Genomic DNA, 71,922 nt, shown 5'->3' on the forward strand with positions numbered 1-71,922 from the left:
TGGCTAGGGTAGGGAAGGAGGTGTTGGGGAGCCAGGAGCAGCGGTGCGTGACTGCTCACCCTTGCTCTGCAGTCCCTCCTCCCGAAAGCCTTTCCCAGGCGGTCGTTTTGCACGCTCACAAAACAAGATTTTCCGCAGAGTCCGGGAGACGTCAGGGGCCCATTCTGTGGGTGAAGATGGAAAGTCTGCTCCGGAAAAGGACCTTTGATGGGAGTGCAGGGCAAGGGGGCGGGGGAAAGGCGGGGCAGAGGGCGGTGGCTCACCCAGGCAGCGGTGCCCCCGGGACTCAGTCGTGCCAGGGAGCTCCCCGTTGGGTGGTGAGGGGGGTGGGGCAAGGGCAGAGTGCAGTAAAAGGGCTCCTCGGCACCCGAAAGCAAGCCACCGGTTACCCGCATTGCCCGCAGCCTACGCAGAGGTGCAGGGAACCTGCAGGGATCCTCACTGCCCGAGGGCCTGGGTGAGTCACCGCCAGGTTGTCGCAATCGCTGTCCGGAGGAAATCAGGCCCGGGGTGGGGCGCGTTCCTGGTTGCCTCCGTGAGCTCTGACCGCACCAGGGTGTCCCCTGGATCGCCGACTGCTGGGTCTTCTCGTCTGCTCCCTCTGCGGTGGCCACTGCTTGGCCTGGGCCTCTCGGGGAGAGTTAGCCTTCGGGGACAACAGGGACCCCAGAGGAGGAGGGAAGGAGACCGCCGTAGTTCTGAGAGTTCTCCCTCCCCTTCGCCCCGCAGAGGTGAAGGGAGTGAGGCGGGCGTCGCTGAGTCCCCGGAGCCCGGCTCCGGGTCGGACGCTGTGTTTTCGGAGCTGTGCGGGACTGCTTGGGACTTGGGAATCCCTCTACTGCGCTCAGATCTCCTGGGGACCCCTCCCCGAGGGCGTGCCGAGACATGGAGGGCGCAGACCTGGCCTTGAAGCTCCTGTCCACCTGGCTGACGCTGGTGGTCGGCCTCATCGTGCTGCCCTCGGCCTTCGGATTATCTCTAGGCATCTCGGAGCTCTACATGAAGATCCTGGTGAAAACCTTGGAGGTGAGTGTGGGGGGTCAGGATGCGAGCCCGGGCTGCTCTGAGAACTTAGGGAGCTGGGTGGCGCCTGACAGTCCACCTCACAGGAGAACACTTCCACCTGGGTTCTGTCATCACTACTGTTTTTTACTTACTGGATGAACTCAGGATGGCCGTTTGCTGCATCAGCGGATTTATTACCCACGATGCCTCGCAAGGGGTCACTTCCCTCTTGGGGTTTTACAGCCCCAGGTTTCAGAGGTCCTTTTGTGTCTACAGAGGCATCACGTTCCACTTCATGGCCAAGATAAGAAAGCAATGGCCAGGTGGCAGAAAAAGAATCTGATTTTATTTTAGTAGAGTTGTGGGGATTTTTTTTTCTAACTAGGGGCACTGGAATGCGAAAGTTCTTCTTTGACCTCAGCTTGGCCTTAGGCTTGTTTCCAAATTCCACAGACAGGCTTCAGCTGAAGTTCATAAGGGTCTTTAGTAAAATTCAGGAGGCCTCTCCTTGTAGGGAGGCAAGTGCTGTGGGATGCAGAGTTGGAAGGTTCGTTTGAATTCAGTGTGACAAACAGTAGTGCTCTTAATGGAGAGAGGCCCTGTAGGCTGTACAGATTTGCCTAGATTTGGTACCTAACTCTCATCCGTTTCCCAGTACCTGATCTAACAAGGTCATCTGACTCTTTTATTGTACTTATCTGCCAAATAGAAGTACCAACACCTATTTGCATATCATTTTCATCTGTCTGTCTGTTTTGGTTTTAGGACAGGCTATCACTCTTGCAGCCCTACCTGGCTTTGAAATTCTCCACTTACCTTAGGCTCTAAGTTCTGGCTTTACAGACAGGGGGTATCACACTTAGCTTTCCACATAGTTGTTTTTAAGAGTAGAAACCACGTCAGGACAGGGAGCCCTCAGCATGGTCTCTGCAAGGTGCCCATACGTGTTAGGTGCTCTGTGTGTTTGTTATGATTGAATGAATAGTATGGTTGCTCAAAGTCCCTGCCTTTGTTTCCCCAGCTTCTCTATTACCACCTATAGCTGTGCTCTGTGTTATTTTTGGCCCATACTTTTTGTCCTCCCAAAGGACTTGGCACTGTCCCTTCTTCCTTCATAGTAAAGGAATGACTCCTAGATATATATCTTTAGCCCACCGCTGCCTGCTAAGGCTTCCCTCTGGATTCTTGTTGGACTTTCTCTTTGTGGCTATTTCCTTAATGAATGTTTGCAGCTATAGTAGATTTCCCATTGCCAGTCTGTCCCATTCTTTGCTTTTCTCCCCTCCCCCCTCCAAGATGGCATCTCACGATGTAGCTCAGACTGGCTTGAACTTTGCAACCTGCTGCCTCAGGCTCCCAAGCACTGACATAAGAGGTGCGTTCCGCCTTGCCAGCCAGCTCTCCAGGTTTTTGTCTGTTCTTTCTTCTCATCGTCATTATCTGTTACACATGCTCTGGGTTTTAGTTTCCTCCCTCTCCAGCCATTCTAGCATGCTCGCTCCTCATACATCAGCTGACCCTCTTCAGGGCATGTCCTGAAGTGATTTGAGTCACTTTCTTGGACATTGGAGAACTAGATAAGGGAGTCACACACACTGGCTCCTAGGTGCTTATTACAGCCTCTCTTGCTTTAATCTTTCTGGACAGCTAAAGATATGGCAAGGAGGGAGTTACTGCCTCAGTGTTCTCAGCTGGCAAATGACTGTATTTGAGGAGATGATTGCCAATCCAGGCCTTTTCAGCTTGTTTGACAGGGCCCTGAGTTTTCTTTTTCTTTTTCTTTTTTTTTCTTCTTGGTTTTATGAGACAAGGTTTCTCTGTATTGTTTTGGAGGCTGTCGGTCCAGCCTGGCCTTGAACTCACAGAGATCCACCTGCCTCTGCCTCCCGAGTGCTGGGATTAAAGGCGTGCGCCACCACCACCCGGCGGGCCCTGAGTTTTCTATCTAGAGCAGAAAGAAATTCCGGAGATGGTCTCTCTCTCTCCACGTGTGTGAATTTAAACCCAAGCAATACACATGCCCCTCTCCCTACAACATACATCGCATACACTATACCATACCACATATACACACCATGTACATGCACATACGATACACAACACACACACACCACATATACCATACCATACCACACACACACACACATACACACACACACACACACACACACACACACACTTTATAGCCCAAGATAGCCTGGAACTCAGGACTTGGTATGATCCAATCTGACATCTGAACTGACACCAAACTGTCTTGGCCTCCTAAGTTCATACTTTGAATTACTAATATGAACTTCCACATGTAGAGTTAGAGGCGAGTTTCTTGATGATTGGGGGAATTTTGTTTTCAAAAGAGGTCTACTTTCTTTTTATTTTTTATTTAAAAAAAAAAAAGGCCCTTTTTGGGGGGGAGACAGTGCTGCACCTCCTGCGCAGCCTGTATCTGAGAATGTGGCGAGGATTGATGACACAGAGACCGGTCGGTTGCATTAAGAAAACTTTATGCTCCCCAAATCGGCTTAGGAGAACTTCCCAAGAAAAAACGCTTCCCCTCAGAAAAACTTCTGCCACCATACATGCACAAATCTCCAACAGCCCTCTCACACACCTCTCACAGACTCTCCTTCCTCCTGGCTGGTGGTTAAATCTCTGGCACCAGAATCGGGAACAGCAGGGAGTAGCTAGCCATCGGGAAGATCAAAGTCAGGGTGTTTCAGTGACCAAGCCCTTATCAAGCCCTTATCAGGAATTTATGGCACTGAATTGTTTTCAGTAAACATGTTTTCAGTAAACATTGTCTCTCAGCTGCCTGCTCCCAGGCTGATGGAGGAGTGGGTTTCCGGCCAGGGTCTGTGATCCCCACAAGACAGGATCGCATGTAGCCCAGGCTGACCCTTCTAACTTGCTCTGTAGCTGAGAATGGCCTTGCATGTCTGTACTCCTGTCTCTACCCCAAGATCTAGGATTCCAAGCACACATCACTACTTCCAGTTCATTGGATGCTGGGAGTGGAACCAAGTCTTTATGCTAGTCAAGCTCTCTACCCACCAAGCTACATCTCCAGAACTTTTATTTTTGTTTTTTATTTTATTTTTCAGGCAGGATTTCTCTGTGTAGCTTTGGAGCCTGTCCTAGAACTCGCTCTGTAGACCAGGCTGGCCTTGAACTCACAGAGATCCGCCTGCCTCTGCCTCCCAAGTGCTGGGATTAAAGGAGTGTGCCACCACCACCAGAAGAATTATTATTAGTGGGCATGTGGTGGTTGTGGTCAAAGTAGATATAAACAGCATCGTGAAGTTAGAAATATTAACATTTCCTTCTGTCTGAGGCAGTGGTCATACCTATAATCTCAACACCCAAAAGGCCAAGACAAGACTGTTGTAAGCTTGAGGCCAGGCTGAGCTGCAGATCAGGAGCCTGGTGAAATGGCACTTGTCACCAAGTCTGATGACCTGAGTTTGATCCCTGGAACCCACATGGCAAGGTGGAGACCATGGCAAGTTGTCCCCTGACTTCCACACATGCCCTCAGATATTCTAGTAGCCATTACATTCTCTGCGGAACTGTCATTTGATGCCTCCTTTCCCTCCCTGCTTCTCTCCTGCCTTCTGTGTTAAATAGGACAGGGACTCCTTGCAGTGTGGCATTAAGGTAGTGATAGATAGCACTGAGTACTCTTGCTTTGTTCTTTTCCTTTAAAGAAATTACTTCTAATTTTAAAAGTTGTTACTTTTATTTATTGTATTATATTATTCTTTATAACATCATTATGTACTATATATAATTATATACTATCGTTTACAGACTTACAAATATATATTTATATTAAATTATTGTTTTTATATAGTTACTATTATACACGCACATATATTAGCAAATTTGCATATGTGCTTGCACAATAATTATGTTTTGAACACCTATTGCATGCTGCTTTCTCTGTTGCTAGGTGTCCCTAGATATGAATACATGTCTCTGGTATGGCAAACTGTTTGAAGACATTGACTGTTTGGGATAGAATCAGTTCAATGAGTCTTTAGACTGGATTTCCAAGGGACACATAAGAACTGACTGGGATATATATATATATACGTATATATATATATACATATATATATACGTATATATATATACATACATATATGTGTGTGTGTGTGTATATATATCAAAGATTTTGTTAATATTGGGGGAATTGTTTTGGGTACAAACTGAGAAGTAAAACTACGGACTTGGGAGGTGCCATCAGGAGAAATCCCCCGATGGTAGACTGTATTGTCACAGTATCTAGTGTGTGTGTGTGTGTGTGTGTGTGTGTGTGTGTGTGTGTGTGTGTGTGTGTGTGTGTGTGGTTTTCACATTTATCCAGCAGGAGTGTAGGTTAGATAGCCCACTGCTCTCAACCCTCCAAGTTAATTGTAAGGCTAGTGATTAACGGGAGGGATTGCTTTTCTATGGTGTGATGTTTATGAGTAGAAGGGGATGAGGAACAGGAAGAGATTGTACAACTGTTGACAGGAAGGAAGTATGAGAGCTATGGATACAGCTCACAGCGAGCCTATCATGGGTTCTTTTGCCAACCCTGAAAGAAAGGGACTTTTTAGATGCAAATTCTTTTTTTGGATAATGCAGGCACAGCAAGGAGTAACCTCCTTCCACTTTTAAGGGATAAGGTGGAGGGAAGGACAGGTTCTCCCATGATCCTGGCTCTGTGGTCTCTGGTGGGTCACTTTGTCACAGCCTCAGTTTCTACATGTCCAGGTCCATATCCTACTGGATTATTCTGAGGGTTGAAGTAGTAGAGGCACTTAACACACAGCTGGTGCTGAGTTTTAGTGGCATTTAGATTGGGACGCTATGACACTGTATTGTCTGCTCATGAAACTAAGATTTAACTTGACTCCTGTTGTGCCTTCTCTCATCCTTTCACTCTGTCTTCCGTCCACAACAGGCTTTCCACCCTTTGAAAGAGGCATGCCCATAGTTCCCAGTAGGCTATTACCGAGTTTGTGTAAGAGATGCTCTCTCCGATGGTGGAAATACAATCTGTGCGCTAGAAGGCAGGCCCAGGCTGTTTATAACAAGTGATGGCAATAAAGAAAAGCTGGTTTTTCATTTACCCCATCCCACAGGGGCCTGCTATTATTCTTATTGATTTAGGGCAGGAGTTCAGTAGCATGCAGCTGTTGGGGATAGAGTCAGGCTTTCAGTTTGAATCTGGAGCCAGGATTTTCTGTCTGCCGATTTGACAGACCCTGCCGAGAAGCTGTCGTTCAGCTACAGAGGACTGCCGGCTGTTATTTCTGTAAGCCTTACAATTTGAGTTTTTAGATGATTTTACTTGTTTTCATTGTCTCTTTCCCCATCTTCAGCCAGTCCTTGACTCTTTTTTTTTGTTTTGTTTTGTTTTGTTTTTTTTGGGTTTTTCCGAGACAGGGTTTCTCTGTGGCTTTGGAGGCTGTCCTGGAACTCGCTCTGTAGACCAGGCTGGTCTCGAACTCACAGAGATCCACCTGCCTCTGCCTCCCGAGTGCTGGGATTAAAGGCGTGTGCCACCAACCCCCGGCTCAGTCCTTGACTCTTTACAGCATAAAGTTTAGAAGTTATAATTGGTTAGGGTGAGAATTTCATAATTTTGCAAGCTTTTGGTTTGTTTTAAAATCAGACTTGAGGGTTGGGGATGTGTCTTGGTTGGTAGAGTGCTCTCCTGGTATGCAGAAAGCCCCGGGTTCGATTCCTAACACCACATAAACCCGGCTATGCGGCACATGCCTATAATCTCAGGATTTGGGAGGTAGAGGCAGGAATATGTATACATTCACTAACACAGTGTATCACTAATAAAGAAGAGGGAGTGGTGGGGGCATGGAAGGTGGGGAAGGGTGAGGTAAAAATGATATAAATGTGGTATCCGTGTATGAAATTTTCAAAGACAAAAGAAATTGAGGGTTATCCTTATCTCCGTAGCCTGGAATCCATCAGATTTTTTTTTTAATCTTGAAACAAGCTTTAGTGAGTTTGCCCCCTTACAGGCTTTAGAAATTAAGTGCTGAGAAGCTTGACAGATCCATGCCTTTTAGCCTTCCTCAGGCCTTGAAGACCGAGGTGGGGTGTAATATTGGGGTGCTAAAGCTACTTCTGTATTCAGGGTCCTCTTGTCTGTATGGCCTTGAGGTAGAAGTACTCTGAGGTTACCTTGAAGAGAAGAACTATCCTGGGACTCCCTCTCAGGTGGAGAAGCCGGCATGCTAAAGACAAATAGTTACCTGTTGGGAGATCAGTCTTGGGGAACTGCTCACTTTGTCACCTAAACCAAGTGTGAGGGATGGGGGGAAGGAGAAATTCATCAGAATCGCTTTGTATCCTCCCAACTGGTGGGCACCAGGCAGGTGCTCCCCGCATGCCCTGCCTCCTGCATGCCCCGCCTCCCCATGCTGGGGTTGAGCCCAAGGACTTGCACACACTAGGCAAGTGCTCTCTACCACCATGCCGTCTCCCCCAACTCTCATTCTACTTTGTTTTTTGAGATAGGGACTCAGTAAGTTGTGCAGGCTGGCCTTTAAATCACTAGGTTAGAGTTGGCATAGGCAGGCCTTGAATTTATGATCCTCCTGCATCAGCCTCCCAAGTAGTTGGGCTTCCAGATCTGTGTCAGACCCTGCCCGGCTCGTTAATCTTTACTGTCACCTTTGGTGTTGACCCTTCTCAGAGAGATGATGAAACAGATGCCCCAAGAGCTTAAAGTCTCAGCTGGGAAATAGGAAGACGTATTCTCCCTGACACCAGGCAGACTGTAATACCTCTTCGCTTTCAGCGTGTGAATAAACACGCACTGGGAAACAATTGTCTACAGACTCCCAAGCAGTGGTCTACACAGACTCCCAAGCAGTGGTCTACACAGACTCCCAAGCAGTTGTTGTCTACACAGACTCCTGTTGGCTTTGAAGAGCTGCCTCTCCAACCTTGAAATTTGCTCATCTTGAACTGTCTTTGCAGACCCTTGGTGCTCTCAAATGAGGAAACCTTATGCATCTCAAATGGGGAAACCGTATGCATCTCAAATGTTCTTTGTGGTCTGCCTTCCTCTTTGAGGAGTGTGATTTGCTACTTGAGAATGTCACTGTATGTGACAAGATATCCCAGGCACAGGCAGCAGAGATTTACCTTCTTAGGATTCTGGAGACTGGAAGTCTCAGGTCAGGGAGTCCATGGGACTGGCTTCATTTCTCACTGTCTTCACACAATCCCCGATATTTCCTTCTTTTCTTTTTTCTTGTGTGCATACAATGTGTGTGCAGACGGATGCACACACATCCTCATGTGTGAATGTGGGTGCCTTTGTGACATGCATGTAGAGAGGTCGGAGGACAACCTTGGGTGTCAGTCCTTACATCTTCAAGCCAGTGGTTTTTATGGTACACACATGAAGGTAGCATGAAGTTAGTGATCTTCCGTGGGTTCTCCCATTTCTACCTCTCATCTGTCTTATAGGAGATCTGGGATTACAGATGCTTGCCAACATATCTGGCTTTTGTGTGATTTCTTGGGATTGAACTCAAATCTTCACAGATGCACAGCAAACGCTTTAACCCACTGAACCATCTCCCCAGCACTACCTCTGATATTTCTTTGGGGATCCAAATTTCTTCTTAGATCACTCATCAGGGCTCACTTTAAGGGCTTCATTTTAACTGGATCACATCTTTTAAAGATCCAGTCTCCAAATACAAACCTTCTATTTTCACCATGTGAATTTTGGAGGGTACATAACTGAGCTCTTACCTGCTAAAAATTCTCACATCTCCCACCATTAGAATGCAATAATTGTTCTAGTCTGAGGTGCCTTATTATGAAATATAGAATTTGGTGGCCACAATAGAAAGGTGAGTTCTAAGAATAATAGTGATGGCTTGCTCACACAGATTTATTTTATGCTACCTATATAATAGATGTCAAATGACAAAGCTTTAGGGGAAAGCTATGGCAATTAACCTCCACCTCAGTTGAGAAAAGCTCTGGGAATCCAGAGCTTAATGCCTCTCCCCCAAACAAGAACAGAAAGGATGCAGCCAGATGAAGATCGAGTCTTCCAGTAGTGAAGGGTCACCGGAAGCCTGGAGGACTGGCCTCTATTTTTAGGTGTTCTAAGTTAGGTGGCAGTCTCCTGCTTGGCTCCGTGCTACTGTGCACGGTCCTGATGGAGTCATACTTCTTGACCTTCATGCTATGTTCTAGGCATTTAGCCCTCACATTTAGTGATAATGTACATCAAAGATTTCCCTGGGGTGTCTCCCTAATTCAGATGGTGCCCAGCCTTGGTTTTTAAGGTTGCTTCTATCTAGGTATGTTTCAGTGTTTACATTAGTCTGTGGAAGAGTTTCAACAAATTGCTTCTTGTTTTTTTTTTTGGAACAGTGGGCCACATTGCGAATTGAAAAAGGAGCCCCAAAGGAGTCGGTTCTTAAAAACTCAGCTTCTGTGGGTAAGTCTTGCCTTCTATTGTGATCAGTTAAATATGCAAGCTGGCTGGGTTTAGAGCCACCCCTTCTGGCTGGTACATGCAGAGAGCAGTGTCATCTCCAGGCCTAAGGTCATCCACAGTTTTGTCTGTAGCACAGTGGCTGCCCGAGTTTTCATAGCGTTGTTGTCAGGAGGGCTGGGCAGTGTGTGTTAGCTCCTCTGTGTGTTCTTCCATGCATTGTTTTATTTCCAGGACCTGCATTTGAAGAGGGTACTCGTGGCTTTAAAGATGTAGTCAGGGATTAAAAGAGATACAGGCAGGTGATGTGTGCTATCTTTCAGCACCCCTACACGCTAACATGAGGGGTCAACTCATTTATGTTTAACCAAAGACATAGTGTGGTTCAATCTCCTATAGTGCTATCTAAGTACTCACTACTTGTTCATTTGGTTTTGTGAATGTTTGATTTTTGGGGGGAAGTTATTGTCTGTGTTACATTTTCCAGTTGCTGTAGATTATATGGCCATCTTATTCAGCATTACACAATAGAATTTCTATGTTTCGTACATTTATTATTGTTTGAGCTTTCTAATCTTTATACTGAAAATTTTGTTAACTTGAAAACATCAGTAATTATTTTTTCTGTTTTGGTTTAGAGTTTATCTGTGTAGCCCTGGATGTCCTGAAACTCTCTCTGTAGACCAGGCTGGCCTCAAACTCAGATATCTGCTTGCCTCTGCCCGCCAAGGCCTGGAATTAAAGGTGTGTGCCACTGCTGCCCAGCATGGTAATTATTTTTCATCTTAGTTTTGACTTGTCCTGCGACTTTGCTTGTGTGTATGTTTTGATGGTATCAGTAATTCTTTGATCATTTACATCTTAATTTTGAGATTGGATACTTTTTTTCAAGAGGGTGGGATGAGGGCTGTTTGTCAGGTTTTTTTTTTGTTGTTGATTTTTTTGTTCTTTGGTTTTTAGAGACAAAATTTCTCTGTGACTTTGGAGGCTGTCCTGGAACTAGCTTTTGTAGACCACGCTGGTCTTGAACTCACAGAGATCCTCCTGCCTCTGCCTCCCGAGTTTTGGGATTAAAGGCGTGCGCCACCACTGCCTGGCTGTTTGCCAGGTTTTTAGTCACGGTAAGAAAACACCGGTGGCACACTTTCCTCAGGTGCAAGAGCAGTGTGGAGCCCAGGAGGATCTCCTGCAGGTGGAGGAGCCCAGGTGGAAGGTGGGAGGAGGAAGCTTCTTCTGTTGTGAGCTGCAAGCAGACAGTGACTCAGGGGTCTGTCTCATCACACCTACAAGAACCTGTCACCAGCTGCAGAAGCTTAGCCCAGGGCAGCACCCTGATGACCCAGGGATGCATTTGAGGCCTCACCTCATAATGTCCACAGCACTTGAGTGCTGCCACACCGAGGACCAGTCCCCTAACACGGGGACCTTTGAGGTCCACACTTTCCAAACCATAGCGAGACTAATCAGAATACCGGGGAGTTAGAACTTAGCTGTGTGTGATGGTTTTTTAACTTGTCACCAAGATAACAACAAGGCCCACAAGAAGTTCAGGGGGTGTCCTGTCATGTACAATGCACACCCTCTTCCCCTGTGTTCAGTGAGCTTAACAGAACACAAAGCAAGCGTATCCTCCCTTCCTATGTTTCCCCTAGCTATTGGAGGTGTTTATCATCTAGGTATAGCTTCTGACTTGGGCCTGATAGGGTTGTTGGACCAGTTCTGCATACACAGGGGACCTTGTGGTATGGAGGGTCTGTGGGGTCTCTTGCCCCCTTTGCTTTGATGGGTACAGCTGTGTGCTCCATATTCCAGCATCATAGATAGCTTAGAATTGACCTGGGCAGTGGTCCCAGAGGCTGCCACCAAGTTTCTATAGGAGTTTAAATTCTCACTCATTCTGAATGACTTTCCTGTATTTCCAGTTACAATTTTTTTAAACATGATAAAAAATGGAGAAAAATCTAGGCATTCTGATTTAGTATTAAAACTGTTCAAGTGGTCAGGTACTTTGTAAGAAGAAATTTATCATCTGAAGGGTTGTACATGAGGAACTGTAGAAGCTGTGGCTATCAGTTGGTAGATTGCTTGCCTGGCTGGCACACATGAAGCCCAGACTTTGATCCCTTGCACCACACAAACTAAGGGAAGTGGTACAGACTTGTAATCCCATGCACTCAAGATGGTAGAGACAGAAAGAAGGTCAAGATCATCCTTGACCAGAGTTTGAGGCCAGCCTAGGGTACATGGGACCCTCAAAAGAAAGAGTGGGAGAAAATATGTCTTAATTTAGAGTAAGGCCAGAACCTATGAGATTTTGCTATATTTAATCCAGACTGGCTATCATTTAGCCTGTGAAATTGGAATAAACTCCAAGTTATGGAGCATCTGTGACATCTAAGCTTGGCATGGGATCATAAGTTCATTAAAATGTGGTGTCTGTTGGGAGATAGTCATCCAGTAGGTCACTGTGACAGAGGCTGACATAGGTGAGCAAGCAAAAGACAATGTAGGAGGAGAACTGTGTTCCACGTTCATCTGTGTCTGTATTAACCCATGTAAATCATGACTGCATGCTGTGGACCTCTGCCCCACTTCTGACTCCATGTTTAGGAAGTTTAGGTGTGGGCTCTGGTTTCCATTCAGTGTTTGGAGTCATTTGGGAAATAGTGTCACAATGCTAGATAGACAGTAGAGGGTGGTGAAACACGCTGAGCACTAGTGAGCTTGGCTGGTGCAATCTTCCGTCTGTGGAGCATCATGTCTCTCTACCAGAGCCAATAGAAGCATAAGTTAGCGTGGAGCCAGCCAGCTCAGGCAAGGGTCACAGGCAGGCCGGGGCCCCAGCGGTGTGACTTTTGACATGTCTCTGAATTACACAGTCCTGATAATCCTTTGGGAGGACCTTCGAGGCACAGATTGGCTAGGAGGGGTGGTAACTACTTACCTTCTGCATGCTCACACAGATTTGCTCACAGTTTCTGCTCACATATTTTCTTCTCACACAGATTCTGCCCACACAGATTTGCTCACACAGACCCTTTCAGCTGCTTTTACTTAATGAAACTCATATTTTATAACAGACCAGGTCTCTACCAGTTATGTACCTTTTGTATTATATTTCTTCTGTGCTTTTATTATATGAGCCATCTTCAAGTGAGCCTAGGAAAGTATTCTCTTCATGGAGAAGTCATTCTTTTTCTGTCTTTAGCCACATTCATTCTCCTACGCTGTCTGTGGAAGATGGTGCTGTTGACTGGGGATCTTCTCCTACCTGAGATTCTAGGCCTCTCATTGTGAATGTACAGGTGGAGGTTAACCCCTTCAAGCGTTACACTGCCGTTTAGCTGGTGGGAATGTAATTACTTCCTCACTCTTATCCTTCCTGGTACTAGCTTCACATGTACTAGCTACAGCCACATGAGGAAGGAGGGAAAGAATGGTTCCTATGTTGCTTTTGTCACTCTGGCCACAGTACTCTGGGATGTGGACTAACTGGGATCTTAATAACTTTCATCTTAACTTACTATAAATAGTGCAAGACTTTTAAAAATTAGAAAAATTACTATTTTTATTTTGAACATTTTTAATTAATTCACGTTTTACATTCCAATCCCAATTTCCTCTCCCTCATATCATTTTTAATATACAGATAGGGTCTCTTCAGGTAGCCCTGGATGGCTTGTAACTCTCTGTTAGACCTCGCTGGCCTCAGGAATCCACTTGTCTCTGCCTTCTGAGTGCTGGGGTTAAAAATGTGTGCTACTTTGCCTGGATGGGTCCTTGATGGAACCCAGAACAGCAGTAGGCCTGAATTGGTCATTTTGGATTAGTGTGATTTCTTGTGAACTTTTCGTGGCAGCAGGTGAATTGTTATAATGTGTATTATTGTGTATGTGTATTATGATGCTAAGACTCCAGAATGGTTACCAACTCAGAGTCAGCTGGTAGGAAAGTCGGCACTGATCTGAGATTGAGACACACAGGGCATTGTAGCTCCAAATGACACTGTAGCGATAAGCGACACACTTACTGAAAGTAAAACTAAGTATTTATTGTAGAAATTACTCACAAGATACCAAACAAGTAACCCAGATGAGCCAAGTAGTTTTCTGCTGCCGAACTGGAAGCCGAACTCCGGGAAAGAGACCGAGACTTCCTGTGTGCTGTCTTTTATGCCTTCCCCCGTAACGCCCCCTAGCCATGCCCAAAAGTGGGCCTGGCTAGTGACGTAGTTCACCGCCTACGTACGTATACGTCTTTACATCCGGCCGTATACGTCTTTAGTCATGCCTAAAGTGGGTGTGGTTAGCGGTGTGGTAAACCGCCCTTTTATTACCTCATCTGTATGCGCCTCTAGTAAGTCACATGTTTAATGGCGGCATACAGACTTCCTCCTACAGGGCATCTATTGTACACAGAGCTGAGGGAAAGTCATTTGGCCTTGCTGCTGAATCTGTTTCTGGTCTTACCTCAGACCGATTGCTGTGAGGAATGCATTCAGCCTCCACAACTTCGGCTGTCACAACACAGGGAGATTTGGGGTTACATAGCCTACTGTTAATTTAGCTCATGGCTATAGTTCTCTTCTGCTTAGTACAGCCTCTTTGTCCATCTAAGCAAGAAACAAGTGTTAGGGTGAAACTAACTCGGTACAGAGAAGTTTGTTCAGACAGAATTTAGCTTGCCTAATATTTTCATCTAGTTTTACTTCTACAATTCTTCCTATGAGGTATACTGCTAGCCTGTGTATACTGGTTATGGTGACAACAATAATCTGTTAAATGTACAAAAATGTGGGATAATATTTGATTAACAAAAATCTGAGAAATTTCATTTGCTTAAACATTCCTTTTATTCTGGGAAAGTTATTAAGTTGTCTTTGGCAGTCGGTCCTAATGATCAAATTCAGGTCTCATGTATGGTAGTCAGGTGCTGTACCCTTGTGCTATTCCTTAGTTTGATAGTTTGTTTAAATAGGCTAAGTTGGTGTAAGTACTATTTTTTATTGTCTTGGTTTAAACTCGCTGAATATACACCCCATACTTACTACCCTAGAGCATGGAGTATAACGTGTTTAATGGACTACTCTTAACCTCTGAACTCTCTCCAGTCCCTGTTTGGTTAGTTTTCAAGGCAGGGTGTGGTGGTTTGAAACAGAACGGCCTCCATAGGCTCATAGGTCTAAATACTTGATCTGAAGCTGGTGGAACTGTTGGGTAAGGGTTAGGAGGTGTGGCCTTGGAGGAGGAGGCGTGTCACTGGGGGCAGGCTTTGAAGTTTCAAAAGCCCTTGCCATTCCAGTGTCTTTCTCCCTGTCTCATGATTCTGGCTCAAGATGTGGGCTCTCAGCTACTGCTCCAGAGTCATCTGCCTTCCTGTTGCCTCACTCCCATCCAGGAAGGCTGTGGACCCTAGCCCTCTGGAACTGTGAGCCCCAAGCAAGCTCTTTTCCTCTCTAAGTTGCCTTGGTCACGATGTCTTATCACAGCAACTAAGACACGGGTTTAACCCTACAGCCTAGTCTGGTCTGGAACACAGATAATAGTTCAAACTTGCCTCACACTCCTAACGGTAGTTTTACCTCAGCCAATAAGTGCTGGGATTCCAGGTGGGATCAACTGTGCTTGGCTCATCATAATTTCTTCTTACTCCCCCTACCCCCCCAACAGGGTTTCTCTGTGTAGCCCTGGCTGTCCTGGAACTCTCTCTGATGACCAGGCTGGCCTCAAACTCAGAGATCCACCTGCCTCTGCCTCCTGAGTGCTGGGATTAAAGGTGTGTGCCACTACGGCCCAGCTATAATTTCTTTCTTTTTTTGGTTTTTCGAGACAGGGTTTCTCTATATTGTCTTGGAGGCTGTCCTGGAACTCGCTCTGTAGACCAGGCTGGCCTCGAACTCACAGAGATCCACCTGCCTCTGCCTCCCGAGTGCTGGGATTAAAGGCGTGCGCCACCAACGCCCGGCTCAGCTATAATTTCTTATTTTTGTGTTTTATTAGCATATACAATTATATGTGACAACAGATTTCATCATGACATTTCCATACATGTGTGTGTGTGTGTGAGAGAGAGAGAGATGGAGAGAGATGGAGAGAGATTCAGTGGGTTTTACTTCTTTGCCAACCATTACCTGCATATATATCCTTAGGGAGGGGTAGGGCTTGGCGAGCCCCTCCTCTTTCCCCAGGCCCAGTCTCGGGGAGATGGTGTAGAGGTGATCACAGCTGCTGGGAGTTCAGAGCCAGCTCTCCATACTTCTCCCTGCATTCTCTGGCTCAGATGTCCTTTCTGTTCCTTCTTCCCCAGTGTGTCCTGAGCCCGGGAGGGAGGGGATAATAAAGATGGCCCGTTTATAGCTGTCCTTTATTCTCTGTACCTTGACCAGTTATGAATGGGTCTTCACTGCTGGCCACTGCAGAGAGAAGCTTCTCTCATCAGAGGTGATAGGGCACGAATGTGTGCTAAAGGTCTGGTTATTTATAAAGCAGCCTGACAGGCACATCATGTCCACTCATCTCCTCTTGGTGGCTTAATATCCACTAGCGCACCGCAATGTTTGTATTACCTTCATTGAAAACATTTTTGCAATTGATGTGTGTGGCCTGGAATTCAGTCGTGGTTCGGCAAAAATGGTTACTAACTTTTTGTTGTTTTACTACGTAGTTCCTGCCTGGCCCAGAACTCGTTGCGTAGATCAGGCTGGCCTTGAACTCAGAGATTCATGTGCTTCTGTTATTTTTATTTTAATTGCAAATATGGAAGGTTTTTTTTTGTGGAGGCAGGAGTGGCTCTGAGAGAAGTTATTAAATTGTTACCTATTTTGTCTATATATTTTGGAAGGGTTTCCTTTTGCTGTTTGAGACAGTTCGGGTTGAGCTTGCACTCCCAACCCCACTGCCTTTACCTAAGGATATAAGTATGTGACTCTATACACAGTGTACTATCTTAATACTGACTTGTAGCTGACAAATGTTTGATTCTTTGTTTACTTGTTTGAAAACCATCAGTTTCCAGTCTCCATTTAAGTGCAATAAAAGGCTTAATCAAGCACTTTGGAGAACAGGTTGGTAATCACTGTGTCTTAGTTTGGGTGTCTGTTACTGTGATACACCACCACGAATAGAAACAATCTGGGGAGGAAGGTGTTTTTTTATGTTATAGTTCCACGCCACAGCCCATCACTGAAGGAACTCAGGCAGGTAGTCAAGCACGAACCTGGAGGCAGTAACTGAAACAGAAACCCCATGGAGTTACAATGGTTACTGAATGCTTGCTTTTTTTTTTTTTTTTTTTTTTAAATAAAACCCAGGACCACTTGCCCAGAGGTGGTACCACTCATAGTGGGCTGGGCCCTTCCATATTAACCATTTTAATTAAGAAAATGCCTCATTGGCTTGTCTACAGACCACTATGATGGAGGCATCTTCTCAGTTGAGATTCCGCCTTCCCAGATGACTCTATCTTATGTCATCTAGCACAACCCACTTACTGGGTGAAGCTGAAAGTTGCTCTTTAACTCACAATCCACAATCTTGTAAGATGTCAAGCCTATCCAAACTCCAGGTGTAGATGTACCAGGTGACCTGAGACAAGTGTATGCAATTAATACAAACACGGAAATGACCTATTTCATAGCTGGTGAACTGTTTATTTACAAGCTCTTACTTTAGTACTGGAGCAAATTATCTGGACTTATGGAGAGGACAAAGTAGATAAATCTCAATGTTAAGAGAAAAGAAAATATGTACTGTGATCACATTTCTTTAAAATTTCCTGCCATTGGGGATGAGAGTGTGTTGCTCAGTGGTAGAAACCTTGAGGTTTTTTTTTTTTTTTTTTTTTCCAAGACAAGATTTCTCTGTGTAACCCTAGTTGTCTTGGAATTCACTATGTAGACTAGCCTGCTTCTGCCTGTTGAGTGCTGGGATTAAAGGCGTAGCAATCATGCCCAGCATGAGAACCCTTGAGTTTAAATCCAAACAACACGCACACACACACACACACTAAAATTTACCATTGAGTATGGATACCACATATTTATGTAAATATTTACAGATAAATATATGTATAGAAATGGTAAATACTGCAAGAGAGAAGTCTTCTAGGAAGGAGGTGGCAAGGTAGGGATTTAACTTTAGCTTTTTCTGTAAAGGCATCTGAAGTTGGGCCTGGGGAGGTAGCTCAGTTGGTAGAGCCCTTGCCTAGCATGCACGAAGCCCTGGGTTCAATCCCCAATGACTCACAGACTGGGTGTGGTAGTGCATGCCTTTTTCTGCTGAGACTCAGCTTTGAGTCACACCTGACAAATGGAGCTGGGTAGCCTAGCAGGAATGAAAACTGGCTGCTTATCCCAGGGGCCACACTTGATGCTTAACTCCTTCACAACACACCTTCCTTTAGCCTGATTAGCATCAGGAATTTAAACCTGTGGAACAAAGGCATTGTTGACAGAAAGGTATTACTTGAGGTGCAGGACTTGGGGGACTTCCTCACTGTAAGTGTTTTAGACTGAGTGACTGGGTCATTCTTTGTTGTGGAGAGCAGTTTCCTATTTGTAAGGTACTTAGCAGCATTCCTGCCTGATGCCTCTGAATAACAGTTGGGTGCACCCACCTGACAACCAAGAATGTGCACTGATCCTCCCATGTCCGCCCTGATTGTCAGCTACCACAACGGTGCGTTCAGCCCTTGGCTTGCACCATTATCGACAGGGTTGACTTCTGTGTCCAGCAGAAATTGATTTCCAGTTTTCAGTGGCTGCTTTGGGGAAGAGCGGGGGCCACAAGACAAAGTGGGCAGAAGAGGGTTGGCTAAGTGTGAGCAGTGTGTTAGCAGAGAACACTGGCATGCAAGGAAGCGTGCTCCTTAAGGAAAGGTGGAGGCACCTTAGGCTGTCCCAACTGTATCTCTTAACCCAGCGAGAGTGTGCTGCTTGTGTTTGGGTCTCATCGTGAGTTCTGGGTTCTGAACGTTCATGTGTCTGCTGGCCTCGCTGACTGACTGACTGACTGAAATCTTTGCCCCCAGCACTATGCACATTATTTACATGAGAGAAGTCATATTAGCCCTCATGTTGCTGATGAGGAAACTGTGAGAGGAAGTTCAAGTAACTCATCCAGGTTACACTACCAGTCCAGGCAGTCTGGGAAGGAATCCCGATTTGTCCTGTGCAGAAGCCCCTCCTACCACCCTGGTGTCGGTCCCCTCCCCCCACCAATCCTGCCATTCTTCTTGTTCCTCTGGTCAGCACCTACTTCTCACCCAGTTGGCTGAGGTGACTCTTCTACAAATAACACCTCCTCTGCTGCTGTTCCTGCTGACAAGAAATGATCATTTGCTTCCCCCACCCCTTTCCTGATGTTTAGTGTATAATCTTGGGGATCCCTGACAAACGTGACATCTTTTGGTACACCAGTGGAATGGCTGGTGGCTGGAGTTCCTGCATAGCTTCAGGATGGAGATGATGACCCATAATCCAACTCCAGGGGACAGGGACTATATTAGTCACACCATGACCAGGGCAACTTACAGAGAATAGTTTATTTGGGTTTACTGTTTCAGAGGCTAAGAGTCCATCTCGACGAGGAGCATGGCAGCAAGTGGCAGGCGTATGGGAGCAGGGAGCCGAGAGATCAGACCTTGAATAGCAAGCATGAAGCAGAGTGAACTGGGAGGTGGGGGAGGCTTTAAATGCTCGGCCCAGCCTTAGTGACATACATACTTCCTCTAGCAAGGTGGCAGGCACCTCATTAACTTTCCTGAACAGTGTCACCTGTTGGGAACCAAGTGTTCAAATGCTTGAGCTTATGGGGGGACATTTCTCATTCAAACTATCACAAGAACTAATGGTTACAGTAGTCCTTTGAAGCTAATGATCTAATCAATCATGTGTATCTAATGAGTCCTCCATGAATCTCCAATAAACAGGGTTCAAAGAGCTCCCCAGATGGCCAAACACATCCAGGTACTGGGATGGAGGCATTCCCATTTCAGAGGACAGAGGTGCCCATGCTTGAGACCCTTCTGAATCTTGCCCTATGCGTTTCTTCATCTGGACATTCATGCCTGACCTTTGAAATAGTCCTCTGGTAATCAGTGGTGGCAAGTAGAGTGTTGTCTTGAGTTCTGGCAGTCATTTTTACAAATTGCTGAACCTGAGAAGGGATTGATTTTGGGAATCCCTACCATAGCCTCTTGGTTAGAAGTACCAGAGTCTTCAGAATTGATACAGTTATCTGAAGTAGTTTTGTGAGATTGGACCCAACCACTGATGTGTGACTTTGACTCCATTCCTTCAAGTCCAGCACTTGGGAGACAGAGGCAGGAGAATCTCTATGAGTTCCAGGCCAGCTAGGTCTACATAGACTTCCAGGACAGCCAGGGCTACATATAAATATCTGGTTTCAAAAAGAATATTTCATGTTAGGCTAGGTGTGACCATGCACATCTTTAATCCTAGCACACTCAGGTGGGTCTCTGAGTTTGAGGCTAGCTTGGTCAACATGGTGAATTCCAGGTTAGTCAGAAGTCATAGAGAGACCTGTCTCTTCTTTTTTTTTTCATATTATAATTGAGGATACTATAGATGTGCACCAAACCATAAAGTCTACACGTTTCCATCTTGCGGAATTTCTGTTTAATTGAGTTAACTATGTATAAATCAATACAGTTAGTGTGGGCTGTCAGCCAGAATAAGAATAAACAGTGTATTAAGTGAGTTACTAAATTGGAATCTTGCCTATTATTTCAAATGCTTGTTGGTTTCTCTGTGGTATTGACTGGTAACTGGTTATAGTGTCTACAACTCACCCCTGACTTTTGTGCTTCAAAACACACGACTGATTCTATAAGAAATACTCATTTCATTTGGGTTAAAAAATTTCACATTTTATGATTGTCATTGATTGTTTTATAAACATTCTCAATGACTAAATACAATGACTAAAAAGGAAGTAGATTTTCCTCAGTTGTTTTCAATAAGAAAATTAAATTTCTAGTACTTCTAGTGTAGCTAGCTGGTGAGTTCCAGGAATCTTCACTGGGCGACAGTCATATACCCTCCAGCTTTGGGATCTCACTGAGGCCCCCATGATTGCCATCTCTCAGCTCTCTGAGGAACATTCTTAAGAACTTCACTCTTGTGACTCAATCGATCTCCAAATGTCCCCTCTCCAAATATCCTCACATTGGGGATTAGATTTCAACGTGTGGATTTTATGGATACACAGCCATTTATTCTACAACAGTAATTTTATCTGGTCTTGAAAACCAAGGGACACCAGCAGAAAATACAATTATAAAGAGGTGTGTGTGTGTTTGGTTGGTTATTATTGACAGATGTACAAATCATGTAAAAACAGGATGGTAGAAGGTACATTTATTGGGGTTAAGCATTTGAGTTTTTTCATCCCAAGTAGCATAGTCAACAAACCTATTCACCATCCATCACCCTGGAGATACAACTGGTTGATGAGATCTGTTACTAAACCAAGATGTAGCCTCAGCATTCATGTTACAGTGTGGCAGACAGATGTCACAGTTAATTTGGAGCTGGCTTTTCTGATGAAGCCCTTTTCTAGCTTGTAGATAATATCACCATCCTGCTGAGTAACTGGGTTTTGGTACATACTTGGTTTCATTGCTTGAGGTTATATTGATCATTTTGACATAATTGAAAGTAAAATGAAGTTGATTGAATGCTCCTAAATTAATCATGTTTTTAAACAATATAGGAAACAAATAAAATTTAAAGACATCTTGAGGGCTGGGAGTGCAGCTAAGTGGCATAGCATGTGCTTAACCCAAACAAGGCCTTGGGTTCCATATTACTATAAAAAGTTAAAATAAGCTGGGTGGTGGTGGTGGTGCACACTTTAAATCCCAGCACCGGGGAGGAAGAAGCAGGTGGATCTCTGAGTTGGAGGCCAGCCTGGTCTGCAGAGTGAGTTCCAGGACAGCCTGGACTGTTTCACAGAGAAACCCTTAAAAAAAAAAAAGCTAATTAAATTTGGTAAGTGATCCAGTCATTGGACTGGGAGACTTCATTTTACCTGACTAACCCAAGGATGATGATACAAGGGATATTGGGGTCCTCTCTCTGGGTTCTTAGTCTTACTAATAAAATAATTTAAGAATGGATTTATATGTTAGGAGGGGGACACTGTTTTTAGAGTTTAAAAGAAAAACACCCCAGGTCAGATAAGCTGTAAGTCACTGCAGCTGTCTGGAGAAGAATGGGGAGAAAAAGGAAAAATTAACCAGGGTCTTTAAGCTGGCATGGATGTCAGACAAGTAGCCACATGACAGGGAGAGCAGCTTTACAAAAAGAGCAAGGAAGCCAAAGTATCCAGAAAAACATACCCTGCTCAGCATCTGGAAGAAAGAGATGGAAAAAAGAAAAGGAAAAGTTGTACATCTCCAAGACAGGACTGAGAAGCACCTGTGACTGTTTGATGTGTACAGGGTGGGGTTTCAGGGAAGGAAAAGATGGTATTCACTCCAGGGTAGACATTCTATCCTATTGACCAGAGGACTCCTGGACTCAAGAGTCTTTATTGATACTCTTGACAATGATGCTTGGTTACATGATAAAGGCTTGCTACAAAATGTTAGAGGAAGAAAAGTAGACAGCTACTGGTGAGAAACAAGGAAAACTAGGGCCTAGAAAGGTGTTAAGGTGCCTCCTACATCCAGAAAGCTCAAACACGCAATGGCAGATTTCTTGACCCATTTCTCACTGAGAACCATGGCTGCCACGTGTCTCCACATACCTAGTGTTAGGGTGTACTGTAGTGATGTTGGGTGTGTCCTCACATAACTCCTAGTTTCCATGCAAGGTGGTGTCAATGAGAGCCAGGCAATGTGTCATTGAATTCCATGAATGTATACATATAATTAATTTGAGAAAGACAGTCCCTAAGTGCTTCATGGGATAAAATCATTTCAGATGGATAAACTGATGTTGAACCTGCCTTGGAGAGATGCTTTTTAAACTAGGGCAGTGAAGGAAAAGCGTCATTGTTCATGAGGGTGTGTTAGTTTACAGAAGGAAGAGGCAAACAGAAATAAAGTTGTATAAGTGAGCATAAGTAGGCCCTCACCTCACAGCATGGCAGAAGGTTCAGAGCTGTGTTCCTACCTGTAGCCCAGTACTTGGATCTCACTAGCTAGTCAGCATCTCAAAAATGAGGAGCTTCTGGTTCCCAAGAAGCTTCTTATCCCAAGGCAATAAGGGGGAGGGCAATAGAGAAAAACCTGACATTCTGCTCTGGCTTCTGCGTGCCCAAGCAAGGGTTCAAGAACCTGCATACTTGTGTTCATGCATCCGGTCCCCCCACTCATACACAAATACACACACACACACACACACACACACACACACACACACACACACACACACACACACACACACACACACACACACCAAAACAGAAATTAGCAAGATTTAACATGGCTGTTTATCAAATCTGGGGGAAGATGAAGGATGACTCACTAAAATGGTTTAATTGTTAGAGGAAGTAAATGTTACTTTTCTTCATATTCCTAAAAGATGGAACAAATGTGTTGGGTAAGTCAAAATTATATAATTAAATTGTATGTAAGGAAAGTCTCCTTATTAGTTAAAAAGGATCAGAAAACCAGACCAGGTTTGTACATTAGACAGCTGAAGATTGTGAACTTTGTTAAATAATAGAACTCTTCTCATTTTATGAAAGAATTAAGGGCCAGGTGGTGGTGGCACACACCTTTAATCCCAGCATTGGGGAGGCAGAGGTAGGTGGAACTCTGTGAGTCTGAGGTCAGCCTGGTCTACAGGGTGAGTTCCAGGACAGGCAGGACTGTTACACAGAGGAACCCAGTCTTGGGGTGGGGTCTGGGGGTCTGGGGGTGAGAATTAGGGCTGGAAAGCTGGTTCAGTTCTTAAGTGTGCATATTGTTCTTGAAGAGGGTTCTTCTTCCCGCTTCAGGAGAATCTGATGACTTGGCCCCCACACTTCTGTATTTACATCACAATTATTTTAAAAGCTTTATTTTGTTTTGAAACTGGCAGATCTATGTGAGTTCAGGGCCAGCCTAGTCTATATAGGGACCTATCTCAACACACACACACCGCATAATTTGCAAGATGTAGCAACATGCTCCCCCATGAAACATGGTATGGCTTTAGTTACGTTGGCACATGTCAGTGTTTCATTTCCATCCCTTCCTCTTTCTTCCTGTCCAGTGACATTGGTACCAGCACTGAGACTGGAATGAGTAACTTCCTCATTTCTGCTGACTCATGTCATATCAGCATGTGTACTTGAGCTCATATATCTAAATACGCATGTACTCAATGGAGATTACATTGACCCCGTCCACAGGATCTCTCAGCATCAGTGTGTGGTGCTGGCAGGCTTTCAAATCATCTGATGCTAATCTTCCCAGCTAGCTTTTTATGCAGTGAACATGGGTCCATCACCTCCTTTCGTTTAAGTTTTGGAACTTTGAAATGACATCTCAAGATTGATATGACCTTTTTGAAAGACAGGGTCTCACTTTGTAGTGCTGGCTGAATGGTTAAGAGTTAAGGTTTGGGCTGCATGGGAAGCTGGGCTGCCTCTTTCCAGCCTGTTCCAGTGTATATGGTCGCCATCCTTCACTTCACCTAGGATGATTTCTCTGAACTCTTCTGATACAGATTGGAAATCTATGTACATTCTCCATTTGTCCTTTTCCCTTCAGCAGGCTGTCTGGAGGCTTCTTTCTGTTGTATGAAGCGGATTTTTAAAAACATGTGGTATATTCCTTTACATAGACACTGAGGGTTTGTTCATTTGTGGTTATATTGATTGACATTTGGTTTATTTTTAGGGCTTTTGTTGTTGTTGATTTTGAGACAGGGTTTTGCTGCGAAACAGTCCTAGTTGTCCTGGAACTTACTCTATAGACCATTCTGGCCATCAACTGAGATCCCCTGCCTCTGCCTCCCCAGTGCTGGGATTAAAGGTGTGCGCCACCACCACCCTGCCTATTTTTAGTTTTTAACCATTAGGAACAGGGCTGCTGAGAACATTATATAGATAATCTGAATCTTTTGCTTGTAGGATAAACAACAAACGGTTGAGCTTTATTAGAAAGTGCCAATGGTGTCCTAAAATGTTTGCACATACTCACTAGTAACATAGACCCATCCATCATGAGGAGATTCGGTACTGAGGGGTGATTGCTCTCCTCTGGATCCCAGGTTAACGCAGACTACACCCAAATTCCTGTTTCCAAGCTCAAAGCCAATGCAAAGAGATCTGTTTATTAAGCAAGGCAAAGAGACAGTGTGTCTGACTCTGAATCCAGCAGAAACAGCAGCAAATAGCTTTGCAAGTGTTAAGAGGGAAAAGGGGAGGTTGCGTAAGAATGAGCTGGGCCGTGGTGATAGGTTCTGACTGGGTATTTTAATTAGTTTAGTCAAAATAATTTTGATTCCTGGACCTTGATTTTTTGGTAGCTGAATCTTGGTAATCAGTCTCAGGAATGGTCGTTGGCCAAATAAGGGAATAGACTTTGGTGGCTAGGTTTAGGAATGTAATCTAAGGGCTGTTAGCAAAGGGAGAAAGGTGAAAGGCAGAATCTGTCAACGCCTTGGTGTTTGCCAGGCCAGGGCCTGTGTTTGCCATGGCCCAGCCTCCTAGAGCCCTTCAACTTATATAAAGCATTTATCAAGAGTTTGGTACATTTGTTTCATCTGTCGTCCCCCCCTTGGGGGGTGTTCTTTCATGGAACATTTGTGTTTTGGTTTGGGATAGGACCTCAGTCTTCCTTCCTCAGCCTCCAGAGTGCTGAGATTATAGGTGTGAACCACCTGCCACACTTGGTTTGTTGAACAGTCCTTAAGACTCAAATGAACTGTAGATTAAGCATAGAAATGATGCCGAATGTTTAGAATTTACAGGTAATAACATCTTCCGGGCTGGAGAGATGACTCAGCATTTCAGATGTAGGACCGAATCTGAAACTGCATTTGAGCTGCTTTTCTAGAGGGCAGCTCACAACAGTCTGTGACTTGAGTTTTAGGGGACTGGACATCTTTTGCGGCTGCAGGTACCTGCACTCACATGGCCTGGCGTGCACAAACACTGGGTTCAGTCCCCAGCATTGCAAATGCTGCAAATTGTGGCTCGTGTCTGTGATCTCAGATGTGGAGCGCTGGAGGTAGGATCACAAGTTCACAACATTGCCCTCAGCTACACAGTGACTCCATCCAAGGCCAGCCTGGGATATGAGCTACTATCTCAAGCAAAATCAAACAACAATAATCATAACACTAATTCCATCATTGCATGTAACTAAATTTATAACAATAAAATATGGTTTAAAAATATTTGGGAAAGAATGAAGTGATCACCAGAAACTCCAAGAGTCACTGTGTAGTAAGCATAGCCAGGTTGCCTAATGTAAGCCCTGAAGCTGTGACTTGACTAATGGCCCAGGGGATGCTTTGGACTAGATGAACCTGGGGACTAATGGCCCAGGGGATGCTTTGGACTAGATGAACCTGGGGCCTACCCTTGCAGAGTTACTGCTGAATCATTGTGAAAAAGGATGGGAGAAGGTGGATTGGGAAACTTTTATTTGCTAGTGTAGTTGATTCAGTGATTCACATATCAATGTCCATAGCAATTAACAACAGGGAGAATGGGATGGGACCAATGTTCATATCTTGACAGCTAATCACTGGACATCGACCAAGCTGTTCCCTTGGCGTTAAGTATCCCTGTTCTTAAATCCCAACAGGATCTCTTCAGCTCACTCCCCAGTTTTAACACAGCTATCCATAGTAACTGTTCTCTCCTGGTCTGTTTAAAATCAGGCCCATCATACCTATGGCTCAGAAGGAAACTGGGTTTTCGTAGGGAGGGATCTTCACAAACTAGAGTATTTCCCACACACCAGTATTTTCCTCTGTGATCAGTAAATTCCTCCCTGTCCCATTTTCTTAGTAACTGGGAATGAAACAGGAGAACAGCTTGTGTAGGAAGGAGTCTGTCTTAGAGTTTCTATTGCTGTGACGAGACACCATGACCATGGCAAGTCTTATAAATGAAGACATTTAATTGGGGTGGCTTGCTTGTAGTCTAGAAGTTCAGTCCACTATGGTGGGGAGCATGGCAGTGTGCAGGCAGACATGGTGCTAGCTACTTCTTGATTAGAAGGCAACAGGAAGTGGACCATCTCCCACACTGAGCGAAGCTTGAGCAAAAGAGACATGGAAGCTCACCTCCACAGTGACACATTTCTTCCAACAAGGCCATACCTCCTAATAATGTCACTGCCTTTGGGATTATGAAGGCCAGTTACATTCAAGCTACCACAGAGTCTGAAATTACAAATGCCTGTTTTATATTTTCCAAAGGGAATTGAATTATCTTGCATCCAAAGCAGTGGTTCTTAACCTTCTAGTGACACAATCCTTTGACACAGTTCCTCATGTGTGGTGATCCCCAACCATACATAAAATTGTTTGTTGTTACTTCATAACTGTAATTCTGCTACTGTTATGAATTGTAATGTAGATATCTGTGTTTTCTGATGGTCTTAGGTGACACCCATGAAAGGGGTCATTCAGGGATTGAGACCCACAAGTTGAGAAATACTGGTCTAGATCAAGAAATGGAGCTTTTCCAGTCCCAAAATGTTCTTAGTCCCACCCTTCCCTGGAGAGTATACACTTGTCAAATCCATATCAGATTTAATTTTAGATATTTCCATAAACAATGTTAGGAAAGGTGATTGCCTACTACTGCTATTTATTATTATTATTATTATTATTATTATTATTATTATTATTATTATTATTTTATTGGTTTTTTTGTTTTTGGGACAGGGTTTCTCTGTGCAACAGCAATGGCTTTCCCGGAACTTGCTTTGTAGACCATGCTGACCTCACAGAGATCTGAGTGCCTGTGCCTCCCGAATGCTGGGATTGAAGGCATGTGCCACCATCACCTGGCTGATCGCCTATTTTTAAAAATGTTTTTGAGACAGGGTGTTGGGTAACCCGGGTTTTCCTCACTCTAAAGCTAAGAGTGCTGTTGAGTTTCTCTGGCTTCCACCTTCCGAATCGCTGGGATTACAGGTGTGTGTAGCCACTTCCGCTCCTTAAAAAATTATTCTTAGTTACAATTTTAACTCTGTGTATTCATGTTTTATCTGCACACAGGTTGGTGTACCATTTATGCCTGGTAACCACAGATCCCTGAGACTGGAGCTGCAATGTGAGCCACCACGTGGGTGCTAGGTGTCAGTCTGGGTCCTGTGGAGGGAGGGACAGCCACCTCTCTATCCCCGCTTCCACTTTTATGTGACACCGAGGATCGAATCCATCCATAGCTTTTGAATGCAAGGCCAGCAGTCTGCTGACTGATCTATGCCCTCAGCCCCACCTATTTTCTTGATAGAGGATGATGACGGAGTTGGCTTCTTGGTCAACTAAGGTCTCAATGAGAGAGTGTGTTTGGAATAATGGACTTCTGACCTTTGGAAGGTTGGTAGGTTAAGGTTCTACTTATGTGCGTAATCCCCATGTTCTCTTTGGGTCTGCAGTAGGCCTACTTTTCCTAGTCAGTGGCTTAGAAAGTTCCCTTTATAACTGGAGGACAGAACACTAGTGTGATTTATAACTGGGCAGTTATTCCAAAAGTCCGCTCAGCTAATTTAGAGTTAATTATGGTTGAGATGGCTTTAACTTCTGCCTCCATTTCTACAGGCCTTTCACATGGGGCGTTATTTATGTACCAATGACTTGCTAAAGGCAGAGGGCCACAGGGCTGCTTGTGCAATTAATCTCTTGCATTAGACCGAGAGTTAGCTCTAATTTTTCTTCTGTTCAAGCACGGTCTGTGTTGGCCCAGCCTGAGAATTTTGCATAAGGACAGAGTTCAAGTATTCATGGCTTTTATTTTCTTAAACTGAGTTGTAAAATTAGAGGAAAAATTTCCTAGAATCAGTGTTTGTCATTTTAAGAAGCATGGGGTCTGAAAGGTCAGGGGTAACCTGTTACAAAAAACTAGACCTTCTTTAAAAATTATTTTACGTGCATGGGTGTTTTACCTGTGTTATGTCTGTTCACCATGTATATACCTTGTGCCCTTGGAGGCAGAAGAGTGTGTCAGATGCCCTGGAACTGGAGTTATATATAGATGCTTCTAAGCTGCCCATGGGAATGAGAGCTGGTAGAGTAGCCAGTGTTCTTAGCTACTGAGCCATCTCTCCACCAACAATATCTTGAGATGTAGGAAGCTTGATATATTTAAGGCAGCTAATGTACATTTGATGTGTAAGTGTGATGTAGGAGCTTGGGTTGAGCATTAGATCAGGAAGACAAGTTGGTTTAAAGGATATTATTGGGATGGTAGATACAACCGAGCTAGGAGGGACAACTAGGTAAGCTCCAAGAGAAACCTCGATGGGGGAGGGTCGACGGGGCGTTGTCGCCTCCCTGTGCACTCTGGGGACCTTGGCTATGGCCGGGTTCACTGGCAGCAGGGAGACGGAGGGAGGCAGGGTATCTATCTGTACTGCAACCTCTCGTCCTTCATCCCTGTGTGATTAAAAAAAAAAAAAAACCTGGTTTGAACTGACTTTAAAAGCATGAAGAGGTAGTCCAGATGTACTCCAGGCTGCAGGCACCACTGCAGGTGGAGGTAATAATTCCAAGATGCCAGGACGTTCCAGTTCAAATGCAGGTTCCACTCGCTACATATCCTTCAGTGGTGTGGAGTCTGCTCTCTCCTCCTTAAAAAACTTCCAAGCATGCATCAGCTCTTAAATGGACACAGTTTCTAGTGATGCCTTGGACCTTGTGGAGACTCATACTGAAGTGAGTAGTAAATACAGTATGGACGGGGCCATGAATGAAGTCATTATGTTAAGGTTGTCCTGTTTACCATAAATCATGTAAAAGAAGAACACCCAGAAAAGATGCCGGACTTAAAACTACTAGTGGAGAAGAAGTTTTTGACTTTACAGAATAAGAATTCAGATGTTGACTTCGAAGACAATGAAAGTCATAAGCTACAGCTGAGGGAACTGAAGAAGCAATGTGGCATGCCTGCCGACAGAGAGGACGATTGGACAGAAGGGATTGATGAAGATATGATTGCGACGCAAAGCCAGACCAGCTTCATCTGCCCCATAACACAGCTGGAAATGAAGAAGCCGGTGAAGGATGAAGTGTGTGGCCACACCTACGGAGAGGGTGCCATTGTCCACATGACAGAATCCAAGCGTGAAAGGAAGAAGGCCCGTTGCCCCCAAATGAGCTGTAGTCACACACACATGTTGGATCTCCTTCCACACAAAACCCCCGAGAAGGGCAATCGAGAGCCACAACCAGAAGAACAAGCGCCCCCTGCCTGCTCACAGGATGTCAGCAGCCTACCTCCACCCCAGCCGCCTGAGAGTGAGCTCAGAAACCTGTTAAGGGTTGGCTGAACAGCACACCGTGTTTGGGGTAACATGTGATGGCTAGTTGTAATTGAAGGCATTTTTCAAGTTACAGAATGAAAACACGAGAACATTACATTCTTTATTTTCAAGTGGTCTGAAATTTTAAATACATCTTTGATACTCCTCAAAAATAAGAAAGGATATTATTGGGACAGTTGTGAAAAACATCAAATGAGGTAGATGAGACAGCAGAATGAAGTTAGACAGCAGAGTTGTATTAGCGCCGACCCCTTTGATTTTGATGCTTTTGTTCTGGTTAACTATCCAGAGGAAATGTCTGTTGAGAGATAAAGAACATGATGTGCACACTTTCTTCTAAGTGGACCAGAAAAGAACTTATTTTTACACACAGATAGAATAAGAAAGCAAATGTGGCAGGATGGAGGCAATTGAATCTGGGTGGGATGACACATCCTCGTAGCCTTCCTATGCATTTGGTATTTTAGAAAAGCTTTCTGGATGGAATTCCTGAGTCACACTCTACGAACATTTGATTCTTCTCCATGGTGCTGGGTTGCTTTCCAGTACAACTTTACTAATTATATCCCTGTTGGTTCCCACTTTCAGAGCACTCGCTATGACCGTATTGTTGTGACACAGCATATGTCTCTAGGGGTGTAGTGAAGATGAACATCTTTCAGAGTATTGAGTCATAACAGGCTTACTCTTGCTGTGTTCTTAGCCTTTCTTACTGATCTTTGAAGTTTATTTTTTCTGCTGACTTTCTGTATGGCTTAGGTCTTCTTTGTTACTCTCATGGTCTTGCAACTGTCCACACACTTTTGAACGATGCTTAACTAAAAATACAGAACTGCAGTATGTTTTATTGGAGTTGCAGGGAACATACTAGGTCTGGGCCAGGGAAAATACTGCATATCAGGTGGGTGGGGCTGGCAAGCTGCTGTGTAGGCAGTAGTCTTCTCCCTCAGCTCAGTTACATAATCAACTCAGAGTTGCATTTTCTCATCTCTGACCTTGCTGAGAAAGGGTATCTTTAGGAGGTATATCTGCTGTCCCTGGTGTATTTTATTCAGAGATTTACTGACTAGCTTTGTTTTCTTCCCCTTTAGATTTGTTTAAGAAATATATAGATTGCTAAATAATGAAACTGTTGCATTGCTATGTACTTGGATAGAGTACTCTGTCTTAGTGGCATTGCAGAGCCTGTGGAGCAAGAGGGTAACTTGGCAGGGACACAATCTTGGACCATCTACTGGCACTAATTAAAAACAAGAAACATTTGACCTAACTTAAAAAAAAAAAGACAATCCAATAAGCATTCAAGAGCTTGCTTTATTGTTCTAATTATTTTGATTACCCTCTTTTATTGTTATAATTAAGTTATTAGATAAAACAATTAGGCAAAATCACATAATATTCTCTCTCTCTCTCTCTCTCTGAAACCCCAAAGAGTTAGTCCTGGAAACTAAAATTGTCCAACCTCTTCATTATGTAAAAGACACACATCAACCATGGAGTTGGTGACTATCTTAAACACAACTTGATTTTCAATTTCAAGTCAATTTTTCTTTCTCTCCCTGAACCCAGAATAGCTAGCAATTGACATGCTGGGAGTGGGGGGGCATGAAGAAAGGACAGACACACGGACAAATGTACAGAAAGCTCTCTGTACTTGCTCCGATGGGGCAGCCCTACTTGGCAACAGCAATCCAGATCCTCAGGGCGTCCATTCTATACAACACAGGAAGGGGTAGCTGATCTTGGTAGGAAGTGTCTATAGGCCAGCCGTCTCAGGACCAGTCATCTGGGAGGAAGCTGTGGTTGCCATTTCACGCACACTGTCCAATCACTTGGATTAGAGCAGTGACTCTCAACCTTCCTAATGCTGCGACCCTCGTGTTGTGGTGACCCCCAACCACAAAATCACTTCATTGCTACTTTGTAACTGTAATTTTCCTGCTATTTTGAATAGTAATGTAAATATCTGATATGCGGGATATCTGATATGTGACCTCCCAAGTGGGTTGTGAGCCACTGGTTGAGAACCACTGGGCTAGAGGACAGCTTTGCTGAGCCTCACCCCGGGAAGGCTTCACCAGCGTCTGTGGGTGTGAGGCATTGGTGTCATTGACATGACTGTCCCCATGCCAGCAAAACACACTCACTCAGGACTTTATCCTCTCCGTACATACACTCACTCAGGACTTCACCCTCTCCTTATACACTCATTCAGGACTTCTTGGGCTCCCTACACTCCCTCAATGCATCATGCAGAAAATCAAAAAGGAAAAAGAGAAAGAAGCATCCCATTCTAGTAAACTTGGAATTACTTTCTTTATGAGAAACAGTCTCAGTGGAGAAGAAAATCTAACTGCCAAAGAGAAGCATGTTTCCTTCTTGGTGTTTTTTTTCATAAACATATTTCATGACTTTAGATATGTTTAAGATCTCATCTCTTCTCACTTGATAGTGGATCCTAATTAACAGTGGTGCTGTATGTCAGTGAGTAGAGTGCAGCAGTGAATGTCTTCCCCGAGTCTCTTAGGAAACATTTTAGCAGCTGGATTACTAGTCCTGGGTAGAGAGCTGCAGTGAATGTCTTTCCCGCGTCTCTTAGGAAACATTTTAGCATCTGCATTACTAGTCCTGGGTAGAGAGCTGCAGTGAATGTCTTTCCTGCATCCCTTAGAGAACAGTTCAGGAGCACGTTTACTAGTCCTGGGTAGAGTGTTGCAATGAATGTCTTCCCTGCATCCCTTGGGGAACATTTTAGGAGGAGCAGGATTATCAGTCTGCAGTGAATGTCTTCCCCGCGTCTCTTAGGAAACATTTCAGCAGCTGCATTACCAGTCCTGGGTAGAGATCTGCGGTGAATGTCTTCCCTGCATCCCTTGGGGAACATTTTAGGAGTGGGATTGCCAATCCTTAGTACAACTCTTTTAGTCCTTTCCTGGTGAGTAACTTAAAACCAGTCACAGGCCAGTCACTTCCACTTTGCACAGAGAAGTATGTTGGTACCAGTACCATTTCAGTCACCAGACTTTATCTCGCCATGAAAGTATCCATTTACTAACACGGTTTCTCCTATCAACCCAGTTGCGCTTTGATTATTTTTCTGAAATACCTGTTGTTATCCTTTTGTTTTGAGACAGGATCTCATTTTGTCGCTCTTGCAGGCCTGGAATTCTCTATGTAGACCAGATTAGCTTCAATCTCCTAGGAACCTGCTTGCTTCTGCTTCCTGAGTGCCTATATAAAAGGCATGCACCTCTGTGCCTGGCTGTATTTTTCTTATTAAATAATTTTTGGCAGTACTGAGGATTTAACTCATGACCTGAGGCCAGCGTTCTATCAGCAAACAGACACCCCAGCCCCTCTTATTAAGTCACTTTTATGAAGTCACTGGGTGGAGGTCGCTCTGTGAAGATGCTGTGGCCCACCTCTTCCCACCACGATCTCTGTTCTAATGTCTCCACTTGCTCTTCGCCCATGTCTCACTCCGCCCACGCCACTAACTCCGCCCATGTCTCACTCCGTCCACGTCACTCACTCCGCCCACGTCACTCACTCCGCCCATGTCTCCGCCCACGTCACTCACTCCGCCCACGTCGCTCACTAAGCCCGTTTTCTGCATTCTGTGCAGTTAACATTGCCCCTTCAGTCAACTACTCTTTGCTCCCATGGCATTTTCTCATGTCCTGATGCTTTCTTTTAAGGTATTATCCAAAGAGATGAGTCACCCATGGAAAAAGGGCTCTCTGGTCTTCGAGGAAGGGACTTCGAGCTCTCTGACGCATTTTATTTCTCCAAGAAGGGATTGGAAGCCATTGTGGAGGATGAAGTGACCCAGAGGTTCTCCTCTGAGGAGCTAGTGTCATGGAACCTCCTCACAAGAACCAATATCAACTTTCAGTACATCAGTCCAAAGCTCACTCTGGTGTGGGTGCTGGGTGTGCTAATACGCTATTGCTTTCTGCTACCACTGAGGTAAGCCACCTGCCTGGTTTGATGGTGCCATCAGTCCCTCTTCCTTACGTGTGCAATGGGTGCTTAAGAGTATGTGGCATGGATCCCACCTCTTCCCGGTGGGAAACACGGCCAGATGTGACAGATGTGACCTGCAGGGGCGTGTTACCTGTGCACCCCTTTACAGTTTTTCTTCCAAATGAAGATGTGCATTTAAAATTCTCTCTCCCCTCTCTCTTTCTCTTCCCCTCTCTCTTTCTCTCTCTTCTTCCCTCCCTCCCTCCTTCTCTCTCTCTCTCTTCTTCCCTCCTTCCCCCCTTCCCTCCCTCCCTCTCCCTCTCTCTCCTTCTCTCTCTCTCTCTCTCTCCCTCCCTCCCTCCCCCCCTCCCTCCCTCCCTCCCTCCCTCCCTCCCTCCCTCCCTCCCTCCCTCCCTCCCTCCCTCCCTCCCTCCCTCCCTCTCTCTCTCTCTCTCTCTCTCTCTCTCTCTCTCTCTCTCTCTCTCTCTCTCTCTCTCTGTGTCCCTTTGTGTCCTAGCACTGTGGCTTAGACTGACTTTTGGAAATTGTTGAAGCTGTGATAAATGGTAGAATTCAGAATTGTATATATACTATTGCTGGAACCTTAACCCAGTGCTTCCAAAGTGGGGCTCAAGTATTCTGGAGGTACACAGGACTATCTTGATATTTGGGAAGGAAATACTAGAGCTTTTGGGGGGGGGTTTGAAACAGTTTCTCTATGTAACAGTTCTGGATGTCCTGGAACTAGCCTTGTAGACCATGTTGGCCTTGACCTCATTGAGATCCACCTACTTCTACCACCTAAGAGCTGGGATTAAAGGTGTGTGCCATCACTGCCCAGCAATACTACAGCTTTTAATTTTGTTTTACTTATTTGATACTTTTTGAGACATGGTCTCATGAAGCCCAGGATGGCCCTGCACTTGCTGTGTGATTTAGAATGGTCTTAATCAACTGATTCTCCTGCCTTTGCCTCCCAAGTGCTGAGATTACCAGCATGTGTCCCCATTATTTATTAGAACCCATCATCTTTTTTTCTTCCTCTAAAAATGTATCATAGGGCAATCTTTTCCTTGCTGTGCCATATTCCATAATGCTCTACGAAGTTATAGTTTCACTGTTTAGGAGGCAGTGAATGAATTCTTTGTGTTCTCACTGTCAGGCTGATGTTTGCAGTGGTGAATTCTTTACCTCTGTGTATTCCCACTGTCAGGCTGATGTTTGCAGTGGTGAATTCTTTAGGTGTATTCCTACTGTCAGGCTGATGTTTGCAGTGGTGAATTCTTTACCTGTATTCCCACTGTCTGGCTGATGTTTGCAGTGGTGAATTCTTTAGGTGTATTCCTACTGTCTGGCTGATATTTGCAGCGGCCTTCTTTTCTTTTTCAGGGTTACTCTGGCTTTCATTGGGATCAGTTTGCTGATTATAGGAACTACACTGGTGGGACAGCTTCCAGACAGCAGGTGACATGTCTCCTTCCATCCAGCCTTCTGTGGGGCTGTCCTGTTTACCTAGCTGGGTCCACAGAGCTAGAATTTGTTCAGTTTATAGGTTCTGCATGAATTTTATGGTGTCAAGTCATGAGAATCCTTACTGAATTCATCTTCAGAGTCTTTATTTAATTTTTTCCTGTTCATTTGAAAGTATATCTGGATGATGGTGTCAGATATGCTTGAACTGGAGTTAACAGACAGTTGCAAGCTGCCATGTGGGTGCGGGGAATTGAACCCAGGCCCTTTGGAAGAGCAGCCAGTGCTCTTAACTGCTGAGCCATCTCTCTAGGCCCAGAAAGTAAATTTTTCAAAGGAGAAATGAAAGGAAAAAAGGAAGTAGACTGAGGGTCCCAAAGGAAAGATAGAACCTTTGACTCTGGTGGCCTGGGGAGGTCTTTTAGGACTTTATTATGATCTAGCAGGGTAGAGGTGACTTCCAACTAGAATTTTATCTGATTTGCCTGGTACATGCTGGGTCTTTAATAGCAAATGCATGGATGAGACAGCAAGAATCGCTATTTGGTGTATCAGAACGCAGCACATGGGAGCTTTAACTGTGTGTCTTAGGGGTGGGTACCCAGGACAAAATCATTAAATGGGTTCTTTATCTTTCAGCATCAAGAACTGCCTGAGTGAGCTGGTCCACCTGACCTGCTGCAGGGTCTGTGTCCGGTCCCTCTCTGGCACCATTCATTATCATAACAAGTGAGTGTCCATCACATGATGGGAGATGTTATTCTGCATATGTTTCTCTTATTGATTGATGAATGAAACACTGATTGGCCCGGCAGGAAGATAGGCTAGTAGATGAAGAGCATTCCGGGAAAGGTAGGCAGGAGCCAGCCAGAGTCTTGATGTTGCTGGAGGAATGACACCATGCTGGGCATTAGTGGGTAAGCCACAGCCTCGTGGCAATACATAGATTAATAGAAATGGGTAACCAATAAAAAGCTGTAGTCATCGGCTAACAATATTATAATTAATACATGTCTCTGAGTGTTCATTTGGGGCAAGGCGGTTGTGGAACTGGGCGGGAAATCTTGCCACAGCCATGGCTTCATCTTCAGACAGTTCCAGCAGGAAGGGAGTGGGGTGGGGTGATGAGAGTTGGAAGGAGGTTGGGGAGGCAGCTGGTGGGATCTGGGAACTTCTGGGTTCATCATTGCTTGTGTTTTCAGAAGGAATACAAGAATTAACAGTGAGCAGTGTTCATAGATGGACATTTACAGTGTGCAGAGGGGGTGAACTTCTCATAGGTTACTCCTGGGGAGTGGACACTGCTATCCTATGGGATGAATGGTGGGAATCTATAGGTCTGGTTTGCTAAGGATGGTGAAAGTCAGATTCTGAGCTGGGTCTGTCTGTTTTGAAGATGCTGCTGCTGGCAGTCCTAGGGGGTGGCTGAGGCTGAAGCTGAGGCCTGTTTTCCCTGCTTAGTCTTCCCGTTTCTAAAATTCTCTGCCTGGTTCCTATGATGAGATAATTCATTCTCTTCTCTTTATCCACAATCAGAGACTACAAGTAGCTAGAGAAAGTCATCAACTAAATTAAAACAATTATGATTGCTTTTGAATTACTTTATCTTAATTCAATGCTATTTTTTTAAAAATCATTTTTTTATTACCATTCTTTTTGAAGCAAGACCTTGCTGTGTAACCCTGGCTGTCTTGGAGCTCATTAAGTAGCACAGGATAGTTTTCAACTTGTGGCGATCCTCTTGCCTTGGTCTTCTAAGTGCTGAGATTACCGATACAAGCCACCCTGCATTGAAACATCCTAATTATACATGTTCTAGAACAAGCTCTTTGCATCCTAATTGAGTCTTTCTGTCTCATTTATAGGAGAAAATATGTTGTCATTTGGTTTGAGCAAGTGTAAATTGGTTCAGTGTGGTGGCCCACACAGTAATCATTGCATCTAGGAGAATGAATCAAGAGAACCAGATGCTCAACGCCAGTCTCAGCTATACAACCTGTTTGAGGCCAGCCTGGGCTACAAGAAGCCCTGTCTCAACAACATAACAGCATACTATACTCAAAGCACCCAGCATAAATCATAATAGTTGTGATTAAGTAAGCAAAAATATGAATTATAAAGAGAATGCCATGGTCTCTCACACAACTCATCATACTACATGGGGATAATGTTTTAAACATTGGCCTATATACTTGAAAGATTTTTTAAAAATCCTAAATAAGATAAGTCTGTACATGCTGGTGTGTAAAATGTTGAGCTTTTTCTGAGGTGTGGTACTGACAGCTGTTTTAATTGCAGGCAGTACAGACCCCAGAAGGGAGGCATTTGTGTCGCCAATCATACATCCCCCATCGATGTCTTAATCTTGACAACAGATGGATGTTACGCCATGGTAAGAGCAGCTCATTGATACTTCAAGTATGTGTGCTTGCTGAAATGCAAACTAGAAAGTTAGTTTGTTATTAGGAGTTTGGCCAGGACATAGTGGTATAGGCTACATAGTATATTTACACAAGGGACAAACAGTTCCAGAAGACAGCTTTAATAGCCAAGGTGGGAAAATATCTCGACAGAACTTTGTAAAGTTGATTTCATCTTACTTTTAATGTGCCAGCTGGTGTTTAATTATACTGTACAAAATTAAAGGCAACCTCTTCAGAGTTTTACAGATCCCAGCCAGCCAATTAGTTCTCTTTTCAGAGGGATAAGTACAATTAAAAACAAAAACCAAAAGACAAATCTGTTTTCTTTAATGAGGATCTGGCAAAGAAGGTGAAATACTTGTTTCTCAGCCCAGTTCTCAGGTTTTGTTCACTGTCTCCAAAGGAAAGAAAAGAGCAGAAAATCCAGTAACCACAAAGTCCACAGCAAAGCCAAGTCCCCAGTGCCCTGTTTTGGGCATGAAGAGGAACTATACTTTGGTGTCTGTGTCCATCTGTTCCCCCCATCATCTGTGGCTCTAACAGTCTGTCTGACATTTCCTCTGCTGGGTGAGCCCCAGATGCTGACCCAGGTTCCTCTTCTGCTCCCTGGTTAAATGTGTTCTGAGGAGGTGTGGGGCACGGGATGACCAGACGCCTGTCCGGGGTTGTTCTCCTCTTCTCACAGGTGTGGGTTGTGGATGGCCGGTGGCATTGTGAGGGCAGAAGGTTCGCCAGTCAGTTTTCCAGATGGGTATTGGTGATCTAGTGTGCTTTTCTGAGAATCCTTCCAGGTTAAGTGTGTGCTGTGGGTGAGTAGGGATGCCAGCATACATACCACTGGTTTCCACAGTGCCAGCATGCACACCGGTTTCCACTATCCGTGGGTTGTGTGAGCAACAAAGCCTTTGTAAAAATTCCCGCTTATGCCCATGTTTGCTTTGTCTTAATTTTTAAGTTCAGTGGCTTCAGATGTAGCTCCGTGGTATAAACTTACTTACCTAGCAGTGTGAAGATCTGGGATATTTTCCAGCACTGCCAGAAAAGAAAAGAAAAATCTAAAAGTACAATCTGGACATGGTGGCATAGTCCTAAAATCCTAGCACTCAGGAGGGAGAGGCAGGAGGAGTTTGAGGCCAGCCTGGACTACATAGCAAGTCCTAGGCTAGTCAGTACTACACAGCGAGACCCTGATACACAGACACATTTCCCTAGCAAAGTAAATAAATAAGTGAAATAACTTTGTAAAGGGAAGCTTTTTCTTTGAGAGAAGCCTTCCCGCCAGCCTGGTTCTAGAGTCGCATCAGTCCCAAATAAACACACAGGAGGCTATATTCATTATGAAGCTGTTGGCCTTGCTTGTTTCTTACTGGCTAGCTCTGACTTAAGTAATTACCCCATAATTGTTAATCTAAGTATGTCTCTTATCGGAGAATAGTTCCGGGCTCCTACCCCATGGTGTTACATCTTGACTCTCTGTGTTTCTCCTTTGTTTTTCCTACCAAGAGTCCTCCTGGATTTCTTGTCCCACCTATCTTGATTCCTATTGGCCAACAGTGCTTTATTGACATAATCACAGGACTTCCCACATCAACTCTTCAGAGCAAATAACTCTTAGACAAGCACTGTTTAATATATCATTAATTTAAGTGAGCTTTTTTTGAACCTAAAGATTCTTTTGACATCTTCAGGAAGAGAGATAGAATTGGTCATTTATCTTGTGGTAGATTAGGAATCAGTTGATAGTTATATATGTTGAAAAATAAAAAGAAACTGGGAAAAACATATGTCATACAAACACAATTTTCTATATAATTTCAATATTTAGGCATCCTCCCTAAAGCCCACCAAGGAAGCCCTCCGCAGAGCCCCAGAACATACCTGAACTTATCAGCCTTTTCTGTGTGTTAGGTCAGGCCTGGGATTTCACTGTAGCTGGGGAGGTTGAGGCTTAGGCATCTGATCTGCTCATCTCTGGCCCACCTTATGCTGACCTAACAGAGTACTGCAGTTGGGGTAATTTGTGAGGAGCCAAAGTTGTTCGCTCATAGTGCAGGCTGGAAAGTCTAAAGTCAGGATGTCTAGTGAGGATCTGACTGTCCTGTCTTCGCATGCTAGAAGGAAGGCCTGGATTACAAAAAGAAGTCTGCTCCCTATAGTGCCCCACTTTGTGAAGATATTTTCATTTTATGCGTGTAAATGTCTTGCCTGTATGAATGTCCCTAAATCATGTGCACGCGACTCCCCAGGAGGCTAGAAAAGACAGTGGATTCTCTGTAACTTGCCAGGTGTGAACTGCCATGGGAATATTGGGAACCGGACCCAGGTCCTCTGTAAGAGCAGCAAGTCTCTTAATTGCTGAGCCGTCTCTCCAGCATCAGCAAGAGCCCTTTTAATAATGGCTCTAATCTGTTCATTTGAGCAGAGGTGTTGTGATCCAGACCTATCACATTGGTCATTTCTCCAGCACCATTGCCTGGGGGACTCAGTTTCCAGTACATGAATTCCAGGGGAATGTGCTCAAACCATAGCAACTATTTAATTACGATTTTGTGTTTCTGAGACCACACTCTGTTTCTTCTGTGCTCTGGCCAACAAAAAGTTGATTATAATACATTGGAAACTGAAGACCTCAGAATATGGCTGGTCTCTTTGTAGGTTCCCAACACTGTTGCTTCATCATCCTTTCTTATTTCTTCTTGAAGGATTAAAAATGCAAATGTATCATTTCATGTCTCATCTCACCCCAAAGACAACATGCTTATCTGCTCTTTTGCATTTTGTAATTTAATTCTTTTGCCTTTTGTAATTTAACCATCACTCCTTATCTGTCCTAGAGGTTAGCCTTGTTCTGTGTTCAGCTGCATAGTATTCTACTGTTAGTATGCTTGTGCATGCATACTCACACACATACTCACGCACACTCACAGCTTCACACACATTCAGTTTCACACTCACGATCAGTTTAATGATCACATGCGCTCACACTCAGACACACTCACACACATAGAAACACACACTCACACACCCCACCACCCACCACATCATTGGCACTATTTGTTATCCATTCGCACATTTAGATAGTTTTTCAGTATTTTGCAACAATAAGCAATGCTATAGCTAATAATCTTTGAGTATGTATTTTCATTTTGCTGATATATTTTCAGGGAGAATTTCTAGAAGAAATGATTGAAGTGGAGGCTAATTGAATATGTAATCTTGACAGCTATTCAATGTCCCCACTCTTTCCCCCAAAGCCTTGCATCAGAGTGTAATATCAAGCACTGAATCCTTGCCATTCGGGTGAATTTGAAATCATAGTTCAGTGTATCTTGCATTTCCATAATTTTGATGATGAAATTGAAGGATCTCTGTGGAGCAAAGTGACTCTAACGTCAGGACACTGCTAAAGAGCACATTTTGGCTTGTATTCAACTTTGCAAATCCTGACTAGATTTGGAACTTAATTCAAATTGCCCAAATTGTTGGTAAAAGACAGCCAGCCTTCTCTCTGATTGGAGAAAAGAATTCCCTCTCTTGGAAAGACAGGGTTTTTGGGTGGCTGTACTTTATGTTTTTCTGTTTCTCCTGGTGCTTCTAGGTTGGACAGGTTCATGGTGGATTGATGGGGATCATTCAGAGAGCCATGGTTAAGGCTTGTCCACACGTCTGGTTTGAGCGCTCAGAAATGAAGGACCGACACCTGGTGACAAAGAGGTAAACAGTGCAGTTCCTTGGCCTTCATTGGAGTAACAGAGGAACTGATTGACTTGGGTCTTTTGGCCAAAGGGCATATATACATATACACACAATATATATATATATGGAAACAAAGTGCTCTATTTTTCTGGGATCATTAATAGGACTGGACTGATGTAATAATTCTATAGTCAGAGACATACATGGCTGCATATGACCAGACTGGAAAACTCAAGCATCTGTTTTGCTGTGACTTGAGTACAGTCACTGAACTTTTAAAAGCTTAAAATTATCACCTTGAGTGTTAAATATCGATCAGTTATTTGCTGAATAAATGATTGTTTTTGCTGAACAGCCTCTGCCACTGGAATCTAGTTACCAGAGAGCTGATAATCACTGCTCTTCTTTTCTGTCATCATCACACAACACATAAGGAGATCAACTTAACAGGGAAAGGGTTTATTTGGTCGCCTGGCTTCGGGGTAGAGTCAGTGCCTGATCCCTTGGCTCTTGTGCTTGGGCTCGTGACTGCACAATACACCGGAAGTTCATGGCAGAGAAAATCTGTTCACTTTGTGGGAACAGGGCAACAAGAGAGAGCGGAGGGAGCAGGGTCTGAACCTTCCCGCCAAGGGCGAGCACCCAGTGAGTAACATCTTTCTTCTAACCCTACCTCCTAAGGCTCTGTCACCCCTCGAGTGTCGAGTGAGGCAGCTAAACCATGAACACGTGGCTGTAGATAGAGTACATCCAAACTTCAGCAGATCTTTATGGGAATGGAGGGAGGGTCTCTCTGGAGATGAAGCCACCAGGAAGAAAGCTGAGGAAAAGCCTTCCCTGAAGAGGCTGTGCTCACTGCTTTTAGACTTGCAGGGGTGGCCGTCTTTCTTGTGAAAACCCGTTCCCACTCTATGGAGCCCAGGCGCTGGCCTCCTGCCTCATCCTCGTGCGTATCAGGATTACCATACCTCGATTACAGTGTTTGATTTCATAGGGAAGTTCATCCAGACTCATTTGAGGGGTTTCTTACTTAATAGCCATAATGCAGACAGGTCAAGCATGCTTAGAATTCCCTTTTTTTTTCCCACACAAGGAATTATCAGCACATGGAGAAGGGCAGAGGGCTACTGGCACATGGCTGTCTAGAAATCCCTTTAAGAGTAGACAGATGCTGGACTTGCTAGTGCATACCTGTAGTCCCAGGACTTGGAAAGAAGAATCAGGTGGTCAAGAGTTTAAGACCATTCTTGGGTATGTAGTGGGTTCAAGGCCAGTCAGAGCTAATGAGACCCTGTCACAGACAAAGTAGGATGAAGTTACCAAAACTCACTCACTTGAGAGAGCGCGAAAGAGTGCTGGTTTCCTTACCCCTGCCCTTTATCTCCTCTTCTTTTGTCACTTATTTCTGTTCTTGTGACTTTTTCTTCCTACTGGCAGGATGTGAAGAGCAGGGACCCTCATCTCTTTGTCTCTCAAGATCACCTCACAGATCCTTTCTTTTTTTTCTTTCAGATTGAGAGAACACGTCGCTGATAAGAAAAAGTTGCCCATATTAATCTTCCCGGAAGGTGAGAGCAGGGGCTGCCTCAGGCTACAGCTGACGGCAGCAGCCATCTGAGGAACACTCTAGGTTTGGCTCTTTAGGGGAGCGGTCCTAGAAGAAGGGATGGATGCCTTTTCAGTTCCTGCTTTCTGATGAGTCTCAGAACCTACTTGACTTTTTTAAATTTCAAAACAGGGTTTCTGTGTGTAGTAGTAATTATTTCTGGCTGCCTTGGAGCTTTCTTTCTAGACCAGACTGGTCTTGAACCCCTGGCTCTGCCCCCTGAGCACTGGGATTAAAGGTGTGTGCCACCACTGGGTGCCTGTTTGATTTTTAAAAAATATTTATGTATTTATTTATTATGTATGCAGTGTTCTGCCTACATGTATCTCTGCAGGCCAGAAGAGGGCGCCAGATCTCATAATAGATGGTTGTGAGCCACCATGTGGTGCTTGGAATTGAACCGAGGTCCTCTGGAAGAGCAGCCAGTGCTCTTAACCTGTCTGCCATCTCTCCAACCCTGCCTCTTTGATTTTAAAGTAGTTTTTCCATAGTGCTATTAAACAGCATGGTCTATGACTTTGTATGTGTTATTCTTGAAATGTATTGAAATAGTCAATTGCTGTGATGGGGTTGTTGCTGAGTGTTCAGTGGCAAAGTAAAAGTTTTCTGCTAAAATTGCTTAAAATTTTTAAATTGTTTTTGAAGCGAGGGTTGACTTTTGAAGTGGCACTAAAGTATCTGCCAATTGGAATATGTTTGGAATTACAGAAAAGTAATTTGGGGCCAGTGAGATGGTTTAGTGGGTAGGGGAGCCTGCCTGTCAGCCTGATGGCCTGAGTTCAATTTCTGGTGGAAGAGAGGCATGATTCCCTCATGGTGTCCTCTGAACTCCAAATGTACACACACACATAAAACATGTAATAGTCTTTAGAGCAATTCCTTTTAAAATTTGTTTTTAAAAAGAGACTCACTTCCTCACATCCTCTGCCAGGTACCTGCATCAACAATACTTCCGTCATGATGTTTAAAAAGGGAAGCTTTGAAATCGGAGGGACCATATATCCAGTGGCAATAAAGGTAAAATTCGAGTTTTAAAGGTGGGGGGGGGCATTGGATTGTTAACTTTATTTGACATCATTGCAAGTTTAAAACATGTAAGAATAGAGAACACATGCGTATTCAGTTTCTGTGGGTCTTTATAGTATACATTTTGTGCTCATTCTCTCTAGATACTTGACAGTTGATAGACACATGCATAGTTGGTAGATAACATGTAGATGCACAGATAGTTAGATGCAGAGATAGGTAGACAGATGCACAGATGGCTGGACAGATGGACAGACAGCATGACTATGTAGCAGAGGTTGTATTAATACTAAGGATATTGTGGCGGGCAAATCTGATTGACCCCTACTTTCACTGACTTTCTAATTAAGTGTGAGGTCATATATCTGGAAGATACACAAACGACTTTTGAATTGCAGTACTCTGGGCATTATTTAGCAGAGCAGTTGGCACTAATGGAAGGCGTTAGTGGGATTGGCTTAGTTCGTGTGAAAGTCTATCAAAGTAAATTCTCTTGGGGTCCGATAGACTCATTTATCTTTCCACCTGAAAACAGTGGTTTGGATGAAAGAAGCCAGATGGAATTCATGGCTGGACTGTCTTTTTTTTTTTTTTCCTTCTTCTCAGTATAACCCCCAGTTTGGTGATGCGTTCTGGAACAGTAGCAAATATGGCATGGTGAGCTACTTGCTTCGAATAATGACCAGCTGGGCCATCGTCTGCGATGTGTGGTACATGCCTCCCATGACCAGAGAGGTATCACCTAGATAATTTCCAGTCTTTGATCCTTATTTAATCAGACAAAAGCAGGAAAACCTTGGCCTAAAGCCTTGGGTATTCCCATTACTCCCATTCATGCTTTGCTTTGTTCTTAGTGAACAGGTTGTTTTTTGGTAATGTGTTTAGTTATATAAAAACAAATAAAAATGATTATGAGACATTTTAATGTGTTTAAAAACTTCATACTCAAGGTGTGTAACTTTTTCATTTAACCAGGAAGGAGAAGATGCAGTTCAGTTTGCAAACAGGGTTAAATCTGCTATTGCTGTACAAGGAGGATTGACTGAACTTCCTTGGTAAGAATCCTCTTAGAAGCAATTGTCTTCTTTTGTAGAAATATATATATTTAACAAAATTGCACTGGTTAGCTATAGATTTGGCAAAAAGTACACCACAAAGACTTAAATAAAATGGAAGCTTTTCTTTCCCGCTTAGGCATGGGAGTTCAGGCTGGCATAACAGCTTTGCCTTTTTTCCTATACCAACCTTAATAGGTGCTTCTATCATTTTGGTTTTTCAAGACAGGGTTTCTCTGTGTAGCCTTGGCTGACCTGGAACTCGCTCTGTAGACCAGGATGGCCTGAAAACTCACAGAGATCCGCCTGCCTCTGCCTCCCAAGTGCTGGGATTAAAGGTGTGCATGCCACCAACGCCCAGCAGGTGCTTCCATCTTATGGCCCAAGATAGTGGTTCACTCAGTGTGCACAGCATGTGGCTCACTGGGGGTCCTTAAAAGAGGACACACCCATTTCCATAGGAGAACACACCAGAAACCGCACAAGTAACAAACTTGTATCATTTGCTGCAAGTCTTGGGGTATCAGTTAGCTGTAAAGAAAACTGGACAAGGCAGTGCTTGCTCCAGGTGTCTGTGTTCTTAGGTAAAATGAGGGTCTTTTATGAAGAAGAAGGGAGAGGGAGCTTGGATTTGGGGACAGGGCTGTTTGTGTTTCATTCTCATTGTAACTAACTGTATTAGAAAAAAAAGCATGAACTGGAAGAAAGGAAGTAAGTAAAATATCTTGACGATTGCATAACTATAGATTTTACTTTTTTGATTTTTTTTTTTTTTGGTTTGAGGAAGGTTAGTGTAGGTGTATGCATTGGTCAGCTTGGGCTGCCATAACACAATACCAGAATTTGTTTTCTCTAAGCTCTGAAGGCTAGAAGTTTGTGTTTAGGATGCTGCACAGCCAGTTTCTGGTGAGGGTTCTTCCCCGTGTTTCTGAAGGCAGCTTTCTCCATGGCTCAAGACCTTTCCTCTGTGCCAGCATGGGGAGAGCAAGCTCTCCAGTGTCTCTTGTTAGAAGGGCACTAACCTCAGCCGGGCGTTGGCAGCACACGCCTTTAATCCCAGAACTTGGGAGGTAGAAGTAGGCGGATCTCTGTGAGTTCGAGGCCAGCCTGGTCTACAGAGTGAGTTCCAGGACAGCCTCCAAACAATACACAGAAACCCTGTCTCGAAAAACAAAAAACAAACAAACAAAAAAAGGGCACTAACCTCACTATCAGGGCCCCACCTATTCAACCCTAAAAATGCCCTAAAGTCCTCATTGTCTAATATTGTCACATGGGGAGTTTGGCTTCAATTTATAAATTTGTGCGGATAGAAATACTCAGATTAAAGCAGTGAGTAGTGAGGGTTAACTGTACCCTTGTAGTAGGAGGTTAGTCCTCATATGAGCAAGCTGTCACCAAATAGTCTGTATTTCAAGCTCAGTAAAGTCTTTGTGACCTCTGTAAATGTTTCAAGACACTTTATATGATGCACTCAGTTGAGGCAATTATAATGATGTTCTAGGATTTGACTTCTGTGTTAATAACAGCCAAGAATATCCTCAGCATGGGGGAATCAGGGTTATTTAGGGGTTACATCTTCAAAGATGGGCTGGGTAGCATGTTATTTTCTTTTATCCAATAGTAGGGCATATCATTAAAATATATTTGCTCACTCACCTATCTTGAAACCAGCTAAATTATATCACCCCAGTCTATTTCTGGCAAACACTGTGCTTTTTTGATGCTAATTTTTGTAGCCAAAAAGTCATTTAGACATTACTATGCTAATTAACCATCTTTGGAAATTGATGGGAGATGAAAGTGGATGCTGGGTGACTCCCTAGGGGTATGAATTCCTGAGTGTAGCATCTGATTTGTTCTAAGTCACAGGCAAAGATGAACATTTTACATTATGCAATCTAATCTGGAAATGCTAAACTGGCAAACACTGTAATATGGAAAAACTCCAGGCCTCCCTGGGGCTAAAGGTGTCTCAGTGATTCCTCAACTTCATCTGTGTATAGCTAACTTCCTATTTTTCCTCTTCTTAAAACTTCTTTTTCTAAAACTTCCTCTTACCCAACACACTAGCCCTGTCTGAAGCTATTAGGAAAAGCTTGTGACTGGGTCTGTGGTCTCAGACCCAGGGAGAGAAGCGTGCGTGCGCGCGCGCACACACACACACACACACACACACACACACACACACACACACACACACACACACACACAGAGCGAGCATGCGCATACACAGGCAGATTCACTATCAGATTCACTTGGCATCTCTGTTAACAGTGATCTTCACCTCTAATTTTAGTATTGAGAGACAAGAGGCAGGAGGATTCCCATGAGTTCCTGGACTACCTGACTAAATAGTGAATTCTAAGCCAGCCTGAGCTACAGAGTAAGACCTTATTTCACAAAAATAAAACATACCAAAACAAATCCACTGGGCTGGTGGCTCACGCCCTTAATCCTAGCACTCAGGAGGCAGAGGCAGGGGGAATCTCTATGAGTTCGAGGCCAGCCTGGTCTACAGAGTGAGTTCCAGGACAGCTTCCAAAACAATACAGAGAAACCCTGTCTTAAAACCAAAAAAAGAAAAAGAAAAAGAACCAAATCCACCGAACTTTCCTATTTCCTATTACTGGGTCGTGTGTCATTTTTTAAATAACATTACTTTTAATTACCTGGCCTTTTTTTTTTGGAAGGAAAAGAACCTTCCTGTCTTTCTGGATGTATTTAACTTTACTATTTTTTTTTGTTTGGTTTTGTTTTTTGAGATAGGGTTTCTCAAAACCTGTTCTAGAACTCACTCTGTAGACCAGGCTGGCCTCAAACTTGGATCCACTTACTTCTGCCTCCCGAGTGCTGGAATAAAGCCATACACCAACATGCCTGGCCTTTTTGCTGTATGATCCTAAGCTGGCTGTTAGTGGCTACACCTTCCTGAAAGAACTAAGATCTGCTGTTACTGAAGTGGGGAGTTTGATAGAACTTTGAAGCCTCTAGAGGTGAGGGATCATAGTGTGGTTGGACTAAGAACTGTCCAAAGGTGATGCCAGCAGACTTGAGAACAGGCATTAGAATATCACCAGCATTTGTGTTATTGTCCATTTTGGTTCAGGCCTTAGAAAAAGAGAAAGGCCCTTCTTTTCTCTCCTTCTTTGTTTCTCACTACTCAGAATCCATGTAAATAATTACAGGATTTGGAGAAAAGAGGTTTAGTGTACCGGACCACAACCTGTAGTTTTATTTCATGGGAACTTCCCATTCCCTATCACCTGTAAAACTGTGTGAGCTGTGGTCCATTTTCAAGTTGAAGGCTATGCTTTAGGCTTGACTCTGTGAACCTGAACAGTGTGCTGGCTTCAGGCACGTGTCTGTATGAAGGTCAAGTTCCGTCCCCGTGGCATCTGAGTAACACATGATCGTTCGGCACTGTTAGAACTTGACTATCTGGGCTAAAGTTCAACAGTCCCAATAGAAAGCTAGCAAGTTCTCAACCCCCTCCTGCTAGGAGCTAAAACCTAGCATATTATATCAGGGGAGGAGTAATTCTCCTTAGCATGGTTTCCTACCACCTCTCCTAGTTTTGCTGTTCCTTGTGTCCAAAGGAGGAAAGACACTCGGAGCCCTTATAACCCAGAAAGGTCTTGTGGTTCACAGCCCTGGAGAGAGTTCAAGGATTCAGCTCCAAGTGCAGGAAAGCTGTTTATATCGAAGTAACTTCTGTCAAATGCAGCTAACGATTTTGTTTGTTTTATCTTGAATCTGTTTTGGAGTATAAAAGTAGGAATATGTTTTGAATAAAAATAAAGTTGTTAGTCATAGGGTTAGATTTGAATAGCTATCAAATAACTTGTTTTTAAGAAGTTTATAACCCATGCATGGATAGCGCTCTCATCATTTTTTAGGTATGTTTGCAACTTTTCACGGGGTTTCCCAGCAAGCCATAGCCAATGGAAAAACGTTTGGTTTTCCAAGGGAAGAATCTAAAGAAACACCTTAATAATCCTTGTTTCTGTTTAAATATTGAATGCAGTTGCTTTAACTTCTGAAACAAAACAGAACAGAAGCTAGGGATGTAGCTCAGTGGGAGAGCACTCGCATAGTGTGCCCAAAGCCCTGGGTTCAATTCCCAGCACCAGAAAACATTTGCCTCTTCAAGGGAGAAGTGGCATGCAGGCAGTATTACTCTCCATTTTTTTTTTTCAAAACAGGGTTTCTCTGTAGCTTTAGAGCCTGTCCTAGAACTTGCTTTGTAGGACAGGCTGGCCTTGAACTCACAGAGATCCGCCTGCCTATGGGATTAAAGCCGTACCCCACCACTGCCTGGCTACTCTCCATTTTTGCCAAGCTCAGAGTGCATGTCTTTGCCCAAAGGCACACAGACTTGGTATTTCGTAGAGCAGAGACCAGACCCTGCTCTTCCTGAGTCTATTAAGCATCCGGGCACCACGAGGCATGCGCATTTCTTCACTGCAGAGTAACTTTCCTCTGTGTACCTTTCTGTCCACAGGGATGGAGGGCTGAAGAGAGCAAAGGTGAAGGACACCTTTAAGGAAGAACAACAGAAGAATTACAGCAAGATGATCGTGGGCAACGGATCTCCCAACTTGGAACTGGACTAACCTGCCGTGGTTGAACACGACTTCCCAGAGCCGGGCTTTTGAAGTGAAGTTTTATAACGTCGTTTCGTTGTACTGTCTTTCGCTGGTTTATCACTAATCTTTTCTACTGGATGATTGTCTCTACCTCTTCACACCAGAGGCAGGACCTACAGGTGCCCTTTTGTGACATTTTTGTTGCAGTGTGGGCTCAATGAACGGTATGGTCGATTCTTGAGTGGAAACAGATTCTGCCTTTTGTAAAATGACGTGTCATTGATGATTGAATGAAATATTTGTATGTAAAGTGCTTCTAGAGTGTGTTTGGAACTTGTTAATAAGGTATTTCTCGAAAACAACTCCAAACTCTGTGGTTTGATCTCCTTCTCCCCTTAATCTTTTATTATTATTGTCGTTATTTTTTATTTTTTTGAGACAGAGCCTTATTTTTATAGCCCAGGCTGGCTTCAAACTCACTACGTAGCCAAGACTGACTGGGAACTCTTGACTATCCTGGCTCCACTTCCCAAGTGGATTGCAGGCCTGTACCATCACATCTAGCTGTGGGATGACACCACAGGGTGTTCCCATTAAGGCCACAACCATGGTTACATTCTGCTATACGGTGGAGAGAAAAATGGAGGACTGTTTTTAGGGAAAAGGGCAACTTTGTGGTCATCTGATCTGAAGAGAGATTGATTAGATTCACTTCAGGAGCCTGTAGGAGCAGGGTTTGTTCCCACAACACATTTCATCCAGCCATCGTGGGAAATACACGCCTAGCTTTTCTTGTTTCTATACTAGATCTCCCTTGTCTTTTGTTTTGTTTTGTGTTGTTGTTTGTTTGTTTGTTTTCCGAGACAGGGTATCTCTGTGGCTTTGGTGCTGTCCTGGAACTAGCTCTTGTATACCAGGCTGGCCTCGAACTCACAGAGATCCGCCTGCCTCTGCCTCCCAAGTGCTGTTATTAAAGGCGTGGGCTACCACCGCCTGGCTTGTTTTGTTTTTTTGTAACAAGACGTGTTTTTCAAAGGGAAGAAGTCTTTGGAAAAACAATGACACTATCTTGAGTATGAAGGAGTGAGTGTTTGTGGAACTTGCCTCCTGTCCCCCACCAACCTCATTGTAGTGGTTTAGCCCCAAACTTTCCGAGCCTTCTAAGCAGAAACCTAAGTGGTATGATTACCTTTTGGAAACTGAGCCTTAACATGTTTAAAGGGGAAACGAGCATTCTCCGAGCCCAATAGCATTAGCAATATCTGATAGCAATGAAATTCTGCTGTGAGCTCTTGAGGCTATTAGCTTAAGAGTGACCCTGTACAGAAAGTGAACTGTCTTACTGACTATGAATAAATTTTATATTTTTAAATGAGTGTTGCATTATTCTTCCTCTGCTTCTCCCCTTCTCCTGTAACAAACAAGGGCTGTTTTTGTTTCCATGACATATTTTTATTGTCCTGGGTTCTATTAGAAAGCAGACTGAGCAAGCCAGGGGGGGTGAGCCAGTGAGTAGCACCCTCCAGGGCCTCAGCGTCACCTGCGCCTGCCTCCAGGTTTGTACCTCACTGCTTTTGATAATAAGCTGTTATACGGAACTGTGAGTGAAGTGAACCCTTTCCTCCCCATGCTGCTTCTGGTCATGGAATTCCATCACAGCAATAGTCACCCGGACTAAGACAGAACGGAACATCAACTGCCACTCTCTTTGACACCTTGGTGTGTGACGTAGCTGTTTGGAATCTGGCCCTTGAATCCCACTGTGGGAACACCAGACCTTGAGCAGAGACCCACTTCCCCTTCTGCCTGGGAGTTGGCAGCTGTAAGACAATCTAAAGACATGTTTGCTAAAAACAATACAATGCCTGGGGGCATTAAGTTCCTGGAAAAGGCCTGCCTACAGAAACCACCCTGACCTCGACCTTGTCCAAAGACTAACCGCCTCTTCTGCCACGCTCAGATCAGTTTCTGGGGTCAGAGCAGAACCAGCCAGGGTAGAGGAGAGAGCAGAAGCTTCTCTGGTGGGAGCCTTTCTTAGGAAGTTTTCTTGAACCTTTTTTGGGGCCTGCTTAAAGTTTTCTTTACATCGTTGAACAAGTCTCTGTGTTGTCAATCCCCGACACCCTCCGCACGTTCTCGGACACAGGCCGCGCAGCAGACACGACATCCCATCTTAAACAAAGCCACAGGCTGGGGGTATTTTGCAGGTGAACTCAGACAATTAAATGTGATTGACTAGGGGCTGGAGAGATGGCCCAGAGGTTATGAGTACTGGCTGCTCTACCAGAGGTCCTGAGTTCAATTCCCAGAGCTCACATGGTGGTTCACAATCATCTACATGCCAGAACACTGTATACATAGTAAATAAATACATTTAAAAAATGTGATTGAGTAGCTAGGCAGGCCTGGCACGCATTATGAGTACTCCTCTAGATGATCAGATCCAAGGATACTACACAGGGGTGTCCCTCGTGGTCAGTGTCTTTCGTCTTCCGACCCCATTTGTTCGTGCTTCAGTTTTGTCTCTCCCTAAAGCCGGGCCAGGGCGATTGTGATGTAGCATCAGCATATACAGCTGTGCTAAAGTGATCCTTTGTTCCATTTACTTGTTTTCTTTTTTCCCTAGAAAGATGTTCCTGTTTGGTTATATGTTCAGTATTCAGTAAGGCTTGAATTACTAAATCCATTCCAGGTTCCAGTTCTCAGAAAAGTTGAGCGTGCCTTTCATAGAGGGCATATGAGAAGCCATAATGCTGTCACTTGTGCTAGTTAATGGAATGCTACTATTGAGACAGCAACTCTGAGGGAGTCACTACGTAAGTGTGGTCCTATAGGAACATTCTCACCCAGTATGACACTCAGAACATGCAGATCAGAGGCAAAACCATGTGAATAAGGAGGCAGCCATGTTCAAATTTCCACCTCAGATTTCTGGCCATGAAAACTATGAGAAATTCACTCCTGGCATTTTGTTGTAGTAGTATTAGACAACCAGTGCACAGTAATCAAATGTCAGGAGTGAACACCCTCATTAAGTAACAGATGAAGGCATGGACCACTGCGGGTGGACCACAGTGGGAAGGATGCAGATGCCTCCCTGTTCCTCCTACCAAGATGTACTGCCTATACCAATCGGCATATGCCTCCCTGTTCCTCCTACCAAGATGTACTGCCTATACCAATCGGCATATGCCTCCCTGTTCCTCCTACCAAGATGTACTGCCTATACCAATCGGCATATGCCTCCCTGTTCCTCCTACCAAGATGTACTGCCTATACCAATCGGCATATGCCTCCCTGTTACTCCTACCAAGATGTAATGCCAATACCAATCGTGAGAACACACAAGAGGCATCCAAGTCAAGGAAAACATACACAAAATGATAGACTATCATTTTCAAAATTACAGAGTCATAAATGCCAATGAAGGACTGAGGGATGATGACACATTTACCCATTGTTTAAGCAAAATAATGGCCAAGCTACAGTCCATCCTGGAGTAGTATGAGGCCTTAGGACTAACAGGCTGACCCTAGGAATGCCTTGCTTAACTCCACATAAATGTCAAACATGGTGCCTTTACATGGACTCTTTTTCTCCACGGAGATAAAAGGCCAAGTGACATAGTAGGTGAAGCTACGTTCTCCCAAATGTCTGGCACCATTGGTTAGCCAAATTTCTGCAGAACTTTTTAGATAGGGATGGATTCATTTCTTCTCATGTCCTAAGAAAAATTATGGTTCTGAAGGAACAAGCCCTGAAACTACTCACACCAGTGTTAAAGTTAAAACCTCCCTTTTTATTTAGACAGACAAGCGGAGATGATGGGGGAATGTTCTTCTGTATGCTGTGAATATATGGTTCTCTTATTGGTTGATAAATAAAGCCATTGCAGCCAGTGGAGAGGTAGGATTCAGCTCTTGGGTAAGTGGGTCTTACAGGTTAGAGGCATTTTTGTTTTCCTGATCTGTTAAGTCTGGTAATTAAAACCTAAAACATAATGCTAGCCCTCACACCAGATTTAATATTAACTAAATCAAACTAGGCTATAGATGGGCAATTGTGCCCGGGAGCTTCTGGAAGTTTCTTCCCTGCTGCACGGAAGGCCGTGTGGGTATCATCTGGGACAACGAGGGCTACTATGGTGTGCAGATTTTCTGGCACTGTTCAGCCCACACTATCTGCTCAGCGCAGGGCAGACAGCCAGGGAGAGTCACTGAAAACTCATAAGGACTGGGGCAGCCTTGCCAGAAGTCTACTTCCCCTTTTATGAGAGACAACAGAGAGAAATAAACATTTGGAGGCTCTGAATATCTCTCAACCGCCAGCAAGAGGGAAATCGCCACATTCAGTACCAAACACATTTGTCTGAGCCGCAGAGTGGTTGTCCTGGCAGGGGACACTCTCCTATCCAAACCTAGAAGGGATAATTCATTTGGACAGGGACTTGAAGGGATGCTTCTGTCCTGGGAAGTGGAGGGTCCACAGTGCTGTTGTTCCCCTTTCAGGGGAACGTAAGAAGGCAGACGCGCCTTAGTAGCTCATGTTTCAGGAGACCCATCCCTGTTACTAGGAGGGAATTCAACTTTATAGAACCTCTCAGAAACCAACAGGAACGAGCCACGTGGCCTTAAATAAAATGATGCAAGCAGCAGCAGTCTGGAGAGAGGACTCTGGGTAAAACTGCTTGCTGTTCATGAGGACAAGCATTGGTCTATCACCCCATAGCAAGTCAGTTTCCCCACATCTGGGCTCTCTGCACATGTGTCCATCCACACACAGACATCTAAATACAGAAACTGAGTACTTCCAAGAGATGAGAGAATCCGTTTTCTCACTTTGCCCCGGGAATTGGTCTGGACTGGATAAAAGCATTTTGGCTGTGCCTCCAACCTTCCCCTCCGTTCTCATTTCTTCTATTTATAGCCTGACTCCTTTGGCACATGTCTGGCTCAGGATCTTCGCGCTCTGCTCATTCTGGCTTGCTATTTTAAACACCGTGCGGAGGTCGTCTTGAACTATAGTCATGTGTGTCGGCAGCAAAAGTCACTTGGCTAAGAAAGGCTCACTGAAGAGGTGTCCAAATCAGATTTTTTAAAAGGACTATATATTTTTTTCCAAGTAGATCTGTGAATTTTTCTCAGATTTGTTTTAGAGCAAGTCACATTCATTTCCAAGACCTCATTTCTTTCTGACATGGTATTGTCAAATAGTTGGTTCCATCATTAAAAGAAAATTCAGTTTCATAGACTAGGAGTATGCAAAAATCCTAACCCTGATTTCAGCATCTACTAAAAAAGTAAATGGTGTCATGTCAGAAGCTGCAAGGACTGTGACATGCTTACACCTTTAAATTTGTTATCTTCTCTGCAAAATTTTTCATTTTAACGGTTTTTTAAAGAAAAATTTTACTAATAAATTTCATTCTTTGAAAATTATGGACTGATATGCCCCCCATTACTTCCCTCTTACCACTACCTACCTTCCTACACCCCCACAAATCTCTCTCCCACATTCTTGACTTTTGCTTTATCTTCCATGAGATTAACTGTACCTGTGTGACTATGGATTTGGAGCTGTCCAGTGGTACCTGGTGGGTACATGGTTTGAACACTATGCCTCCTCCTCCCAGAATCTGCTAACTGCCCATAGTTCAGCAGTGAGTGGTGAGGTCCCATGGACCCCTCCCCCATCTCTAGCTGACCGTTGGCTGGGACAGTCTTGTGTAGGCCCAGGGCCAGTGACTGAGGTGGTGTGGCTTCATGATTGCCGTGGACACGTGGTGCTGATCTTACAGTGGTTACATTCTTGCTGCTGCCTCTGATACAGTGAGCGCTGAGACTGAAGGGGCTGGTATAAACACCTTGTGGAGGCCTGAGCCATCAGCTGTCACTCGCCATCAGCTGTCGCTCATTCTCAGGATCTTGTGCCGTCATGGGTGTCTGCATTCACTTCTGTTCATTGTAAAGGGAGGCTTCTCTGGTTAAGCCCGAGTGGCTTTTTTTGTCTGTGGGTGTGTACATAGATACTTAGAAGGCAGCTTGATACCGTAGGGCCTCCCCTAGGACCCCAGACTTCATGAGGTTCTGACTAGGTTCGTAGTACCAGGCATGAGTTCCCTCTTGTGGGGCAGGCCTCAGACCAGTTCCTACACACTGTAGTACATCCTCGTACAGGAGATTTTGTTCTGCAATTCATGAGGGGATCACCGTAAAATGATCAAGAGTGTGGGGACACCAGACCTTGAGCAGAAACCCACTTCCCCTTTGGCCTGGGAGCAGGCATCTATGTATTGTTTACTGAAAACAATTTAGTGCTTTAAAGCTTGATAGGGCTCAGATAGGGCTGGCTCACTAAAATACCATGCCTTCCACACCTCCTATGGCTAGATGCCTCTTCCTGCCCCCTGTGGTGTCTCCCCAATTCTGGGGCCGGAGATTAAACCACCAGCCAGGAGGGTGAGAAGTGGAAAGAATGGTATGTAAATGGATGGCAAAAGTCCTTAAAAAGGGAAGCTCTTTTTTCTCCAGAGATTTCGCCAGAGACTTCTCCTGAGATTGCTTCTGAGAGCTCTCTCCTAAGCTGACTTGGGAAGATAAAGTTTTCTTAAAGCAACCGACCGGTCTCTGTGTCATCTATCCCGACCACCTCGCTACATTCTCGGATGCAGGCCGCACAGCAGGTGCGACACAAGAGCACACAGTTTCTACAGCATAAAGTCAGGGAAGGAAGTCTAACAGCAAGCAGGTCAAGTTTGAGAAAGGTTTGAAGGGCATCTAGCTGAAGGCAGGCCTGAAGGAAGTCCCTGAGAGCTGGCAGACCTCAAAGGTCTACATGAAGAACCAAGAAGTCTGGGTCCCCTCCCCTGGCCCTCTTGCTGCTGACCCGTTATAATAGATGTTGGAAGAACTTAGTCTAGGCAGGCTAGGGGGAAAATAGAGTGAATCTTTTGGCAACAAATCAAAATAACTTTTGGATTAATCACCTGTCCTGTTTCTGAGCAAAAGCTTTGCAAACATTCAGTCATTTATGCATGCATTCTTTGGCCATTCACAGAAAAATGTTTTCTGGGCAATACAGAAATACCTGTCTACTTGAGTTCTTTGACCATCTCTCTGTCCCAAGATTGGTACCACCAAGTTGTCTGCTGGTGATCTCATAGTCTCCTTCCTTCCTCCCTTCCTTCCTTTTTCTTTTTTCTTTTTTTTTTTTCCTGAGACAGGGTTTTTCTGTGTAAGAACCTTGGCTGTCCTGGAACTCACTTTGTAGATCAGGCTGGTCTCAAACTCACAGAGATCTGATTGTTTCTGCCTCCTGAGTGCTGGGATTAAAGTTGTGCACCACCGTTGCCCTGCTTGTATTCTTTGTTTAGTCTTGGGTTAGATGTCTCCAGCTCTTGAAGTAGAGGACCAGCCCAAGTCTGGTTTTGAGCACTGGCTTCTTCTCAGGAAGGGTTTGGTTATAGCCCCTGTGTTGTGCATGAATAGGGGCAGAGCCGTAGATGTACAGGAAGGTGGTTTCAAGGATTTGAACTTGAAATAAGAGTGACTGATCGTCTTTACTTAGTCTTCAGTAATGGACTTTCTACCAAAGCCAAGAGATTTGCGTGCTTTCCTGAAAGAGAAAGGCTCATCTGCCGCCGCCGCCGCTGCCGCCACCGCTTTCACAGAATCTGTTAAGCCACATAGTGGGCATGTGGCCAATTGCATTATCTGCCCCTCAGCTTTTCTAGGTACAAAATGCATTGTAATTGCTGCTTCTTACTCAGCACATCAGGAACGCTAATCCCGCAAGTAAATCATTATCGTCATTTTCAAATGAGAAAAGCGGAGGTCACTGAGCCTGGGTGAGAGGTGGGGTTGCGACTGCTGGGTGTCAGTTATTTTTCTCGGACTGTTTGGCTTTGCCTTTCCACATCGTTACCACCCCCTGAACAGCTAGCTCCTCCTACTTGAGCGACTCTCACCTCCCAAGTTCTCCATTCCCTCCTCTGTTGTTTCTCTGGCGACACCTCAAGCTTTGTCGCCCCCCTTCTCTTCCCCCTACACACACAGGATTCTCCTATAACATACCTTTCATGGGCTGGAGATTTAACCAGCTCAGTGGTTAAGAGTGCTTGCCGCAGACACATGAAGACCTAAGTCTGGATGCCTGCAACTCCAGCCCATGCAGTCATTACATTCTGTGCTATTCCTTCTTGCTAGCTGACTCACTCCAGAGCATTGGTTCTCAATCTGAGGGTCAGAACGCAATTAGCAAACCTCTACCTCCAAAAATATTTACATTATGATTTATAATTGAGGCAAAACTATAGTTATGAAGTAGCAACAAAAAAAATTATGTTTGGGGGTCACCACAACGTGAGGCATTGTATTAAAGGGTTGCGGCATTAGGAAGGTTGAGAACCACTGCCTCGGCTGTCTTTCCTGTTGTTTCCTTGTCTCTCCCTTCCTCCTGTGCTGGTGTTGAGGAGGGATGCTGCCACGAACCCAAAGCCGCAAGGGTCCGGGGGATCCCCAAGAATTGCATGATTAGGAACATGGCTTCTTTCCCGGTGGAGCCTCCAGTTAACCCTGAAGCTGGCCAACATCTGGACTGCAGCTTTGGCCTTTGCGCCCGACAGCTCAGCTAAACCCCATCCAGACACCTGACCTGGAGTATCTAGAAACATCAATTGCATGCTGTTTTAAGCTGTTTGTGGTGACTGGCTGCTCAGAAATAGGTGGCTGACACCTCTCTCTCCTAGTCCCTAGCCTTTTAGGAGTGGCAGAGCTTCTCTGTCAAGCAGGGCTCAGATTGCTCAACACAGTTTCCTTCCTCTTCCAGGGAACTGCATTGTCCCTGGGAAGCAGTTGCTAGCCAGCTGCCGCATTTCCCAATGTCCCCTTTCATCTGAATGGAGCCATTGACAGGTTCTCAAAGTGAGAAGAGAATGGCAGCCAGCTGGGTCATTTCCAGCAGGAGGAAGTTTAGAAGTGGGTGTGTTTCTCCACCCTCTTGGCTTGTCTGCCTGCTGGTGGCAGAAGGTCAAGGTCCAAGAGTCTGGAGGAGCGGTGAGACAAAGGAGCCTGGGCACTTCATTTTACCTCATAAAGGGACCTGGAACACCTGGATCACACTTAGAAGAGTGAGGGAAAAACAAACAACCCTCATGATGCTAAGCCACGGGCTTCTTGGGTTTTGTTTATTGTAGCAACTTATTTGTTTACTATTTTATCAATTTTCTTATTTCGGAAATGGAGATAAAGGTTTTTGTTTTTTTGTTGTTGTTTTTGTTTTTCGAGACAGGGTTTCTTTGTGTAGCTTGGAGCCTATTCTGGCACTCACTGTGTAGACCAGCCTGGCCTCGAACACAGATATCTGCCTCTGCCTCCCGAGCGCTGGAATTAAAGGCATGCGCCACCAACTCGAGATACAGTTGTTACGATCGAATGTAACAACTTATTTGAAACATTCATCACATTTTAAGCTGTCCTCAACTGATGACAGTGTCTTTACAGTGACTCTGAGGTGGCAGGAGAAGGACCCCTTTGTCATTTTCTGGGTGCTGAAGCTACACAGAGTGGTTGTATGACTTGAGGTCAGTGTGCGTTAGCGATGGGGCTAAGACTCTCACTCTCCTGTCCAGTCCTCTTCCAGAGATTCCTGCCAAGGCATCTGGGAGTGGGCTGAGCAGAGGGTGAGACTTGCTGGAAGATATTCCTTTTGAACTAGAGAGTGACTTCAAGGCTGCCCTTGTACAATGGAACCAAATGCCTCTCTCTGCATTGACTTCACATTTAACTTTTAGCTCATGCAAAAGAAATGTAGTTGTGTTGTACACATGTTTGGTTAAGAGATTACTGTGTATGTTTTTTGAAGTGATTCTTACAATACCTTCCTTTTGTATAATGGAGCTTTTTTTTTTCTTTTGGATGCCCAAGGCAGGTCATTTAACTAGACGTGTTGTCGGTCAGTGAGATTTCCCACTTGCTTCTGGGAAACATTTGCCTTCTCTAGATGGCCTGTGTAAAGCCCAGTGGTTCTTCCAAAGCAGTGTACAAACAGGACACACGTGCTGTGACCTCCCCAGACTAGAGGAGAGCTTTCTTGGGAAAGGAACTGGCCTCCTATCTCCGAGGGGATAGAATTTGCAATAGAAAGTGGGTGCTGAAGCTGCCGTGCAACCACAAAGCTGGCACTCAGGATGCCCAGGTGGAAGGATTGTGAGCTTGAGACCAGCATGGACTATGTAGTGTGAGCCCGTCTCAAGAAGATAAAACAGCAAACAATCCAAAACAAGAAAATACCCTCTAAGCCTTAACTTTAGCTGCATCTTTACTAGGTAGAATAGGACCTGGTTCCTCCTTCCTAGAGACGGAAGATCACAGGAGAGGAACAATCAAATAGAAGTGTGTGTAGAATAGGCCAAAAGCAAATTTATAAGCTGTGACTGGAACATGACACCCAATGGCATCTTATTGCCAAACGAAGCCTGTGAGGGCTAAATTCATTACCAGGCTTAAGAGACCTAGAAAACAAAAATGCCTCTAACCTGCAAGCCCCACTTGTCCAAGGACAGATAGCTTCCTAGAATACTGGGGGCTGTTGTTTATGTCAGATGACAAGCCACATGTCTTCGTACTGTAAACAAGTTTGACTGCCCCAACTGCCTGGGATGTGCTTTGTTACAGTTACGCAGGAGGCGTGTAAGGATGTACGCTCGCCCCGTTGAATGAAAGTGGGAAGTGCGTAGCCTTGTGGGATTTGCCTTTATAAGCACTGGACTAATGTAATTTTCAGCCATTCTCTGGGAATCCGGGGTATGGACCTGACAGTGTCCATTGTCCTGGCCAAGTATCCATAAAGTTTCCTTCAAATCTGGCTAAAAATTCGGTAGTGGTCTTGTTCTTACCCAGTGGTATCAATACGCCAAGAAGGAAAGTTTTTTCTCTATAGAGTATACAGAACTTTTATTACGGTGCTAGGAGTCTTGTATTTATCCTAGAGGCCAAGCACTTCCACTTTTCATAAACTCCCATTAAAACCACATGCAAAGGCAGCACCTGATAGTTGGTATTTGTGTGTAGTAAGTCGTAACAGAAAACTGTAGGCAAGCTTTGAGACGACTTCTTGGGCTCAGGTGCATTAAATCTAGGCTAGTGACAGGAACACAGACTTGATATGCCAATAGGCGACAGATTTAAAATAAAGCTCTCTTTGGCTATGAAGGTAGGGAGGGTGATTAGGCTAGTGGTGGGTGAGGAATACGGGCTCTGTGGCCTCAGCTGTCACAGAACGTTTCAATACACAAAATCTAAACACACTGCAGGCTGATGCTGTCCTAAAAGAAATGACCACATGACACCTTTCCACATCTGTTTGTTTTAAACCGCTGCATGCAGGATGCCCTGCCACACACATCTGTAAACTACTAGTGCCTGGCTAATTGGTGTGACCATCCGGTTGGAGGCTATGGAAAGACTATGCTTTAGGCGCCACCTTGTGGACTCTTCCAGCATTGTGATTGCATTGAGTTTAATGGAACTTGTCAGAATTAAGTTTAAAACTTGGAAATGGATCCTGTTTCAACTGGATTCAACACAGAACTCAGGAATTGCTTTGGGAACCAAATCCTTGGAAGGTAGATCCAGGTCTCGGGGTCAACTAGAGACCACCATTCTTCATTATTCCAACCTGGTTTTAGTCACACTTCAGGAAGACAGATTGTTACAAACAAAAAAATCCAATTTCAAATCAAATAGCTTTTCACATTTTCATATATATGAAAAGCCTTAGGATTCTAGCTTCATTGGCCACAAGTTATTCATGCAGTTAGGTGAGTAGGACACTATGGTCAGCCACCTTGAATTGAGTGGCTATCCTCTGTGGTTGGAGGTAGAGAAAACAGGACAGATTATGTTACCCCAGAAGGGGTGATTGTGGTGGGAATGTTTGCTGGGAAAATGGGGAAACTTCAGAAAGCAAACCCACCTCACTTTGTTCCACTCCAAATGCCCACCCCTATCCTTCTCCCCAGGCAGGCTGTTGTGAAACGTCCTAACGTCCGTAGCTTTCCTGAGGACAACACAGGAGCGCATCTCTCCCCCAGAGGAGACAGCACAAAGGCATGTTGACTTGAACTACTCAACGTGAGTTCAGCTTTTCAGGGTACTGTCAACTCCTCTAACAGAGTGTCTACATTTGGTCCTTGGATCTGTGTCCACTAAGAACTAATTCTTGGGAGGGGACGATGGCTTCACTAGCTGCTTTTGCAAAGGTCCGGGGTTTGATTCCCAGCACCCACCTGGCAGCTCTCAACAGTCTGTAACCAGTTCCAGAGTATCAGGTGCATTTCTCCATCCTCTTCAGGGAGTAGTCATGCATGGGCACACACCCATACATGCAGGCAAAACACCCACACTCAGAAAATAGAATAAATAAATCTTTAAAAGGAAAAAAAAAGACGATAAAGTGGATTTGTTTGTATTAATATGTCTTGCATTCGTGGAGAATATCTTTGAAAATCCCCAAAAGACTCCTGAAGGAGTCTTGCTGTAGGTCAAACACTTCCAGGACTTTCTCCTGGTTCATTGTTTCAAGGAATCACTAATTCAGACCCAGATATTTGTTAGGTATCACTTTAGGTTCAAGGAATGTGTCCTTGGCTTCTCTGTGCTTAAAAGACATGTCGTCACAGTAATAAGCGTGAAGGAACTATAATAGCATCATGAGTCACACGTGTGCCCTGCTGATAGCATTTGTAGGAAAGGGTATGTATTTCATAGCGGGAGCTTTGAACTCTGAATCACTGAAGTCACAGCCTGGCTGCCGTAGAGAACCTGGCTGACGTAGAGAACAGGATAAACGGAGCCTCAAGACTTAGGGGAATGATCGAGATTGACTTCAGATCAGAGGATACCTAGCAGTGGCTTGCTCAAAAATATGGGGACATTTTTTTCCTTTTCCTTATTTTTTTTTCTGGTCTTTTGTACCGAGCAGAGTCTGGTTGATCCACCTGAAGGCCAGTTTATCATGAAGGAGAATATTTAAATCAATTTGCATTATTCACTGCTCACTTTGAAGCTCATTGTCCTCTTGGCAATTTTTAAAGCAATTTAAAACAAACCAAAGGACTCATCTTTAAAACATGCGTTCAGTTTAGTGATTGGGAGGGATGGATTGGTGGTGCACAGACCACAGGTTTCCGCATGAGATTGGCCAGGGGTCGAGTTCCAATGTCACTTTTACTAGTGGAATGACCTCTAGCAAATTCCTTGAACTTTATAGTCCTCTGTTTCCTGGTTTGATTGGTTAGGGAGAAGATAATACTTTGTGAGCGTTAACTAAATATGCAATAGTTTATCACATATCAGGGATTCAACAAATATTTAAAACGAAAACCAGAACAAAACAATACTTTCCCTCTGTTTCATAGGCAGATACTACATGGTTAAAATCTATTTATTTAATGTCAAACAGGATATTGATTTAATGATCGTTGTTCATACCATTGATTACTGTAGTCTTCACTGTGGACCAATGTCACCGGGGGTAAGTATTGAGGGCACAGAAATTAAAATTTTAAAAATAATTTATTATGTCGAATGTGGTGTCAGGGAGTCACTGACCTAGCAAAGCTCAGCATGTTGACTCGTGGGGACTGGTGGTGGATGAGGGTGCTTCTTCCTTCTGTGGAGGATTTAGCCTACCTGGAGGGAACATGTAGAATTCTCCTTTCTGGCCCTTTAATGCCTTCTCTTTGTTGCTTCCTGGAAGAGGGGTATCATTTACAGTAGGAGTCACCCAACACTGTGGCTCAGTCTCTGTTTGCCTTCAGGAAGCTGGCATTGCCCTCTTAACTATAATGGCAGGCCTTGCTTTCACAGGTTTCCCGTTCACTGGTACTTGTCACTCAAACCACAAGCAGCTTTAATTCTCAGGTTGAGTACGATGTGATGTACTTACCTAAATATGAAAATCATATTCCTCTGGCAGGGGCGGGTGAATATTATCAAATACATTGTGTGCACGTGTAAAGTTCCTGAGGAGCTAATAAGTCCCTCAATATTACAATACGGCATCTACTCGCCTGTATGCTTTGTTCCTTGTTCTTAATCATCAGTTGTCTTACAACATTTGTGGGAAAAATGGATGTCGTTCATCAAGCCCTTTGAAATCACAAAGTTCTGTTACATACTTTAGGGGACATTCTGAAAGCCTGGTTAGAATATACCTTAGAATCACTTTTGGTGGCAGTGTGTGTGTGTGTGTGTGTGTGTGTGTGTGTGTGTGTGTGTGTGTGAAAAACAAAGTTATTCATCCACCAAATCCCATGACTCACTGAGCGAAGGCTGTTTGGTGAGTATTAGCACAGATACTGGGGACATGGATCAGGGGTGACTACTTGCTTTGCCACCATGAGGACTTGGGTTTGACTTCCCAGCACCCCTGTAAATAGCCAGACTGCCCATGCTTGTAACCATGGCTTCCGGGATGGGTAGATGCTGGAAGCTCCCTGTCCTGCCAGCCTAGATGAGATGGATAAGAAAACTCCTCAGCAAGAGAAATGCAAGTCTTCAGTGTGGGAACCACATGTATGGCTATGAGTATTTATCCAGCCTTGTAACTGCTGAGGATGACATAGCAGCAATTGCTGTCCCTGTAACTTCATGGCTGTCCTCAGATGGCTCTGCAGTCCCATGGCTGTTTTTCCAGCATAAGATGGACTTCCTTGTTTGGGTTACATATTCTTTATTCTTGTCTGTTAGCCATGTGGGCAAGGCAAGATCAGATGGCTTAGTAGCTGGCCAGCTAATATTAGTTAAATGGACGTTCTTATCAGGGATAAGTAAGTATTCATACTAGAAAATAATCCTTAGTCTCATGATTATTGTGAACCGCGATTTCAGTGTTTGGTAAGGGAAACACACCTACAGAACAGGTGTGACATGCTTCAGAGAGCCCCTTTGTGGTCCAAGGAAAAAGGTGGAGGTCACACATTTTCTCTTTTTAAACAAATATTGTGAATGGGAAGTAGTTTTCCCTAAGGTATCAATGAAAGTCATTTTAAGAACTGGGGATGCTGTGATCAATCCCCACAAAAGGGGGAATTAATGATATTTGAAGTCTCTCCAATCCGGTTCTGTTTGCACACCTACTTGTGAAACTTTCTCAGCAGGAGAGAATTCAGCTGCTCATGAATTTCCAGGCAAAGGACATGGCGATGTAATGTGACAGTCTTGCAAGTAGGTGGCGTCAGAAGCTTTTTGAGTTTCAAAGGGTTCACAACTTTATTCTCAAAATAGGGGACTAATTTCTGAGCCTCCGATAGGATTTTTAGCATCTGATAAGCAAAAAGGAAGGAAAAAAGATCAATTAGCTTCCCCATAAGCAAGCAAGCAAACAAACAAAAAACCAGTTGGAAATTCCGTTGCTATTTCAGCTGACAGTGTAGTGGAAATGAAACACACAGGATGGCGCTTGTGTGCCTGGTGTGGCCTGGACGGTTCCCTTTCAAAAGCTATTCTGAAAAGACACAGACGGTGCAGAGTTATGATATACTGGACAGTGGGTGTGTTTTGCTAAAATGTCAAGAGCTGCTTGAATGTATAGCTTTAAGGTAAACTTCGATGCTTGCAAATCACTTAGTTGCAATGCAAAAGTAGGTAACAAAGATTCTTAGTAATCTACGTGTAACTTGACATGTGGTGGATCTCCTTTCCTTTCATTCTTTGCCCTCCTCTTCCTCCTCCTCCTCCTCCTTCTCCTCCTCCTCCTCCCTCCTTCTTCTTGTAGCCCAGGCTGGCCTTGACTTTGAGCTCACTATGTGGTAGAGGATGACTTTGAGTTTATGGTCCTCTTGCCTCCCTTTCCCAAGCTCAGGGATTGCGGGTGTGCAGCACCACCCCTGGGGTTTGACCGCGGGGCTCTGTGTTTACTGGGCAAACACCCTGCCAACCAAGCTACATCCCAGTCTGTCTGAGTCTTAATATCTCAGCTGAATGTAATGAACAGTTATTGTGATTACATACAGCAATCAGCCTCCCCCACCACTTTAAGGAGAGCCGGCTTTTTCTCTATTAAGGCCGGGGAACTTAGTCCAAGGGATGTAGTACAAGGAGAGGAGTCAATATGCCCTCCAACCGTGGTCATCTCTGGAAGTCCCCCACCCCAGTTTGGAGACTTTGCCCAGTCTGGTTGTGACCAGAAAAAGAGCAGCCAGCACAGTTGACATTGTCACCCTTCAACATACAAGTATAGTCATTGTGGATGTTTATCAACATCTAATATGGGAGCCAGTGAAGTATCAGCCACAGAAGGGTGGGATCTGAATTAGGCCAGCCAGCCTGCACATGGAAAGCTGCTGTGGTAGCGTGCATCTGTATCGCCAAAGCGGGTGACTGGGCATGGGGGAGGCTACAGCAAAGGTGGCTGGGTCCTCTGAGCATCTTGGCTGGCCAATGTCAATAAATCTGTGAACTCTAGGGTTAGTGGAGGCTCTGTCCTAGAAAATAAACTGGACAGCGACTGAGGAATGCATTTCATGTGGACCCCTGGTCTACACACACACACACAACATACACACACACACACACACACTCGCGTGCATCTGTACATGCACCTGCATACACAATGCATACGTACACAAACATGTATGCCTACATGGAACCCACACACACTCATCTAGGCTTGGCTTAACGTACCTCATCATCTATCATACCCAACTTTGACAATCATACCCTGAAGCAGGCTGGAGTTTGAAATGTCACCTCTTGTGCCTGTTTACCCAGAAAGGCTTGAGGTGGTGGAGGTCTGCCCAGGCAGCAGCAAAGATGCCCAGGTGTCTTCCGAAGTGCCAATTGAGAAGAGACAGTAGCAAGAGCCTGGGGCCACGGAACAGTGTGGCTTTGGAAATACAGCATCCTGGGATTCACTGGAGGAGGAAGCATTACGAGCCTGCGGTTTGGAGAGAATTGCTTCCCTGGGCTAAATTTTGGTTTCCTCATTTAGAAGCAGGAGCCAGAGTTCCTAGCTCTTAAAATTGTTTCTAAGCTGGTGACAGAACATACAGGAAGTTCCTGTAATCACTTCTTGCACGCCAGGCATCCTACAAAATGTTAGGGTTGTCCTTTTTTTTTTTTTTTTTGGAAGGAGGGTTGTTAGAGAGTTCATGGCCACCAAACCATGTTTGGCTTTGAAAATAAAGCCATTGATATCAGCCTGGTACCGTTTGGTAGCAAAGACAACAGGCTATCTCACAGTACGGAGGAACAGCTGAAGCATTTGCTCTGGTTGGGGAAGCATCCACAGGCGGGTCCCCACAGGCACAGCTGCTTGGGTTTTTCATGCATTTTCTTCTCTGCGGTGGTGAGCTGTCTCTGCAAGCCGTGACTCTAAAAGGAACACATTAAATGACACATCCTGCTGCTTTCCCGAGCCTTTCCCTGCCTGGCAGCTGATTCTCAGCCTGCTGGCTCGAGTGAACCGAGGTACTGTGTCTCTTCACATGCCACGGGCAATATGTGAGCATGACTGCTTTTGTGGCTGATGAAAATATTATGGCCCCAGTTCCCTGTAATCAATTTACTACTTTATGGACCCAAAGTCCTCCAGAGAATTTAATAAATTCACATAATGTTTCTAAGTGCTGCATTGTGCATTTGGAGCGCTGATTTAGCTGACAAATGTGAAAAATTCGTGTAGCTAGACAACTCCCTGGCGATTAGACATGTGTGGAAGCTAGAGAGAGCATGTTGCTTGAGAGAAGGTCAGCATTAACATACGCCGAGAGTCTCCGCTCTTGATTGGCTTTGTGTCTTTGCAGGCCTGATGGATGGGGCCATCTGACTAGACGTTGGGGGGCTCTTCCCATCTCCAGTGGGGACGCAACTCTCGGTTCTGTAACAGTTTGCGACTTATGGTCTAGGCAGAGAGAAGAACACGGATGATGGGGATGGTGGGATCAATGGCCAGGAATGACCGCTGGATTTAGATAATGAAATGGTCACTGAATTATGGATGGTCAGTTCTGAGGGTACCAGGCACCTCCAAGGGAGCATTTTATGGTATAATGTCACAGAGTCATTTGTTTAAAATGGGCTCACTTCAGCTTGTATTGAATTTTCATGCATCTCTCTCTCACCCCAGTTTCTTTCCAAAAGTAAGCAGATTTACCAAAAAGAATATATGTTAAGACATTTTTATTATTCAAAATAATACTTCGTCTGCTAATGTACACATAGGCATTATGCAGAGTTATAATCAGTCAATACAGTTAGTATTTTACTTTCCTCTTTAATGTTATTTCACAGAAACGATATCACTATTGGCGTCTGTTGAGACGGTCTGCAGGGCTGTGGCTCAGCGGTCTGTTTGCATCCAGTTTTTCAGAACCACTGTTAGGAGGGCAGGAGCAGCACTGTGTCAGACACTACAGCTTTCAGGGCTACCGACGGTTTGACCTTCGAATTTGTTCTGATTTTTACCTCAAGGGAGGATTTCACTCAAAATGGGGCAAATCATTCGCAGGCAAACTAGGCCTGAGGATTTTTATAACAGCTGGTATGGAAAGCCAGTACATACCTGCCCCACCTCTAGTGACTGGTGGCCTAGGTTTGGCCTCTGTGCTGGCAAGCTCTAAATGTCCAATGAGGGACAGTTGCGGACTCTCTCCTCCTGGGCCCTGGAGCTCCCTGTGCTATGGATCTGGATGGCTATGGAGGCCCAGCTGCCTTGCCCATTAGAGGGAAAACCACCTATCTGGATGCAGCGAGCATGGTGTTTGACCTTCAAGTGTTCTAGCACTTCAGGGACGTAAAATACGTGGCAGTCAAGCACTGACCACCGGAGACAGGACCGGGATGGAACCCTCGATTAGTGACTTGGGGTTCCAGGCAGGAATGATGTTTTCTTGAGAAGTATTATTAGCATGGGGTTCCAGGTCATGGTTTGTAGAAATGTAGCCGGGGAGCGGTGTGGGTTGAGTAGGTCGTGAAACACATTTTTTATTTTAATTTTTACATGTCTGGATAAGCTTCTGTCTATCTGTTCTTACCCATCCAAAGCCAAGTTGTACACACAGAGAAGATGAGTGACTTGCCTGTAACTTCAAAGCAAAGTAGCAACTGTGGAACGACCAGCCCTGGGTCCCCGTGGTAGGATGAATTCTGGATTCTGTGTCCTCCACCCGTTCCTGCCCTAATAGGCAGGTGGTTCTTAATCTATAGACTTTAAGGACTCTCTTTTTCTACTACAAAGTTTAAGAACACTTATATAACAGTAATTTTGGTAATTAAAAGAAATGTACTCGCAACCAAATCCAGGGTCCTCATCATGACCATGATGCTCCCCATATATAGTCATTAAAAGAACGTACAGCAGTCTCACGAATCCTTTTCACAAAAGACCTCAGTTCTTGGGGTGCACAGATTTCAAAATCATTGCACTCATGATTTTATTTTTTAAAGTTTGCTTTTTAAAAAGTAAACTATGTCCCAGACGGTAGTACAATGCAATGACACTGAATATTACACGTGTAACCGTGAAACTCTCTCGCCCAGGAATTGCCAGCGGATGATGAGAAATGAAAGTGTTGGTGTCTTAGTGATGGTCTCCTGTAACACGTGGGGACTTCCAACTTTCTTTCTAGGGTCCAGCTTTCTCCAAGGGTGACACTATCTGGTACCTGGTCCAACTGTATTGCCTTCCCATCCTGGGTGGGCAGAGCCGAGATACCTATGCAGTATCGCCTGTCTTCCCATCCTGAGTGGGTATAGGTGAGATCCCTACGCAGTCAGGCAGGAATCCATATTATCACTCAAATGACAACCAACGAGGCCCCCACCCCATGAGCTTCTCATTTTATTTTGCCGCTACCTTTTCGCTGCCCGTCCCGATAAGTGCATCTCCACACTTGTCGGGTCAAAGTTTCCCTTGATTGGAACACAGAACCAGCCCATCTCCATATGTATGCATTCCCTTTCATTTCCTAAAACGAACATCATAAAAGGACAGAAATGTGACCTCCACAGGCTGGATACAGACTTCAGATATTGTACAGCCGCTTCATCTTTTTATTAGATTTTCTGTGTTTTTTCCCCCTCTAGTTGCTGGATAAAATCCATACAAATGAAATACTGGCTCACTCAGTAAATAATAATGAAAAGGTAAATTCATTTTGCAGACGAGCCAGTACATGTAAGACATCATTTTGAATGACTGTGATGCCTTGAACTGATCCCTAAGCTATGATGGTTTCTCAAAAACAATGCCTGGCTTTCAGGCTCTCCAACTGCGTCTGGGACCTTTTCTTAACCCTTTGGCTCTCAAGAAAAATCGATTAAAAAAACATGTGCACAGTGTGCTATATAAATCACACACGTACAGTTTTGTTCCTAGCCCCTGGTGGTCCACAGTGATACACACATATATGCCTCCCTCAGCCTGCCTCTCCCTTGTCAATCTGAGTAGTCAGGATGTAAAGATGAGGGTCTTGGAAAGAAAATGGAAAAGTAATACCTTTAGACCATTTATTTTTGTTTTGTTTTGTTGTTGTTTCTCTCTAGACAAGGCGTCATATTGTATATAGGTTGGCCTGGACATTGCTGTGTACACTAGGGTAGCCTTAAATTTAATAATCTTGCTGTTTTAGCTTTCCAAATTCTAGAATTATAGAAGTGAGCCACTATATTTATTTATTTTTGTGTGTATATGTTTATGTGTGCACATGTGTGTGGAAGTCAGCATTTGGTGTCTTCATCAATCATTCTCTACCTTGCTTTTTGGGACAGGGTCTCTGACTGAAACCAGAGCTTGATGATCTTGCTAGACTGATTGGCCAGCAAATCCCAGGAATTCTCCTGTCCCTGCCTCTCCAGTGCTGGGATTACAGGTGCCTGTGTTCTGCACAGTTTTTTACATGGCTTCTGGAGTCTGAACTCAGGCCTACTTGATAGTACAGCAAGCACTTTACAGACTGAGCCATGTCTCACCCCAGCAAGCATTTTACAGACCAAACCATCTCCCAGCCTCACCTAAACTACTTTAAAATTTGCCTTCAGGCCTATTATATTTGTAAATCTGTCATGCTTTCCATTTTACAGAAATGTACATTATGATACTTATACTGTTTCTTGAGGTGTGTGTGGTGAGCTTAAAGGGGGTTCTCATGGATCAGAGAGGCACAAGGTCAGTTCCTGTTGGCCCAGAACTAAGGAGGCTCCCAGGACACAACTCCCTGGGAAGCCAGGGCATGAAGGTCTCTAGGGGTAGGGTTTGACTTTGGCTTTGCTTCTGTGCAGATTAAAAACAAAACTCAATGGCTGTACTTTGAGTACTTATTATACATAAAGTCCTCCAAGGACAGAGGGTTGCAATGCAAAGCTCTTGTCTGTGAGCTTTCTACCCTGAATAGCTGGTGAATCAAGTCCCCAAACAGCTGCAGGGTGATGAGGCACTGGTTGCTAGTGAAATCAGAGATGACCACTTTCAGGATGGAGGTGAAATGAGCTCACACACACTCACTCTTTTAACTAAAAACAGAATACTGGAAGTTCAGAAATCCCACGTAAATTCAGGCACACACTCTCTAATACGCTCTGAAGATTGGACTACCAGGACGTCTCCATTGTAGGAATGTCTTGGACTGATTTTACACAGACTAAATAGCTATGAAGTCACCAGGTGAGGTAATCTTATGGGAGCACTGTCATATCTGCTGTGCCTCCGAGACCTTATGTGTGGATGCATGGCGGCAAATACACAAGTATTTACTGTGTGTCTCAGAAGGCAGAGTTGTGTAAGGAAGACCTTAGCAGAGTTTGTGCCCTATCTTCCAGGTAAGTCTTGGGCTTGACTGAGAGCTTTGAAGATGGAAGTGAGTTCTGGCTTTCTACATACCAGTCTTTGGCTGAATAGAAGCCTGGAGATGTCAATGTAACTTCTGACAAGGCCAGGTTCCTGGAACTTTGGATGTAAGAAAAGAGATCAATGGATGCTTCTGTTGTCGTGAAGACACACCACGACCTTGGCAACTCTTATAAAGGAAAACATTTAATTGAGGTGGCAGCTTATAGAGGTTTAGTCCATTATCATCTTGGTGTGGCATGCAAACAGACCTGGTGCTGGCTACATCTTGATCAGAAGGCAACAGGAGTGGACTGTGACACTG

At 44.4% G+C, this 71,922-nt stretch overlaps 1 protein-coding gene and 1 pseudogene across 2 annotated transcripts; both read left to right on the plus strand.

Moving 5' to 3' along the window:
• The first annotated feature begins 305 nt into the window (after window positions 1-305).
• Gpat3 (glycerol-3-phosphate acyltransferase 3) lies at window positions 306-51,144 on the plus strand. Of its 2 annotated transcripts, XM_040747519.1 has the most exons (13): window positions 306-457; window positions 730-1,026; window positions 9,415-9,481; window positions 33,640-33,910; window positions 35,297-35,371; window positions 36,017-36,106; window positions 37,676-37,769; window positions 41,399-41,514; window positions 43,009-43,064; window positions 44,034-44,119; window positions 44,735-44,863; window positions 45,104-45,183; window positions 49,688-51,144. In XM_040747519.1, exons 2-13 carry the CDS (start codon window positions 886-888, stop codon window positions 49,797-49,799), a joined length of 1,317 nt encoding a protein of 438 aa, XP_040603453.1. In that variant the 5' UTR covers window positions 306-457; window positions 730-885; the 3' UTR covers window positions 49,800-51,144. The 2 variants fall into 2 exon arrangements, with proteins under 2 accessions (XP_040603453.1, XP_040603454.1); XM_040747520.1 differs by having other exon boundaries at window positions 308-1,026.
• LOC110342068 lies at window positions 27,438-31,235 on the plus strand (annotated as a pseudogene).
• Window positions 51,145-71,922: the final 20,778 nt, after the last annotated feature.

This window comes from Mesocricetus auratus, unplaced genomic scaffold (genome assembly GCF_017639785.1).
Source record: "Mesocricetus auratus isolate SY011 unplaced genomic scaffold, BCM_Maur_2.0 Super-Scaffold_100006, whole genome shotgun sequence".
Classification (NCBI taxonomy): Eukaryota; Metazoa; Chordata; class Mammalia; order Rodentia; family Cricetidae; genus Mesocricetus; species Mesocricetus auratus.

Excerpts from the sequence above, each read along its gene's own strand:
- Gpat3 (XM_040747519.1), top strand. The coding sequence starts at position 886 with ATGGAGGGCGCAGACCTGGCCTTGAAGCTCCTGTCCACCTGGCTGACG. Across the intron at positions 1,027-9,414 it reads TCCTGGTGAAAACCTTGGAG|TGGGCCACATTGCGAATTGA; the intron begins GTGAGTGTGGGG and ends TTTTTGGAACAG. Across the intron at positions 33,911-35,296 it reads TGCTTTCTGCTACCACTGAG|GGTTACTCTGGCTTTCATTG; the intron begins GTAAGCCACCTG and ends TTTCTTTTTCAG.